We start from the raw sequence: 72089 nt of genomic DNA, 5'->3' as shown, positions 1-72089 counted from the left end.
TGGCTATGGCTATAGCTTCAAGAATGCTTACAATTAAATATGTTAAAGAAGTCAAAGATGAAAAGAAGAAATGAGCATAATCAAAGGCCATACATCATGAAAAAGATGCGTACTTTGACCAAGGATTGCAGTTAGGTGGATTTTTTTCCCCTCTGAAACGATAAATTCACCCATTATATCCATCTAATAGCTTAATGTTAGAAATTACCAGACGTACCACCATTAGATTAGAAAAAAGTTCACTGCTTCTAAAACAACAAATAGTAGTGGATCGCAACATCTACTCCCATGATGCTAATTTTGGTACCCACAGAATGCACGGCATTATCAAAATATATATTAATTAAGTCAACTTATGTTTTCGCTTTTTACAAGGAAGTTTCTATTAGGAAGCTTATCATGTATTAGCTTACTTTCTCTTTTATTTCCTTTAGCCTGATGCTTCTATATTGCATTATTGAATTAGTAAAAATGGGTCATTATAAGAGTGTTTCGAAAGCACTGCAGTTATCATCTTTTGTATTTTAACAAGTTTTCTTAAATACTTAAAAGGTTAGATTTACTAAGATCACTTTACTTAAGCTACTTGGTCAGTAAGTAATGGATTAAATATCACAATAAAAATTACAGATGTATCTAGCTTCCTCAAGCTACTATAAAAATTTCTTTCTAAGTTGTATTCTTTAGAGTAGCGCTTTGCACGATGCCATAAAGAAGATTTCAGAAATTAATACAAGAAGTTAGATCATAAATTTATTTGATTGGATAGTACAATATTGACGGTTGTAAGTGCATGATGCTTGTGTTTTTGTGCGTTCTCCTTATTCAAATGATTTACCATTACTTTGACATCAAATTTTGATGCTAAAATGTAATTCACCCATGAAAACTATTATGCTTTAATAAAGATCTTTAGTCACATTTTAGTTACAATTAATTATAATATACCTAAATATATATTGTTTAAGACACTACGCTTATGTTCAGTTAGCACTATTGAAGATGATCAGAACTTAAAGATAAGATTGTTACGAATATCTCTTTACGCTCTTTTTTTCTTTCAAACAACCTGCGCATCGCGCGGGTACGTATACTAGTCGAGAATAATAATCTTCTTCCAGAATTTGACGACATAGTCCTGCTACATCTGGCACACACAGCCTGCCTCGATACCTGAGAACTCCATCCGCCGAAACTCCAAATGGTGACTTCTCTTTCTCAGGGAATGTATCTCTATAGTGATTCAACTAGGAGTCATCATATTGGCGCTCCCTCACCTCCATATCTAAGGATGAAACAGCTGGGTTGTGAATACCAACTCCAGCATTGCCTGAACCAATTAGGCGAACTCCGAGGCTAGGTAGCTGGTAAAGCTCACGGATTAATTCTTTCTTCTCCGGAGGGATCTCACAAAGATTACGCATTGATTTGCGGCTAAGTGCATCAGCTACTACATTTGCCTTTCTGGGGTGGTATAAAATACTCACATCATAAATTTTTAATAGCTCTAACCACTGCCTCAGTCTTAAGATTCAACTTTTTCTGCTTGAAAATATACTGGATACTCTTATGATCTGTATAACTATCAACATGTACCCCGTACAAGTAATGTCTCCACATCTTAAGCGCATGAATAACTGCAGCCAATTCAAGATCATGGGTCAGGTAATTCTTCTCATGTTTCCGCAACTGCCTTGAAGCATAGGCAAAAACTTTACCGTGCTGCATCAACACACATCCCAACCCGACACCGGAGACATCACAATAAACAACATAACCATCTGGTCCTTCTGGAAGTGTCAGGACTGGGGCTGAAGTTAACTTAGCCTTCAATTCCTGGAAACTGTGTTCACAATCATCGGTCCACAGGAATTTTGCTGATTTCTGAGTTAACTTCGTTAATGGTGCAGAAATAGAATAAAATCCCTCCACAAATCTTCTATAATAGCCCGCTAAGCCTAAGAAGCTACGGACCTCTATAGGCGTTGTAGGCCTTGGCCAAGTCTTCACAGCCTCAATTTTCTGAGTATCCACGCGAATGCCATCAGCTGAGATAATATGGCCCAGAAAAATCACAGAATTTAGCAAAAATTTGCATTTCAAAAATTTAGCATACAATTCACGAGTCCGAAGAATCCCAAGGACAATACGTAAATGGTCTGCATGCTCCGCTTCAGTCTAAGAATATACTAGAATATCATCGATGAACACAATCACAAACAAATCTAATAAGGGCCAGAATACATTATTCATCAAACTCATAAACACCGCCGGAGCGTTAGTCAACCCAAATGACATTACCTGAAATGCAAAATGGTCGTAGCTAGTTCTGAAAGCTGTCTTAGGAATATCTTCTTCTCGAACTCTCACTTGGTGATATCCCGATCTTAGATAAATTTTGGAAAGCCATTTGGCACCCTGTAATTGATCAAACAAATCATCAATTCTTGCGAGCGGATATTTATTCTTAATCGTCACCTTGTTCAGCTGCCTATAGTCAATGCACATCTGTAAGGAACCATCTTTCTTCTCACAAATAGGACGGGTGCTCCCCACGGTCATGAAATGGGCCTAATAAATCCTTTCTCAAGCAAATCTTTCAGTTGTGCCTTTAGCTCTTTCAATTCTGCAGAAGCCATTCGGTAAGGAGGAATAGATATAGGCTTGGTTTCTGGCAACACATCAATAGTAAAGTCAATCTCTCTTTCCGGAGGAAGGCCTGGAAGTTCATTTGGAAATACATCCGGAAATCATTTACTACCGGGACGGATTGAAAAGTTGGCGGCTTTGCTTTGGTGTCATGAACTCGGACTAGATGATAGATATAGCCTTTAGCTATCATCTTCCTTGCCTTAAGGTAGGAAATAAACCTACCTCTTGGAGACGCCGTATTACCTTTCCATTCAAGCACGGGTTCTCCCGGGAATTGGAACCGAACCATCTTCATTCTGTAATCAGCATTGGCATAACAAGAGGCTAACCAATCCATGCCCATAATCACATCAAAATCTAACATTTCTAGTTGAATCAAATCAGCTTTAGTATGACGATCACATACCACAATCACATAATTTCTATAAACTTGCCTGGCTATTATTGGATCACCAACCAGAGTAGATACCTCAAAAGGTTTGATTGTCTCGGCTTTCACCCCAATATGACCAACAATATAAGGAGTGATATAAGACAACGTGGAACCCAGAACAATTAATGCATAAACATCTTGAGAGAATATGGATAATTTACCTGTAACCACGTCAGGGGAGGACTCAAGATCCTAGCGTCCGGTTAAAGCATAAATACGGGGCTGGGCGCCACCTGAACTGGACGCTCCCCCTCTGCCCCTACCGCGGCCTACTGTAGTCTGGGGAGTCTGCCTACCGGGCGTACAGACGAGGAAGAACCAGCTGCTGATCCTGTGGGATGATCCCCAACTCTACTACCCATCGATAGACAACAGCGCATCATATGCCCAACCTGACCACAGAAATACCAAGCATCTGAACCTCGGTGACACTGATCGGAATGTAACTTACCACACTAGCTACATCGCGGCACCGGTGGTCTCCGCTGGCTACGATCATCTCCAAACTGAGGACCTGAGGCTCTCGAACTCTGACTCGGACCAGAATAAATAGGGCGATCAAATCTCCTGCCCGCAAACCGAGGAAGTACACTCATCGCGGACTGGCCCGGATATCTGGAATATTGTTCCCGCTGACCCCCTCTGTACTCACTACTAGCACCGGTAGATCTGGCCCTCTTGCTCTGTCCTCTATCAATATCATGCTCACCCCTCTGCCGTTGTTGCTGCTCTTCTAAATTCTGGGTGTGAGCCTGAATACAAGAAATGTCCATCCCCTCCTGTAGTGAAGCCATCAAGCAGTCTTTGAACAAATATGGCCCTAGGTCACTCACAAATCTATGTACTCTATCTCCTATGTCATCCACCATAGTCGGAGCATATCTAGCCAATGAATTAAAGTGGAGGTTGTACTCTAGAGAACTCATATTGCTTTTCTTTAGATTCAGAAACCTGTCAGCTCGGGCCCTTCGAACCTCATGTGGCCAATAGTGGCAGATGAAAGCATCTACGAATTCTTGCCAAACTGGGAGAGGTGCATTTTCCTTTCTCGAAGATTGTTACACCCCGCACTTTCAGAGCATGAGCATACCACGTACTTCACCGTAGTAATGGAGTATCAGAGACGTCTTAGGAAGTTTTGAATGGTACAAGCCATGGGAATTACATAACAATGAAGCAAAGGATAAATTGCGATCTCGTAAGTCGTAACCAGGAAGGACAACCTTGAAACACAATAACATGACCATTATCAAGTTTAATAAATGATAACTATCATGTAGGGGGAGTTTCGGAAGATTCCAGGACCAAGCAAATCAAAGAAAATAAGTTTGCCGAAATTTGGAAAAAGTTGGAAGAGTTAAGGACAGAATTTTGGGTCAAATTCGGAGGGGTATATCTCCAGGTATATCAGGAGTTTTAAGGTGTTTCAAAAGCCTAAAATGAATTCCGCCGAGTCTAGTTTCCAACGCAACAAACCTATCATTCATACGACATCGGAGTAGAGAATTATGGACGTTACAAGTTCGGCTGACAAAGTAGAAATGCGTGCTACAGTAAACCGCTACAGTGAACCTGACCTGAATTTGACCCCTATATAAAGGGTAATAACCCCTTTTTTTCACCAGAATTTAGCCCATAAATTTGCATATTTTAGAAGGGAGAGTGAGGGTAATAAAAAGTGAGCAATTTTCAAGTAGCGGAGTAGTGGTTTAGGTCCGGGTACCGCATGGTTGTGATTCTAGTATTGTTTTACGGTGGATTTTAGCGTGTATATTGAGGATATTGTTGTCTTAACAAGAAAAAAAAGGTATGAATCTTTCTCTTTTGGTATTATTTAAGGCTTACTTACTAAAATAAAGTCGTTGAATAATTGTATAGTGAGTTAGTTAGTTATAGAAGTTGGAAAATAGTGTGTGAGATGTTTTATGGGATATGTTGGTGTTGAAAGTGATGTTTTCAATGTTGGTATTGATGTTGTTGTTGTTGGTTGCTGAATTGGGGTTTCAGGCTAGGCATATAAACAGTGTTGCCTGATTTTCGGCAGAGTATAGAGTAGTTTGACTTGAAAGTTTAGTATAAGTATACTATGATGAGTCTAATGATAGTGTGAATCCTCTTAAATGTAGACACACGAATTCGGACGAATAAGTGTGGATAACTGGAGGTTGAACAGGTATGTTAACGCTAGTCCCTTTCTTTCTAAAGGCATGATCCTTTTGTTATAAACCTTTGTGTCATACCCATAATATCCTTGGTTCCACAAATGCTAGAAGTCCACGAATCTCATCATCCTTAAGATATTATTGAGCTTCTAAAGGCATGATTCATTTCCTACCAACCCATGCATGAATTTCATAAAAATCCTCATTTCCAAGAATGTTAGAGATTTATGACTCTTAAAGTTTTTATGATGCTAAATATGAATAGTTTTTTTTTATATAATAACCATGATGATGATTATGAGGGATTTATTTATCCAAGCTCCAAGGCATACGGATTTCATATTATTATGAGATGATTTTATTCATAGAGATTTCCAAGTACATGAGCTTTATATTATTACGAGATGATTGAGCTTACTTTACAATTTCTTAATTTCCTTCATTGTTAGTACTCTCACCTTATGACCCTTATTCCTTCGAGGTGGGATAAACGATGATGATTGATCTATAATATAATTGGAGGCTACCGACCTTACGTCACTCCGATATAGTTGTGGCTTTTGATTGGGCTCTCATGCATGTTTTATATATATGCATGTATTTTCTCACACCGCGTCGCGCTATAGTCGGCCGGGCATGGCACGTAGATGTGCACACCACTGCAGTGGGCATGTTATGATATTGCCCTGGACACGGGAGGCCCAGACCCAGGCTAATGATGATAACAGTGAGCCTTAATGGCCGGGCATGATACTATATATATAACACCGAGCCTTACAGGCCTGACATGATACTATATATATATAACACCGAGCCTTAATGGCCAGGCATGGTACTATATATATGTATAAAAATATTTTTTTTAAAAGGTTAAGCATGCATGACACCACCTTATGAGGCATCCAGATGTACAGGTTATCTCTCGTATTCCATGTTATATTTCATATCTATATTATGTTGTTATTCATGCCTTACATACTCAGTACATTATTCGTACTAACGTCCCTTCTTGTGGACGCTGCGCTCATGCCCGCAGGTAGGCAGGGAGACAGATCAGACCCATAAGTGTTCTATCAGCGGATTCTCAGAAGCACTCCACTTACTTCGAAGCTGCATTCTATTTGGTATTGTCCTTATGATCATTTGTATTCTATGTAGAGGCTAGTAGATGTGTGTGTACAGTTAGATGTTTTATAGCACCACCGGTTCATACTGTTGTATAATATATTGGTGGCCTTGTCAGCCTTATTTTGAGCTATTGATACTTTACTGTTAGTGTTGCCGGCTTTATGATATTCATTATGTTATGGCGACCTTGTCGGTCCGCATATGTACATATGTGTTGAATAAGCGGATATTCCTATTTTGGGCCTTTTCTGTGTGCAGGTATTCTTTGAGTTATGGTTTATAATGTTCAAATAACGGATAAGTCAGGTGGTTCTTGGCCTACGGGTTAGAGCCCGTCATACTCCTAGTAGGAGTGTGACAAAGATATCCAGTTATTATACCAAAGAACCGCCATATCCTAAATCTATAAGATGCCAACTCCATAGATTCAGTATCGGAGGTATGGATGATTCTCAACATTCTCAGCATCTCATCAATAAAACCTTGCGGGTCTTCATCCGGCTTCGACCCGAAAAATTCTAGGGGATTTAAGCTCATAAAATCACAAACCCTGGCACTAACCGCCCGATCAACTGGGCCTGTACTCTGTCGTTGGGCCTGAGCGGCAACCAACTGATTCAATAGCTTAATAGCCTCGGTCATCTGCTGACCCGAAGCACCCGGTGAAGGAACAGGAGCCATAGGAGCCGGAGTAGATACACCTTCTTTTTCTTCTAAAATAGACGGAGTGTGGGAGGTATGGGATGTAGCCTCATTATGTGACTCACCCTCCTCTATATGTACTGCCGGCTCCTGTTCAACCCGTCTTTCGGTCGCAGCTCTGCCCTTCTGGGCAGCTGTGGCTTTTCTCTTTACCGGCATCACTGAAATCATAACGCAACATTTGAAAAAGAAATCTTATAACATGGCTCTATCGCACGATCTAATAAGAAGAAAGACTGTCATTCTTCCTAAATACCCCGCAGTCTCTTGTTTATAAGTGTGGCGCGCTTTACACCTATAAACAGGACTCTACTGGACACGGCTCGTAGACACACCCTAGGACGGAACTGCTCTGATACCACTTTTGTCACGACACGACTAGGGGCCATAACGGGTACCCGGAGCTAACTACCGAGCACCACTCATTATGCTAATCATCATACCCCAACCAGAACATACACAATCTCCAAGACAATACATATATATACATAAGCCCTCACGGCTGCAAAAAGAGATATACAAAAATATACACTAATGTATCCATGAGACAACTACTACCCACGCATACGTATCTATGAGCCTCTACTAGAGTACTGAGACATAAGGACGGGACAGGACCCCGTCATGCCCAAATATATACACAAAAGAATGCATCAAATGGCACCTCCGAAGTAATAGAGTGCTTTTGTGTAGCTGCTCTCCTAAGAATCTAGGCCGCCTCCTCGCCTACCTGTGGGTATGAACACAGCGTCCAAAAGAAAGGATGTCAGTACGAAAAATGTACTGAGTATGTAAAGCATGAACATTAATAACATGTCAAAGAGATAGGGAAACATCAAGTAAAGAAACAACCTGTAACTGAATGTCTCTTAAGACAGAATTATGCATGCCAACTTACATCATAAACAACATCATATCGAGTATGCATATATAAGCTGCCCAACCATATAGGTACGGTGTGATCATCATTAGCCCGCGTCCAGGCCTCCCGCGTCTGAGGTAAATATCTCATGCAGCCCACTAGTGGTGTCTGCCCATGCTATCTAGACATGGTGCATATACTGCCCGCCTTAGCGGTGTCTGCCCGGCCATATAGGCACGGTGTAATCTCATAATCATATACGCATCATGAAACATGCATAAGATCTCAAGTGAAAGCTATAACTCTATCGGGGTGACGTAAGGTCGAGAACCCCCGATTCCATTATGGAGTAGTCACGGTCATCATATCTCACCTTGGAGGAACTAGCATCATAAGGTGAGTCTATAAGAATCATTAATTTCATAGGACCATCATATCATAAGCTTTGGAATCTCTAGACATAGATTCACCATCATCATTTCCATATTCATAACCCATCTCTTATCTTTATCTCATGAGAAGCTTGTGACAATCATAGACTTATAGTTTACGGAATATAAGAGAATTATGGAAAGATAAGAAAGTCATACTGTAAGGATCATGCCTTAGGAAAGAAGGGACTAGACTAGCCTTACATACCTTTACGTCATTCTAGCTTTATCGACTAAGTGCTCCCCTTCGACACTCACAACTCTACATTCAAGAGGATTCGTACTAAGGTTAGATAACCGGAAGCATGCTAATGCTTAAGCTAAAGCTAATGAAAATTGGGTAGCACTTCCTTTATTTCTACAACATTCTCCATATAATATAACAACTCCCAAATATCAATAATCAACATTCATAATATTATAATAACCTACTTCTTCAAGTTCAACATTATCTAATTCCCTACCAAAATGATACATGACCATAACTATGACATAACACCGTATTCGTTCTCATATAATACTTCTTTAACGTCATTTGTATCATTTATAGCAAGATTACACTCACAACATATCAAGAACTATGATTCAAGTTAAGTTACTATTCAATAATACCATTATTCCCATGTTTGAACTCCATATTTTACTTCCTTCTTCAATTCAAGTCTTTGAACCATTCAATATTCTTAACAACATGGAATGATCATAAAACTCACCTTTGATTAAGTAGGAATGAGCTTTGGATTAAAATACTTCACTTTGAGAAAACCCTAGCTTCAAATCCAAGGATATTTCTAGCTTCCATGAACCCTTATTAACCTCCTTGCACTTGATTCCACTAATTATTGGTGTATGATCTTTGATTTCCCTCGAATTTATGTAAATGAAGTATGTGGAACCTTCTAGACGTCTTGAGAGAAGTGGAGGAGATATATAATGAAAAATATGAATTTGGGTCACATATTTATACTTAAAGAAAAAGCTGTCCTGATCATGTTATACGGTCCGTATAACAATATACGGTCCGTATAAGTGGTCATATTTCACCATCAGGAATTTTCACTTCCTGTTAAGGTTATACGGACCGTATAAGTGGTCGTATAACTCCACTTTTCCGAAGCTAATCTTGTCATTTCGTTTGATCTCCAATCCTTATGGAACCTTCTTAACACTTATTTAACACTTCATTGGCAATCTAAGGAGAATTATAGATCTTCCTCAAGACATTATTAAATCAACATTAGCTAGTTACTTCGCAAAACCCTTCCAAACACGACTTATACTTTACCTTCCTCAATGAACTTTCTTCTCTTGCCTCCAACGTCTTTGGAATCTTAATTAGAATCGTTAAGTACCCCTTTCTTACTTATAGGGACATCATATACATCTTACCCTGCGTTAGTCTATTTACCGCACAACAACATGAAATTTTTCGAGGTGTAACAGTTATTGACTAGATTGGTAGCCGCTCAGGCTCAGCGGCAGGGAGTTGGTGTTGATCAAGTAGACCGAGCTTGTAGTGCGAGGGCTAAGACTTTTCTCGAGTTATATCCTCCAAAGTTCTCCGTGTTGAAGAAAAATATGGACCCGCAGGACTTTATTGATAGTATCCAGAGGACTTTGAGGCTTATGCACGCTGATGAGGTCGAGTCTGTAGAGTTGGCTTCTTATAGGCTCCATGATGTTGTGGTGCAGTGGTATCAGGCATGGGAGCTATCTAAGGGAGAGAATGCCCCTCCAGCCATTTGGAGAGAGTTTTCAGATGCTTTTATTCGTCAATATTTACCACCAGAAGTCCAACGGGCCCGAGCATATAGCTTTTTGCGTATTGAGCAGGGCAGCATGAGTGTTCAGGAGTACAGTGTATACTTTGATTCATTAGCTAGATATGCTCCAGCTATGGTGGCTGAGATGGAAGATCGAGTTCATTATTTCGTGGCTTGTCTAGGGCCACATTTGATAGATGAGTGTATGACAGTTGTGTTATAGCCGGGCATGGATATTTCCCGTATAAAGGCATATGCACATAATTTGGAAGATCGTAAGCGTCAGCGGAGGATGGAGCGTGAACGTGACCGGGGCTATGGTAAGAGGGCTAGATCTTTGGATACGGTTGGTGAGTTCAGGGGAGGACAGAGACACCATCATTCCCGATATACATTTAATTAAGTCGGGAGTGCGCCTCCGCGGTTTCCAGGCCCTAGATTTGATCGGTCTTCTTATTCTGGGGTGGGTCAGAGTTCTAGAGCTTTAGGTTCTCAGCATAGACCGGAGTCAGGTCAGAGGAGACCACCAGTACCGCAGTGTACTCAATGTGGTAGATTACACTCTGGACAGTGTCGACCAGGATCAGATGCTTGTTATGCCTTTGGCCATCTAGGTCATGTGATGAGTGAGTGCCCGTCGAGGGGTGGCGTAGGTATTGTTCAGCCTACCGAGTTCGTAGCTGGTTCTTCTTCATCTGTACGCCCTTTAGGGAAAGGTTCCCAGATACTAGCAGGACGTGGTAGAGGGAGGAGTGGAGCATCTAGCTCGAGTGGTCCTCAGCACCGTGTCTATGCACTAGCCGGTAGACAGGATCGTGAGACGTCTCCTGATGTTGTTACAGGTATATTATCAGTCTCCTCCTATGATGCATAGGCACTGATTGATCCAGGTTCCACCTTATCATATGTTACTCCATTTGTTGCTGGCATGTTTGGGATAGAACCCGAGTCGATTCAACCGTTTGAGGTATCTACGCCAGTTGGTGATCCAGTGATAGCTACGCAGATATATCGAAAATGTGTAGTGATATTTTGTAATCGCCATACCCTAGCAGATTTGTGTCACGACCCAAGCCGGTGAGTCATGATGAGTGCCCGACCTCTACTGATCAAGCACTCCTAAACTCGTATCTGAACCTCACTGGACAACATGGCGGCCCATATATGACTTATAACTGAACTGAGCACTGCTGTAAGAATAACATAATAAACTCTGAGTCAGGAACTCACAACAAACGCATACATATGCCGTATATATATACACACACACATGCTGAAGGCAACAGTGCAGGCAGACTAAGCCACTACATATGTTGTACAACAGAAAAATAGGAGCCGGCAAGGACACATAACGTCCCATCTACATACAACTGTCTACATACCTCTATGGAACTCCACGTCGTAACCATATATACATGTCACAATAGCATACCAAAATGAACTGCAGCCCCGAACCAAGTGGAGCGCACTGACTACTGCTGGGTGGAAGTCCTACTGAGCTGGACCGCCTCTCTGACTATCTGAACCTGCGAGCATAAACGCAGCCTCCCGAGCAATAGGGGAGTCAATACGGATAATGTAATGAGTATGTAAGGCATAGAAGTAACATAAACATAAGAATCATGAACTGAATCTGAACTCAAAAACCAACTGACTGTCTGTATGCATTTGTATGACTGAGTAACTGAAAGTATTTGCATAAATCTGTATACCCGATCCATATATCATATAATAGTGCCGAGGAACATATGGCCTGATCCATATATAATAGTGTCGAGGAACGTACGACTCGATCCATATATCATCATCATGGTGCACCAACTGATCAGGTGGTAATGCGTATATAACGCCTATCCCTTTCCCCATACCCCATATATATATATAATATACGCGTATATAATGCCTTCTGGTCACAGGTCAATGTGCATATGAATATGAATGCAATGCATAAATGAAATGAATACACAGAACTCTCGGAGTAATATGATGTCACGCTAACTCTAGTGGACAACTGCTGAGCTAACATTACTAATACATGAAATCTCAAGGCCCATGAATAGAAGGAACATAACAACAGGGGTACAAGATCATCAAAGACTGAAGTACTCCTAGTGCTTCTAAGAGTAGATTAATATGGAAGCTCGTTTACTCGGTTGTTCGTTCATATCATAGGATCATGCCAAAATGAAAGAAAGGATAGCCTTAATATACCTGGAACTTACTTGTCGACTTTCCAACCTACTTCCTATCTTTCAATCTACATAGGATCATTCGGAGTCTCGTAATCTACATATAAAACCATTCATGCGATTATTAGGCTTATCGTCATATGCTTATCTTAAGCCTTCAAATTAAACCCCTTTAGAATCTGCCAAAATTCAGGCAGCGTCTCCCCTGTTTATATCCCTAGCCCGGAATCACAATACCAACAAAACCGCAATAATAGAAACACTAATATCAACAACATCATCATCCATACCAATATACTCGATAAAACATCTATACGATTTTACCCAATTTCTCAACCAAACAATTGACTTGACAAAGCTTTAACCACCAAATCTCCATAACATAATTCATAATATCAATAATAAAGAATATCTATACCTCAATCAAGGTTTGAAGAGCTTGAAAAATTGTCTATCCTCAATAGCTTCCTTTGTTCCGTCAAGATTTGATGTGTAGAACAAGAACTACAAACTCTATATGTTTCTCGAGCCTCGTATATAGTCTCGTTACTTTAATCCACTCACAAAATGATCCCTCAATGTTCCTTGGGCCTTCTAGGTGGTTTTTGGTGAAAAGGAATGGAGAAATGAGGCTTAAAGACCAGATTTTGGTCTTACATAGGAGTTGAAGGTCGGTTAGCACCGACTTAAAATTAACCCTGCGCGATCGCGCTGGTAAATGGTACATTCGCACTGGGTTGGCTGCCACTCTTCTGCGCGTTCGCGCCCAGTGGTGGCGCGTTCGCGCAGGCCAATTCCCTGGCCTGCCAGTCAGACTTGTAATGTCCATAACTCTTTACTCTGATGTCGTATCGACGAGCGGTTTGAAGCGTTGTAAACTAGACTTCATGAACTTCCATTTAGGCTTTTGTTTCACTTCAAAATTCATCATATGCTAGAAGATATTCTTTCCTCGAGTTGGCTCATACTTTGTTGTTCAAAATAGCACTCATCTTCTTCCCAAGCCATACTAACTCAATTTCTTCAGCTTGTTTCCTTATAGGACCTCCCTGTATTCCTTATGTGCACCCTTTACTCCTAGAATATACTCAATAATACTCTGCTCCTTATCTTCCAAAGCTGGTTTACTTAGACATAGCTCAACATACTTACGTTAAAATTTGATGAAGGCTTCTCCAAAAGTACGGGGTGTAACAATTTGATTGATCTAGACATGATTGATTTTGATGTTATTATGGGCATGGATTGGTTGGCTTCTTCTTATGCTAATGTTGATTGCAGAACAAAGGTAGTTTGATTCTAGTTTCCTGACGAGCCAGTCCTAGAGTGGAAGGGTATTACCGCTTCGCCGAGGGGTAGGTTTATTTCCTACCTTAAGGCAAGAAAGATAATCAGGAAAGGTTATATTTATCACCTAGTTCGAGTTCAGGATGCGCAAGCAGATTCACCGACCCTTCAATCTGTCCCTGTGGTCAATGAATTCCTAGAGGTGTTTCCAGATGAGTTTCCAAGCATTCCGCCAGAGCGGGAGATTGATTTTACTATTGATCTATTGCCAGATACCCTGCAATATCTATTCCTCCTTATAGAATAGCACCTGCGGAGTTGAAAGAATTGAAGGAGAAATTGAGGGATTTACTCGTGAAGGGATTTATTTGGCCCAGTACATCACCATGGGGAGCGCCAGTATTATTTGTAAGAAAGAAGGATGGCTCTTTGCGAATGTGTATTGATTATCGATAATTGAATAAAGTGACTGTAAAGAATAAGTTTCCACTTCCAAGGATTGATCACTTATTTGATCAGCTGCAGGGTGCTAAATATTTCTCGAAGATATACTTGAGATCAGGGTATCATTAGGTTAGGGTGAAAGAGGAAGACATTCCGAAGAAAACATTCAGGACTAGATATGGGCACTATGAGTTCCGTGTCATGTCATTCGGGTTAACTAATGTTCCAGCTGTATTCATGGACTTGATGAATCGTGTATTCAGACCCTTCTTAGATCTGTTCGTGATTGTGTTTATAGATGATATTCTAGTTTATTCTTCGTCCGAGGCTGAACATGTAGATCATCTATGTACAGTGCTTATAATTCTTCGAGATAGAGAATTATATGCGAAGTTTTCCAAGTGTGAATTCTGGTTGAACTCCGTGGCTTTTCTTAGTCACATTAATTCAGATGAAGGCATTAGAGTGGATACTCCAAAGATTGAAGCTGTGAAGAATTGGCCAAGGCCTACGACACCAACAGAGATACATAGTTTCTTAGGCCTAGAGGGATATTATAGAAGATTTGTGGAAGGATTTTCTTCTCTTTCAGCCTCATTGACCAAGCTGACTTAAAAATCAACTAAATTCTAGTGGACAGATGCATGTGAGCGGAGTTTTTAGATATTGAAGGACAAGTTGACCTCAGCACCCATCTTGACTCTTCCAGATGGAACAGATGGCTATGTGGTATATTGTGATGCTTCAGGTATTGGATTGGGATGTGTGCTACTCCAACATGGCAAAGTTGTTGCTTATGCCTCCAGACAGCTGAAGAAGCACGATGAGAATTATCCAACCCATGATCTTGAGTTAGCTGCAGTGATCCACGCTTTGAAGATGTGTAGACACTACTTATACGGTGTTCATGTTGTTATATATACTGATCACAAGAGTCTCCAATACATCATTAAGCAGAAGGACTTGAATTTATGTCAGAGGCGATGGCTAGAGTTGCTGAAAGATTATGATGTTGATATTTTGTTCCATCTTGGGAAGGCCAATGTAGTAGCTGCCCTTAGTCGTAAATCTATGGGTAGCCTATCATATTTTCAACCAGAGAAGAGAGAACTAGTCTGCATAGTTTGTCGACTAGCTAGCCTTGGAGTTCGGCTCTTAGATTCAGGTGATGCAAGAGTAACTGTCCAAGATACAATGATGTCATCCTTGGTAGCAAAGATAAAGGAACATCAGTACGAGGATCATGTTCTAGTCCATTACCGAGATACAACACCTCAGAAAGAAAAGACACCCTTTGTGGTTACAGGGGATGGAGTACTCAGGTATCGAGGTAGATTATACATTCTTAATGTTCCAGGACGTCGTCAGCAGGTTATGGGGGAAGCACATCATTCTCGCTATTCTATTCATCCAGGCACAACAAAATTGTACCATGATCTCAAAGAAGTTTATTAGTGGGATAGTATAAAAAGAGATATAGCATAAATTGTCACTCAGTGTCCAAATTGTCAGCAAGTCAAAATAGAACACTAGAAGCTCGGGGTTTTATTACAGGCTATGGAAATTCCGACATCGAAATGGGAAGTAATCAATATGGATTTCATTACAGGTTTTCCCCGTACTCAGTGGAAGTATGATTCAATATGGCTCATAGTTGATGGGCTTACAAAGTCAGCCCATTTCCTACCTGTCAGAACAACTTATTCAGCTAAAAATTATGCGAAGCTTTATCTTAAAGAGATTGTATGACTTCATGGTGTTCCTACAACCATTATTTCAGATAGAAGAGCGCAGTTTGCAGCTAACTTCTAGAAATCTTTTCAGAATGGATTGGGGACTCAAGTGAGTCTTAGTACTGCATTTCATCGGTAGACAGATGGACAGGCGGATCGTATTATACAGACACTTGAGAACATGCTGAGAGCTTGTGTAATTGACTTTAGAGGTAATTAGGATGACCATTTGCCTCTTATTGAGTTTGCATATAATAACAGTTACCATTCTTGTATTCAGATGGCTCCTTATGAGGCTTTATATGGGCGGAGATATAGATCGCCTATAGGATGGTTCGATGTGGGGAAAAATCAGTTAGTAGGCCCAGACTTAATACAGTAAGCGGTTGACAAAGTGAAGGCGATTCAAGAAAGGTTACTAGCGACACATAGTCGACAAAAATCCTATACAGATAACCGGCGGTGCAAGTTAGAGTTTGAGGTAGGCGACTGGGTTTTCCTGAAAGTTTCACCTATGAAGGGAGTTATGCGATTTGGAAAGAAGGGTAATTTGAGCCCTCGATACATTTGGCCATATAGAATTATTTGTACAGTGGGTGAGGTAGCATATGATCTAGAACTACCTTCTTGGTTGGAGTCTGTACATCCAGTATTCCATGTGTCCATGCTTCGTAAGTGTATAGGAGATCTCTCGAGAATTGTACCGGTAGATGATATCCAGGTGACCGAGTAGTTATCATACGAAGAGGTTCCTGTGGCTATATTGGATAGACAAGTTTGTCGATTGCGAACTGCGGATGTGGCTTCCGTTAAAGTTCTGTGGAGAAATAATAGTGTTGAAGAAATGACTTGGGAAGCGGAAGAGGAAATGACGGCCAAAGACCCCTATTTATTTCCGTCATCTCAGGAGGCTCAGTCTGAGGCATCACCTTCCCCAGGTATTGATTTCATTTATAGTTATTGTGATTGGTCAAGTGAGGCCATGATGTTGTATATTTTAGCATATGGCCCTGTGTGGCATTATTTTAGGTTGCCGTGTACAGGTTGGATTGGTACATTTACAGGGGAGACTCTGCCGAAATTTTTATGGCCTATGACTTATATAAACATTCGAGGACGAATGTTTCTAAGGGGGGGAGAATGTTACGCCTCTCGTTTTCGTCGTAAGAAACCCATGGTTTCGTAGTTGAGTATGCCCTTAGAATGGAGATCCGTACCCGAGTTTTGGGATACTAAGTGTTTTACCCTGTGCACCGAAGTATAAGTACGTGTTTCTTGCAATACGACAATATCAGAAGTTAAACGAATCAAATCGACGCGAATTGGAATGACTCAGAAAATCTGCAGACACCAGTCAGCTTCGACGGGCCGTTGATCCACGCCATCAACAATGACGAAGTCTCTGAATCTGCAGGTGAAAATCGACGGACCGTCGACCCGTATCACTAGAACTTTCTAGTCCTATCTATAAATAATTAGTCCCACGACTTTATTCTTCATTTCCTCATTTGAAAACCACAGCAAACCCTTAAATATTTCCTCTCAACACTTTCTATTATATTGGAACAGGTTTAGCAAGATCCGAGCCCGTAAAACCAGAGCTAGTGAAGAAAAAGGTTATTCCTAGGGTTTCTTTGAAATTGATGAACTTGGGAATTGGAGTTAGAGTTTGATTCTTGGTATTCTAGTTCCTTCAAGGTATGTATATGATTTCTACCTTTGAGTTTGAGTTATTATCAAGAATTTTAGCGGTTTTAAGTAAAATAAATATAACTATGGAAGTGATAAGTTGAATAAGGGTTAAGGTGAAACTAAGGGCTGTTTTTGAGAGAGGATTTGAAGTAGAATTGATTATATTTTGATCTGTAAGAGTTGATATTGTTATTGTTGATGTTGTCGTTGATGTTAGAGTTCAATTGGGAGTTGAAGGATTATTATGTTTACAAAAGAGATGTTGCCCGAATTGCGTAAAGTTGTAAACTAGATTAAGGTGGGTATATAAGTACGTTCTAGTCTAATAATTGGTACTTGGTCGTGTGTGTAGATTTGTCAAGCTCGGGATAGTAGCATAACTAGCTTGAAAAGTGAATAAGGTATGTTAAGGTTGTCCCTTTTATTCTTTTGGCATGATCCTTATTATCTAAACGAACAAGTAAGCGAGCGAGTTTCAAAGAATCTACTCTTAGATGGCACACGATTCATCGTATCCTTGATTTCCTATGTTTTATGACTATGGCATCTAGAGATCTTATGTTGCCTAGAGTAGTCTAGAGCATACTTTTCAGGGGTCCTTTATGCATTTATATATATGTATAGCTATTTTCTTACACCGTGCCAATATGGCAGGGTAGCATCACTACGATGGGCGGCTTATGGATGATGATGTATGATTACACCGTGCCTATACGGCCGAGAAGCAACACTAGTGGGCGACTTATGGTATCGTCCCGAAAGCGAGATAATGATGATGATGATGATAACACCGTGCCTATATGGCCGGGCAATATACACCGTACCTATATGGTCGGGTAGTTCACTATATATATAGATGTATATAATTTTGAAAGAGAGCATGCATATCATACACTGCAGAGACATTTTCAGTTCTACAGAGTTATACATATGTTTTCAGAGATTCAGTCATATAGATGCATTCAGACAGTCAGTTGGCTTATGAGTTTCAGATTCTTGTCATGGTTTTTATGTATATGTTACTCTTATGTCTTACATACTCAGTAAATTATCCATACTGACTCCCCTATTGCTTGGGAGGCTGCGTTCATGCCCGCAGGTTCAGGGAGACAGATAGACGGTCCAGCTCAGTAGGACTCCCATCCAGCGGTGGTTAGTGCGCTCCACTTGATCCAGAGCTGTAGTATATTTTGGTATGCCATTCTTTTGGAGATATGTATATGTGTATGGGTATGACGGGGCCCTGTCCCGTCCTTTATACAGCTTTATATTCCAGTAGAGGTCTGTAGACAGTTGTATGCAGATGACATGTGATGTTGCCTTGTCGGCTCCTATTCTTTTATGTACAGTTCATGTGGCAGCCTAGTCGGCTTGCACTGTTATATTCAGTATGTATGCACATATGCACAGTTCTTGATATTATCATTTCATGAGTCAGTTTAGTCTAGATTGAGTTGCTTTTGGGCCTTTATTATGCAGTGTTATCCAGATATGAGTGTAGGGGTGTTTGGTTACTAGAGATCAGGCACTCGTCGCGGCTCATCGGTTTGGGTCGTGACATTATGGTCCTACAGTATTGTCACTGGAATATGAGGATGAGGCCATGGGGTGGGGGAAAAGTCTAGGGAGAGTAAAAGGTGAGCCTGGGCATGAACTGGAGGTAGTGATTAGTGGATCCCAGGATCCCTTTTTAGTGAGAGGAGACTCAGGAAAAAGGAGATGGGGAGGTGATGACCTCACCCTATCCTGTTTCCTTCTCAGGACCCTAGGACTGTTTTCTAATCCATTTTGACTTTCTCCTCATGGTCCTGGGACACACAAGGGTCTCAGGTGGGTTAGAAGGACTTAACTATATCTAAAAATGAGGGAAAGGGAGTACACCTAGCGTTAAATGATCAGCTGTTAGTATTTGTAAAGTCCAAGTCTTGTTTTTTTTTTTCTCTTCACCATGTCTCTTAAGTGGTTGCTTTTTTTATCTGAGGAATTGTTCTGTCTGAGTTTTATAGTTTGCACTATTTGCTTGTAAGAAGGTGGGACTGCTAAGTGTATTGGTAGTGGTCTAAGCCTACATCACAGGAAACTAAATGCCAATCTGGGCTAGCTATTTGCTTTTATGTGTGATCATGCTCCTTCTAATCTTCCTCAAATTATTCATCCATGACTTGCAACAGGGAATTTCTTCCCCTCTGTTTTTTGTTTGCTGATTCTAACCTGTCTCATTTGCGGTAATGATTGAATCCCTTTTTGGTTACCAGAACCTGATCATGCTATAGACCCACCTCCCACTCTTCTTCTTGCTTCCTGTAAAAAGGTTCTGATTGGATTAAGTAGTTGAAGGACCATTATGAAGGACTAAGATTATTTTAGGGTTGTTTGATTAACTGCTCACATAACATGCTCCCTGAAATCCCTTTCCTTTATTAAAGATTTTAAGTGTGCATCTAGATATGAGCTACACTAATCCTAATTAGCTAACATGTTTGCTATGTGCTTGGGCATGTAAAAGGGGATGTAAGTTTTAAAATTACCAGGTTTAAATGTGTGCTCCAAATCACAGGCTCTGCCAAGGTTTTTCTTTATCTGAAATATGCCTAAGGTCTCAATTGCTTATTGTGTCTTCCCTAGGCCCTTTTGCACCACTGATCTGGGGTCCTTGTAACTTGCTTATATGGTTAGTGTCATTCCTTGCTTGTCTTGGGCATCAGGCACTCTGGGAGAATGCTTTCTGTCTGCTTTGCTGAACTATCATTTGTTTACTAATTTGGCTGTGTATATCCCTTTAAGGTTGGTTTGAATGAGGCATATGGCCTGGCTTAATCTAAGAGGAATATAGACCTACCTGGGGTGAGGCTGGAAAGCCAAGGGAACCTGAATAGCTTGTAGTGGTTTAACCTGATCCATGTTGTGACAGGAATTAGTTTAGGTATCCTTGAGGATTTTAGGAAATGGTCCTGATCTTAGTACAAATGGACAGGTTTGCTTAGTTGAACATGTGCACTTGGAACCCTTTTAGATTGAATTCTAGGCTAAATAACTGCAAAGATGCAAACCTCCATGTGATCATAATGGAGGCTGGAAATGAACCAAGGCCACATAACCTAAGAAAAGCCTTTTAAAGGGGCCTTGGGGAAAGGAGAAAAAAAATACCAGGCCCAACATGGTTCATAACATTTGTCCTTCAGATAAGAGGTCTCGTGGCACTTCTGTGGTTTGTGTTCATTGCCAAGAACTTTGGAACCACTTGGATTCTTCTCCTAGGCTTAGTGAGACCCCCCAGTTTAGAGTTAGGTGTCCTAGTAAGATTGATTGTGACTTTGACTAAATGGAGAATAATTGTGCCTATGTGGTCAAGTTAGAAACAAAGTGGAAGGATTAGTAAAAGTGTAAAACTGGGTTGTCCATTTCCCTTGACCTGGTCTTGTTTACTTGTTCCTAAGAGTGCATTAGCTGCCTCTAGTTGACACTAGGTTTGGTACATAAAACTCAGACCCAGGAGGGCCTTAGTCTTCCCTATGTCTTGTCATGCCCACCTTGACTAGCTTTGTATGCATTCTCATTGAGAAGATGTCAACTGCTTTAGGTTCATTTCATGATGGCATGTTTTAGTGCTGATCTACCTCCCTGGTGTGTCACAGCTTGTGTGTTTTTTCCCATGGCTATGTGTCTTTGATTTATTATCCCTGCTCATCCCATATTTGTATACTATAATTCATGTCATCTCTCCATGATCATGCTACTTTACTCCTTGTCCCACTTATGGTCCACTGGTAGGCTGCAGTTGTGTTGATCCCCTATGACTATGTGTCTCATTCTTTGCCTCTTTGGTTCCTTTCAGTCTGCTTTGGGCCTATTTCATGAGTGTGTGTTCAGCCATGGTTTTTGCTACCGTAAGTACATAAATTTTATTGCTCTGGTTATTGATTTGCATTGTGTTGTGAACCTGGACAGTAATGTGATGTTTTATCCTGGAATCTGCTTATATTTTTTGGGCCAAATTGGTATGGGACAAGGTAATTTGAGGTGAGGTCTAGTCTGACCCTTCCCTGGTGACCAGCCATGCCTGAGGTTCATGAAACCCTTGGAACTTGTGCGGCATCGGGAATACGAAAGCGACGACTCTCCCTTAGTCCTTGTTACCAAAGACCTGGCAACAGGCCTTGTGGTATACATGTATAAGCATTTAGCATAGCTGCCTTACTTCATTGACTTGTAGAACCTGTTTGGTATATATGTACATATTTGATAATGTATTGCCTTCTTCTTTTTTTCAAGTATAATCGTGATAAGTTCAGAAAATTATAAACTAATTGGTTCCCTTTTTTCTTTTATCCCTCACCACATGACCACTCTGGTCGCGTAAGCCTGCCTATTGGGCCCCAGGCCCAATAAGGAAAATTCTTTCCTCAAAGATATTTAGTCCGCGAAGAAGAATTAAATAGCTTGGCGCGCAGAAGGCCCAGCCATGGGTGAAAATGGTCGGCTAGGGGCTTGGTACGCCCCTAGTCTTTCCATTTCCTTATTTGCTTCTTGCTTTTCCTTCATTTTGAGCTTCTATGTATTTGTAAACTTGTAAAAACTCATGTCATAGTGGAATCCTTATTGTGTGAACTAGTAGTCTTAAGACAAAAGTACTTATGACGTTTAGATTGACTCTAAGTCCCCAAAACCATTTTTCAAACCCAGATTTAGCCTAACGATATTGACAACTTAAATAGAGGATCAGTTAAACTATTTGACACGGTTTAAATTTAAAAACAAGAACAAAAGGAGTATTTCAAAACCACAAATGTCGCGATATTGTTAAAGAAAAAACAGACTGGTTTTCAAAAGCTGAAGCATATTTTAGTAAAGAACGAATCAAGTTTTGTTTTCAAACTTAGGCTAAAAAATAAGTGTTTTTTTGGATCAAACATAATGACAAACCTGGTATGTATTGGGGCCAAAACCCCACTAATTTTAGCAAAATAAAGCCAAGAACTGGCCAATTTGTTCACAAAGCATAAAAAGGATTTTGGGCCAAAGCCCATTCACGTATAAAAAGGGATATGGGCGTCTCAAAAATCTTTAAACCAAAGGGCTCATTTTGGCCAAAAAAAGGGCAGACTTCTTCAGAAAAAAAGAAAAGGAATTATAGTGTTGGATACAAAACCCAAATACGGGATAAATTTCATAACTTGTCATATAATAACGTATTTCCTAAAACAAAACCTTTGTATGTATGAGTTCCTGGCTAGAAGCATTCTAAACCTACTATATGGATCGAGCCAAATAAAGTATGAGTTAAGTATGGAAAAATTGGACATTCAAAACATAATAATTTGCATATTTTCAAATAACGTGATAACTTTATTTTCCAAACGGAATCCATCCTCCCTATATACAAAAAAGAGGAATTGTTTTACCCGGATATCATAAGATCCAAATTTAGGTACCCTATATAAAGGGACATACTCAAATTCTTTTTTTTCAAAAAAATGATATGCAATGACAAGATTTTTGCGAGAATAAACACTAAATAGACAGTTCATGCAAATACTCATATATCACTACAAGAAAAATGGCTATTAGGGACGAGAAAAATGGTCCCAAAAAGTCATATTCTGGTCCCTAAAAGTCAATGGCGACAGGAAAAAATTGGTCGCCACCCGTCGCTATAGGCTCCGCCGCTAAAGGTCTATAGCGACGAGATTTAATATCTGGTCCTTAAAGGGTTTTTGCGACCAGTAAAATTCTGGCCCCTACTACACTATTTAAGGACCATATTTGTGGTCCCTAAACACATAGATCAATTGATGCTTAAACTATTCAGGGACAAGCTCAACTGGTCTTTAAAGGTCCTTTGCAACAAATGATATGGTCCCCAAAAATTAAAGCAATTGCTGGTCCTAAAATGTGGCAGCTTAATAATGCATGCTCTTTTATTGTCAAGTTCATTTAAGATATTATACAATTTGTAATACAGATAATTAAATGCATATAAACAAAATTATCACTAATATTAATTAGAAACACTAATTAACATCTCACTAATACCATTGTTTACAAAAAATATATAAGTCACAATACTATGCACAACTCATTAGCCGACAAAGGCTAATGTCTGTAGTAATAATGTTTTGTCTAACAATCATAGCAAAACGATAACAAATTTGCCAACTTGTTCAAAATCTTTAGAATTGCATCATGACTTGTAAACTAAACTCCAAATCCTGTAACATGTATAAAATAAAAAAATTTCAGAAAAAAGAAATATGTGCACAACCAAATCACCCAAAATTTCAGTTCATAAAAAATATGAGTGCATTCTAGATTCAGTTCCTAATTACTCTACCATCTACTTGGACAAAAATATGCTGGTACTATGCTAGTAATGCTTACTTCTGCACGTAATTGTAAAAACTTCCTAATAAGTAGAAGATTAGTTTAGAAATAAGCTTCATTGATTCAAGAAGCAGCTTCCATCCTCATGATATTTTAGCTTCCATGTTGAAATAAGAACACTAGATAATGTGCAGAGGTAACGTGAATTTATGAAGAAACCAGCAGACTCAAAAGTACATGTTTCAAAATGAAGGAATTATCTCTTCAAGAAAATGGAGCATAATGAAGGAACTATATCTTAAGGATTTGCATGTCCTTGAGAACTGTAAGTGCATAAAAATAGCAAGTTAATCACCATCATTATAATATAAAATTTCAAAACTTACCAAGGCTTGGAAAACAAGAGAACTGGTGTAGGGGTTCCTATACTTTGTAAAGGTTCATATTTCAAAGTACTACCAGCGAATGTTGAATTATGGCAAAATTATAGCAAAATCGCATTAAGGCTGACCCTTTCCTGACAATTACCGAAGCTAATCACGAATCAATCAGAAATTTTGACGTTTCAAGAAATTCAAGAATAACAAAGTATCGTGGAGAAATTTACAAGCACTTCACTTTTAGAGACTAAAAAGGGTAGGATGCAGTGACATCAATAATGTACCATCACAGTATCAGTTTCTTACTTGCTTACGCATATTGTCTTCAGATAATAGACAACCATTCTACATTGTGCATGTTCAAGAAGAATCAATCACCCATCATACGTAGATAGTAGCCTTAAGAGGCTTGGTTTTCAGTTATGCCTTGTTTTATTGTAAAACTCTTACTGTTTTTGCTGATTCTTTTTTTGTTTTTAAAGAGCCTCTCTCAATGAGTCTATGTTCATAATATAACAAGTCTAATGAAATTCACATTCAACAAGTTCTTTAATTCCATACAACACAATTTTTCACTTCAAAAGAATCACAAAAGTGATGTCCCAAACATTCTAGAGAGCATTCAGAAGACAAAATAGGAAGATAAATTGATCTGAAGAAACAGAATCCTGGGAGTGGCAACAGTAAATAGAAGAAATTACAGTAGCACCAAGAAGATGTAGAAGAATCTTTTTTTTTCCCTCTGCAACCATAGTTTTCTTCTTCTTTGGGCCTTTTAACAAATACAGTGTTGTCTAATGTATCACATGACACTGATAAGCTTTTACTAATACTCAAGATTTGAGAAGTAGCAGCAACTTGGTTTTGTGTACTCTCTTCAAAAAGAGTAAAGGGCTATTAACATAAAGAAGACAAAAAAAAAATCCCTAACCAGTTTATACTATAGTATCAATTCCAACACACAACATGAAAACATATGCTAACAAACCATATACAAATCGGATACGCTAGACCTAACGTTAAGGTAAGAGTATGATATCTACTGAGGAAAGATGTAACATTTTATCGATTAACCTATGAATTCACTAATAACTTTCCCCTAAAAACACGTCTCTTGACAAATAGATTGCAATTACAACTTCTAGAGCTAGTTATTCTTGAGCAATCACCTTATATATAAATGCTAAACTTTCTTGGGTATACCTGATTCTTTTAATTATAAACTAAGATGGAGCTGATTCAAACAGATGAACCTCAGTTTGTAACAAAACCAAGATGTCATAAAAAGGTGAGTGCGCACATTCTAAACCATGAATACATGTGGAAAAAAATGGAAAACAATTCCTCAAAAGGGAGAATCTATACACAACTACAAAGAAGAAGAAGAAGAAGAACGACAATGGGAAGTTTTAAGTTCAATCTACTCTAGCTGTCAAACCACAAATTAAAGGAAAGACAACATAATTTTTACCGACGAATATGTTAAAATGAAGATGCCAATCCAAATACGATGTTAGACAAAGGTAGCTTCATATATTTCAATTTATCCCCGGCCATACATATATTCAAAACTCCATGACCCTTCACTGCCTTCAGGCACATTAACTTAAAAACACAATGGCATTACATAAATCCACTAGAATAACACTAATTGTACAACTAATAATACAATTTATTTAGTCCCTTCATTTTCTCTTGTAGTCACTTTCGAATCACATAATGAAATTGTTAGTCGTATTTTGGTGAATATCTCTAAGTTATGCTACTTCTCATCACCATGTACCAGTAATATAGTAATCAAATTATTAACTTTTGAAAGAATATATAATGCAAATAAAAAGTGCCAACCTCATATGAGTTTAGATTCAATGGACTTGCCGTTTCTAAAGAAATAAACTCTCTTGGACAATTCATCTAAATTATGGCTAGATGCTTCTGCTTCTGCATGCCGAGAGAAAGAAAAGGAAATTACATAGTTTACTTATCTAACACAAAAACTGTTCAAGCTATAAGGAGAAATTATAGAGCAAGAAGTTATGCTAACTGAAAAAAGGAAAAATAAATGTCAGATACAAAAATGTCATTATCATCAACCTAATCAAGCTGTAGAGGTAATTTTATAACAATCAACCAGTGGAAATTCTCAGCAGCAATAACCAGTGGCAATTCTCTGCAGCAATATATGAAGCAGTATCTCCCTCCTTATTTTGATGACATAACAAATTTTGTATGCCTGTGTTATCAAATTTCTAAACCTTTTTAGAAAACCACCCCATTGTGAGATATCGACTGTTATGATCCCTGGTGTGATTCATTTAAGTAGTTGACATCAAATACTTAACCTTCATCCAATGTTTTCTAACATCTAATACGTAGATATTCAAGAACCTTTTACGAAATAGGGAACCAAAATAACAGATTTCGTTCTATTACACTACTTCTCTATTATACTTTCATGCTACTTTGTTAATCATTAAGTCACTATGAAATATGTGCATGAGGTGGTTCTAAACTACCTGGGAACACCTAACAATTTATGATATTTTAGCTTTTGGTCTTTGCACAAAATTTTCAATTTTTTTATAAAGTATCTGCACTACATGCAAATCTTGAAGAAATAGAAATTTATAATTTCCTTGATTCTGAACTTCTACATACAAATTACCCATCCTTGTCCTTTCCCACCACCGATATTATTATGCAAATTATGCCTATAGATCATAGTCTTTTCAAGAGAAAAATAAGAATAGCTTTATGGCCAATGGTATCTATTAAGTCTATCAATAGAGGTGATCTACAAGCTTATTCGACAAAACTTTCTCTAATCTAGCAGTTTGGCAAATATACCAGTAGTACGTAATCCTCGACTTGTTTCTATAGAAAATTTACCTTTGTAGAGCCCTATGAATACTCTCTTTTAGAAACAGGATTTTAATACCTGCTGTCTTGAGATTAGTGTGGAAACGATAATATACTATAACTTGCTAAACATGTTATAGCACTCTTATTTAGGAGTATTTGAAAGTGAAGTTTCTTTGTTACCGAAAGATCTACTATTAACCACAAACACCTAGATTTATCGAAGTTAACAGATTACCAGATAATGAGAATAAGTTATTGAATTTATAAATAACAGAATAACAATTCTTCTTATTTCAGTCATTAGTATAAGGTTAGTTGCAAAATTTTAAATGTGAAAGCATTGGACTAGAACCATATTTATAAATCTTACTCAAGAAAAATACAATCATATACATATATTTCAATGAAAATCAATTGAGGACTCAGCATGTGCGCACATATAGTCATTGTGAGCAGAGGTTACCATCCAATACAGAGCAAATTCTACAGTTCCATAACTATAGAAAAAGTAACCAGAAGAAGAATACTCACTTTACACACAAGAGAGGATAAGAGGTTTCTTTTTCGTAATTTACTGTATATCATTTTAAATTTTCACCGTGGAAGAATCAAATCACGCCACAAAAGAAATTGTACAAAAAAACATAGAGAAGCATGCACTCGATTCATAATCTGTACGACATGACCTATTCATCTCATTTGGCCATCAAGAAATTAAATCATATGGTTTGGTTCATCATCATTAATTGGTAACATGTAATTTGGTTGAAAAAAATTTGTCACTAATATTTGATGATTTATTTTGGTAGAGAAATACAAACAAGATTATAAAAGGCAAAAATAAAGTAGTGAAGCCGAAAAGATATTTCACATGAAAAAACCTCTCTTCGCTTTAACATAACAACAAGAAATCTCAAAACAAACTATAATGGAAGAATTCCTAAAGAAACCACCAGAATCCATAACTTCTACTCCTTCCGGTCCAAAACAATTGATGTTTCAGGCTTGGGTATATTGATTAAGAAATTCAGTTACCCCAAAAAATTAAAAGAACTTTTGATTAAAATACTATGATTTGTTTTCTTCATAGGATTGTAATGTGTTTAGGGTAAATTTGTGAAAATAAATTAAATACCTTCCTAGTTTTTTGAAACATCAATTAGTTTGGATAAAATTTTAGAGATTGAAACATCAAATATTTTGAATTGGATAGCATAATTTGTGAGTCATAAGATATTTCAGCGGGTAATATTTTTTTGGTAAATAGACAGAAGTGAACTTACACGCCTATAAATATCGCAAATGATCTAAGGGGAAAAATAGTGGAAGTGTTGAAATTCTGGCATCAAATACATAAAAGAGAGCAATTGAGAAAAGAGATAACTAAGCAGTGCCAATCTTTGCCAAGTGCATACTGTGGATGTGCAAAGACGTGACTATACAACTTTGTTATTATGTTGTTTCTTTGCGTTAGATTTTTTTTTTTAATAAGTAGGTTAGTTAGGTTTTTAGGAGGGGTATTTACGTAATTTAAGTTTTAAGTTAGAGAGTTCATGTATAATATAGATTGTAGTGACATTCCTCAGTTAGTAGCCTAGTAAGATAAAGTAATCGTAAAGACACGCGTTTGAGGCTTGACGAAGAGCCTCACTTAAATTTGCTACGATCTTAACTTAAAGTAACTTCAAAAAATCCATGACTTCAAAAATCAACTACCAGAGGTAAAGGCAAATTTCATCCAAAAGAAACACTTCCTACTAGGATTTTCACCTGCAATACAATGAAGCAAGGGACATACCGTTCTTCTCCAGTGCGATAACAAGCAAGTTCATAGCTACCTTTATCAATATTCTACCACAAACATGTTTCAAATCAAAACTCGAAGTTTACGAAGAATATCTTCAAGACAACACAATCATAGAGTACAAACAATCACTTAGCATACCCAAATTAAAAGAGGAAGACAGGAACCTTAATGGCATGGGAATCATGAAACAAAGCTTTATGAGTCTTCAAATCCATTCGGATAGTTTATTTGCAAGAAATGAGTAAAAATTCATAAAAATCTTCAATTTCCTTTTGCATATTAACATCGTCCAAGAAAACAAGATAGAGTAAAGAACACGTGGTCAAATACATACCTGGTTGATACTTAACTTCCAATCACCATTGAAGAATAGCTTCAAAACTACAAAATGACCCAAAAATTAGCAAACACAGCTAGGCGCAAAGCCCAAAAATTCTAGACCAAGAATCTGTTTTCTGGTTTATCTATTGTATTAAGCAAAACTCATTTCAAAAGATTAAAATCAAACAAAACACAGATGCTAAAAACTGAAGAAAAAAATTTCAATTCCAAAATCCCAGTCCAAGAATCTATTTTTTCTGGTTTATCTACTGTATTAAGCAAAGCACATTTCAAAATCCCAGACCAAGAATCGATTTTTCTGGTTTATCTACTGTATTAAGCAAAACCCATTTCAAAAGATCAAAATAAAACAAAATCCAGATGCTAAGAACTGGAAAAAAAAAGTTTACAATTCCAAATGAAACGCAATCAAAGGGTATTGAAATTGAAAATGAAATGGGTATTAAAGAAAAAGAAAATATGGAAGAAAGGGAATTATAATACCAAACAGTTGTAGTCCAAGAATCTATTAAGCAAAGCCCCTTTCAGAAAATAAAGATAAAACAAAACCCAGATGCTAAAATCTGGCAAGAAAAACTCAAATTTTGATTCAAAATGGAACGAAATCAAAGGTAATGAAAATTGAAATTGCAATTGAAATGGGTATTCATAAAAAAGATAATATGAAAAAGGGGGAATTTTAATACCAAACTTAAGGGAGAGTTTTGGAATTAGGTTCGGACAAAAATCACCTAGCATCCACAAACTCCAGGAAATCGAAGTTCAGATATGTGATGCGTAATTGTTCTTTGACGTAATAGTTTTCTTGATGAAGTTAGGTTTAGAAATTTTAGGTTAAGGGATTTTGGGAGATGGAGTTGTGTTTTAAAACTAAAGAACCCATTATTTATTTATTCTTTCTAGGAGCCAAATTTTATGTTGGTGCTTAGTCCCGCTTGGTTTTTTGGCACTAGGGACCAGTTATTGATCATATTAGGGAACATTTTCACTTCCTTCGTTAAAAGTTCGAGAGTTAGAGGACTAGCAAAAAATTTGGTCCTTATAAGTATGCTTTTAGGGACTAGATTTTTAACTCGTCGCTAAATGTTGGTCGCTGATAAGCCTTTTTGTTGTAGTGTATTGGAATTCGAAGGTCAACCGTATAGTACGGATCCTTAATACTGGGGTGCCTAACACCTTCCCTAGGGGATCACGGAACCCTTACCTAGAACTCTGGATTACGAAGGATTTTTCGCTGTATTTGAATAAACCCTTCACCTACTGTTTTCCTAATTTTCTAAAAATTAGCTGGCGACTATTTTCAAAACAAAAGTCCGAAAGAGCACCAACGAGTTCGTAGTAGCTTTTATGCCTTAACCCGCGTAAAAAGCAAACCGTTACACTCTATGTGTTTGGTATACCTACGATATGTAAATTAGAAAATCACTGTAGCTACGAAATATAAATGAATTAAATAATAGTTAATATCAATAAATACCTCTTAGAGATAGCTATCACAAGTAAATATTTCTTTAATTTAATCCATATTTGTTGGACTTAAATAATTAACCCAATTATATTAGCCCATCATCAAAGCCCAAAGATCTATGAATTAGCCTATATCCTAAATATAATATAAATTATTTTAATGATTTAAATCTGATAAAATATAAGTGATTACAATTACAATTTGGAAAATCTTAAAAGAAAATCTTCAACCCATTTTTCAAGAATTGCAGTACTTGCCTTGTCTAACATTCAAGCACTATCTTTATTCCATAAGTTGCTTTCTTATTGTTCTTGCTTTAAAGCAAGGACATACTATTATGGGCCAAGTTAGAGCATGATCCTCCTAACAAGATTTCTGGTATATTCCTATTTTAGAAGCTAAGTGATACAATGGTGGCTCAGCTTTGAGTAGAAGGAGCGTCATGTTCCCTGTATATTTTAACGAGATTAAGTTGGAGTAATAAAGAAGCAAAAGTTAGAATAAAATAAACCTTATTAAAGCATTCAAGTTCTTGATGAACATTCAATTTCAGCTAGTTTCACATGCATATCTCTAAATATGCATATGCTATGGGTATGTTTAGTCAGGGCCAAATCGAAAATTTAAATTTGATGGGTTCATCTTTTAGTGTGTTTAACACATTGTACTTTTGAAATTATCAATTCAGAATTTGGTATATTTGCTGAAATTCTTATGATGTTTTACATATATATGTGCTCAGCAGGTTGCATTAATTAAATTTCTTACATTTTACGGTGACCTACTTTGTTGGAGGAAGTTAAACAACATTCCAACTGACCGTTATATTTGCACAAATTAAAAGCCCACTATATCAATTCTTTAGATCAACAAAGTAGTAAGGTGAGGAACCAGTAGAAGGCAAAGCCAGGGTTTGATAATAAAGAGCTAACAGATGAGAAACTGGTTCAAAAGAAAGAAGAAAAGCACGGACAAGATGGATAGCATAGCAAAAAGATGGAAGCTTCTAAGTGGGAAGAACAACTGGGAAGGCCTTCTGGATCCTTTAGACCATGACCTACGCCGATACATCATTCACTATGGAGAAATGGCTCAAGCAAGTTATGACAACTTCAATTCTGACAGGGCTTCAAAAAATGCAGGGAATTTTCGATATTCCAAGAATCACCTCTTTGCAAAAGTGGGGCTCGAGAAAGGCAATCTATTCAAGTATCGCGTAACAAAATATTTGTACGCAACATCTTCAATTCAGGTTCTCTTGAATTTTGTGACAATTTCATCTAAAAAGTTAAACTATATGAAATAGAACATATTATTTAATTACTTAATTATATCTTCAAGCCAGGTTCCTGAAGCCTTTATCGTAAAATCATTATCAAGGGAGTCATGGAGCAAGGAATCAAATTGGATCGGTTTTATTGCCGTGGTCACGGATGAGGGAAAAACTATATTAGGAAGAAGAGAAATTCTTATTTCTTGGAGAGGAACTGTTCAAACTTTGGATTGGGTGGATGATCTTGATTGTTTTCAAGTCCCAGCACCCAAAATCTTCAGAGGTAACACTGACCCTGAAGTTCACCGAGGGTGGTACTCCATTTACACTTCAGATGATGCACGGTCACCCTTAAATAAGACAAGTGCCAGAGACCAGGTAAAAATGTTGAGTTTGAATACTTCCTGCTACTTTACAAAAAAAAATCAATACTCTCTACGTTTTAAATTATACGAACATGTTAGACTGGTCACATAAGTTAAGAACGAAACAATTTTTTTGTGACATATGTATCAAAAGTATCTTTGGAAATTGTGGTCTTAATTAGCCTTTTACTATTGTACGTCCTTCACTTTTAAATAGTTCGATTTTACACATGTAATATATTTGACTTGTTGTGACAGGTAATTTGATATCCGCTATTGGTCTCGCTTTTTATAAATGATTAACTAATTACAACATTTTCAAGTGATTTGACAGTGAAAAAATAGGATATAGAAGATATATAAACTGATTTAATTCTTATATTTCTTATTAGGTTCTTGAGGAAGTAACGAGATTGGTAGAAGAGTACAAACATGAGGAAATCAGCATAACAATAACAGGTCATAGCATGGGAGCAGCAGTTGGAACACTTAACGCAATTGACATAGTTGCGAATGGATTCAACAAGCCTAGAGACAAAGGGATGACCAGTGGTTGTCTAGTGACAGCTTTTCTATTTGCAAGTCCCCGAGTTGGAGATTCAAATTTCAGGAATGCATTTTCCAAGCTGGAAAATCTTCGGATTTTACGTGTTAGCAATGCCTTTGACATCATTCCAAATTATCCCATGGTAGATTATTCAGAAATCGGGGTCGAATTAGCCATTGACACCACAAAATCGAACTATTTAAAAGTACCCGGAGATGTAAGAAGCTGGCACAGCTTGGAAGCTCATATGCATGGAGTTGCTGGATTCCAAGGGGCTAAAGGTGGATTTAAGCTTGAAGTACAACGTGATATTTCACTTGTTAATAAGCATTTAGATGCATTGAAGGATGAATATTGTGTACCAAGTTCTTGGTGGGTTGAGAAGAATAATGGAATGGTCCAACAGGATGATGGATCCTGGAATTTGATGGATCATGAGGATGACGATGATTCTACTTATACTTAAATATGGACATTTCTTTCTCTGTCTGTTTTCTTTATTTCTCCGTCGTTTTTTTTGTATTAACAAGGATGAAACGTATTCGAGTGCTGACAATGCTATAACAAGTTGGATAAAGTTGTATCTGTAAGTATTTAATTTTATATGGTGAAAATTCAGAAAATAATTTGAACTATTTTTGAAATTAAAAATTAGTCCAAATAAATGTGAATCTAATAAAAAGTCCAAATTCATGGAGCTAGTCGATTTTACTGGGCTAGAAATGACGAGTCTATTGTATTAGCACAACGTCCGTTGAATGTTATCTTATCCTAAAGGTCCAAATTTGTGTCATGTAGCGCGCCAAGTCAAAAGAGAGAGCCAATAGGATAAACCAACATGCTAAATGATGTGGCATGCTAAGTCAAATCAAATGACAAATGAGAATATATCATGTGTACAAGTTATAACATGTTTTGGCTAATCAAATGCGGCCTTTTTCACTCCTTCTATCTAATTGGTTGGTGATTCAAATGGACCAATCAATAAATCCATGAAAAAAAAAGGTGTCTCCAATACTGTTCTTAAGTTGTAATAGGTAGATTTCGTGTGATCCAAAACTATATCTTGGTTACATGCATAGTGATTGTAGTAGGTCTTGTTTTGTAATTACAAAGGCAATTCTTTGGGTGGGTAGAGTCATTGAAGAAGAGTTGGAGAGAGCACCAACAACATCAGTCGCTGGCCGTGATTGTGAGATTCCAAGCGCAATCGTGAGGAAGAGTGACACAGGCAATCCCGCAGTCGCGAGCCACAATACCGCGATCTCAAAGGAGACCTTTCACTGGAGCTATGATCACGAGATCTCATTCGCTAATGCGAATATGCCTTATACACAGAAGGTCGCATTTGCGACCTTCCTTGTTAGCGATCGGGAACACTACCTGGCAGACCAACTTTGACTAGCAGTGGCTAATATGTTGCCAGATATTTGTTGTTTTTCTTAGTTCTAGCATAAATACTACATTCTTTCCTTAGATTATGTTGATGAATGGTGTTGAACATTGTGACCTTAAGGGTGAACTTGTTGTATTTCAACTTGCCCTAGAGTTTGCAACAAATAATCATTCCTTTTGAGTATTCTAATAATATAAGTGCCTTTAACTGATTGCATAGAAGGCGATTGCATATTTAATCTTAATTATTATCTTGAACTCATCAATATTTGTACCCAATTTCCATCTTTATTTCGTTTTTCAATTTCAATTCCCTGTTCTTACTAACTGATTGTTATCAAATCGCTTGCCGATATAAAATACTAACAACTTGATCTGAACTTTCGGATTGGTTCCTAAGACTACTTCCAAGTAGTTCAATATGTTCACTTGAAAGCGGAAGCAAGCCAACCGTAAATTTCAATAGGAGACCTGGCCTCCCAAAAGCTTGCCTAACCAGGTCATTAAAAGTTGTGTTGTTACTTAATAAAAGCCTTCCGATTACATACAGAGTTCATAAAGGCTTTCAGATCCGAACATTCAACACAAGGGTTTTGGTAAGTGGTGCTGAATATAGCTTTAAAGATGGTATTGGCAATACCAGGTAATTGCAAACCTAGAAATTATAACCAATGTTGATATGGGATACTTAATTGGTCATATATTAAACAACCCTTAAATAATATTGTGAACAGCTATGAATTTGAACTACAACCAGATTCCACAAAAACCCAAAGGTAAACCGTTTCTTCTCCTTTCACAAAATGCACATTAGCCAGATGGGAAAATGCAGCTCTGGTTCCATGATCACAAGTTTACTAGGATCTATAGGTACCAACTTAAGATGATGTCGGGATATATACCTGCCCACCGCTTGTTGCCCCTGCAAGCTAAGCATTCAAACTCTGTTGTGATGTGCGTCAAAACGGCATGGAATAGCAGCCATGCGTTCACTTCGTTAGGTAAAATGAATTTTCTTGTCAGCTGCTGAGATTACATCAACTCCTCTTTGCATTGCCATTGTAGATGTAGGAATCATCCCAACCCATATTCCTCTGCTTCCCCAAGTGAACATATGTAGGGAATAATGTTGTTAGTCTGTGATGACTAAGTATGCATAAGTGAGAAGTCAAATGTAAATAATAGCCATATTAACATCTGATAATATGCGCACAACTACGTATCTAACCAGCACAAAATGGAACAAGTTATAAGTAAGCATCTTCTCAAGGTATTATCTCAAAAAGGAGGAATAAGCTTGGAGTGAATTCTGTCCCCTAAACTTGATGCTCAAAGGAAAAGAACTTATATAGCTTATCACAAATGATCTTAACTTCAGATCAATAAAAAAGAGAAAGTAGAATAACTATGAACAATAGCTTCTGTACTCTAAAAATAAAAAGAACATCACTACATTAAAGGCTTAGCAGAGATGGTAATGAAATTTATAACATAAACTAAAATGTTATAATTTGGTATTAAGGGGCAAGCCTTACCTGAATGAGAAGATCCATTAGTTTCTGTGATTGTAATGGGAGATCATAGATGTATCTTCATAATTAGCGCCACTCAACAAATCAACTTTATTATCAATAGTGCACTAACCGAAATAAAAAGAAAAGAATTAGCCATGACAACATCTGCTGCAGAGCTGATAATAAAAGTAATCAAGTAACGCGGTTAAAAATTTAAGATACATAGAATACTAAGCTCTTAATTTTCTCAACTATCCAGAATATAATCTATAAGAATGGCATAACGTAAATACCGAGTGTACTGCTTTTTTGTGGAAGACGGTTTGCAAAGATTTTGGTTTATGTGCACTAACTTTTCTCAAATCCCAAATGCATGCACTACCACCTGTGGAACTTGTTGCCATAAAATTACAGTTGTCTGATGTAAAATATGTTGTATTAATGCTACTGAGCAGATGGCCAGTAGTTTTTTATTGTTAAACCAAACTAATCCAAACCATTACATCATGTAAAATATAAGAACTTTCATGAATTAAAAATAGTACTGCTACTCTAGATCTGTTTAACATAAACTCTATAGTATCCCTGCACATTGTATCTTCATAATCATTGCTGCACTTTTGAGTATCAGGTGAGATATTAGCGTGCTTAGTATGCTTTGTATCGTCAATATCTGAATCATGATTAAGCCTATATCATTCACTCCCCTGTTTCTGCATTTGCTCTCCCATCCTCATCACTTAACAGTTTTGAATTTTGATCCTGAGAACTGGACATTGTATTTTGTTATTGTTAGATAGTTTGTAATATATATGAAATGAGATTGTCCTATAACATAAGGGGAAAAGAGTTCGAAGACTTTATATATTAAAAGTCTAAGTATTTTGAGAACTTTTTTTTTTTAAATTGAACTTAATGCACATGTCTATTCATGAAATAAAAAGACTATTCAGAATAGTCACCTTTCTAACTCTATAAATAATGTCTTCTTTCATGAAGTGTCTAAGAAAAATCTACATGTATTAACATAGGCTTTGTTGTAATCTGGACAACATCTCTTTAAGGAAAGTCGATTCTTCCACGCCTCAAAGCCATTTCTTTTTTTATTATGTTATCCTATTTTTTTAACAATCTTAAAGAGATATTTGTAGCGCGACGCTTTACTGCAAAGGAGAATTCTAAAGACTCAACGCTTGTTCCAAGAAAAAAATGCAATTACAGTTTGCTTGACGGAAGCCGATCATGGCAGTAGAGTGGTTTTCCATCTTCCTTGTAGTTGGGTGGAATTACGGGATTTATCGTCTACAATTGAGTGAAACGGCATAATTCTTTGTAAGATCAAGAGTTGATAAGCCGTTGTTTTCTCACTGTATCATGTGGCTGACAAATGTTTAATAATTGTCTAAGGCAGAGGCATTTATTCAAGAGACGACACAGGCTCTAGTTGATTTTTGGAGACAATTACCATTCCCTGTCCCATTCTTAACATTGTTATCAACACAAATTAACGGTGGACTTTATATATCTTCTTCTAATGACTTTATATATCAATTGGTAACAAAGGAAGAAGATCATGAAAGGTTCCGCATCAGGGGAAAGATCTGAACCATCCACTACGATGAATTTGTCGATCTTTCGCAGACAAGCATTAAACACAGTAAACTGTATTATTGCATAAACCACATTACAGAGTACCAACATAAATTTGTAAAAGTACTAAAAAGTTTAAACACATGTTTTAAACTGTATCAGGAAGCAAAGGTATCAACTTTTTTGCTTTTAGCACATATGTTCTAATCACTGGATATGGAAAGAGATGGCCATCGAAGTAAGAAAATTCCAAGACTTGTTGCAGTTTATTGTAGGAAATATTTTCCGTGTTTCCTTTCATTCCTTGAATTGGTTAATATATAAAATATTCTAACCTAAAATAGGAGATTACAAAATATACAAAATATTCTAACCTAAAATAACAGACTACAAAATATTCTAACTAATATTTACATAATTTATCATACCCCCGCAGTCAAAACGAGAGGTTTGCGAACGCTGAGACTGTCCCGAAAATCTTCAAATAAGACTTGTGGAAGTGCCTTGGTGAAAATATCGACAATCTGATAACGGGATGGAACATGAAGGACACAAACCTGTCCTCGCGCAACCTTCTCACGAACAAAGTGAATGTCCATTTCAATGTGCTTGGTGCGTTGATGTTGCACTAGATTTCCTGAAAGATAAATGGCACTCACATTGTCACAATACACCATAGTAGCCTTATGAATAGGATAATGTAATTCCAACAGAAGATTGCGAAGCCAGCATGACTCGGAGACAACATTAGCAACCCCCTATACTCCGCCTCAGCACTCGAACGAGAGAGGGTAGGTTGGCGTTTCGAAGAACATGATATCAAGTTATCTCCATGGAAGACACAATAACCAGACGTTGACCGACGTGTGTCAGGGCAGCCCTCCCAATCCGCATCAGTGTAGGAAAGGAGGTCAGTAACTGAGGATGGATAAAGATGCAAACCATAATCAAGTGTACCCTGAATGTAACGGATGATACGCTTAAGAGCATGTATATGAACCTCTCGCGGTGCATGCATGTGTAAGCATACCTGTTGAACAGCATAAGAAATATCTGGCCTCGTGAAAGTAAGATACTGAAGTGCACCTGCGAGACTGCGATAGTGAGTCGGGTCATCATATGGAGCACCCGATGTGCTGCTCACCTTCGGTTTGGTATCAACCGGAGTAGAAGTAGCCTTACAAGAAGACATCCCAGCTCGATCAATGATTTCTTCGGCATACTTGCGTTGCGACAGAAACAGGCCATCCTTATGGCGAGTGACATGAATGCCAAGGAAATAATTCAAAGGACCCAGATCCTTCATAGCAAATTCCGAGGCAGGGAGAGCCATAATGGAGCATCGGAGAGAATCTGAGGAAGCAGTGAGAATAATATCATCAACATAAAGTAAAATGTATGCCATATCGGAGCCTTTTTTGTAGATGAACAAAGAATTTTCAGATCTGCTGTTTGAAATGTCACACCCTAACAATGGTAGGGCATGACCGGCACCCGACTCTCATCAGAGTCGAGCGAACCCTTAGACATTCGCTCTATCAAAACTTGTCATTTCAAAAACCTTTAAAAACATGAAACTTTTCCAAATAGAAATCATTATCTTTATAACAATTATGAAAACTTTCAATCAAATAAGTACTTTAAACCAATTGAAATCATCTAAAATACATACTCTTTTAAAATCCACAAATGACTCAACTGACATCACTTTGTTGACATCTCGACAAATATACCACAGGACACTGTCTACAGAAGTCTCTAAGAAGTGAACTGAACATTATGAGTCAGGACAGGGCCCTGACATACCCATAATCATGCATATCTATACATGACTCAGCACAGCTCCAGAATGAGGTGGAACTTGCCAATCCCAGCTGACGTCCAAGCATTCTAGCTATACACTTAACCTGCTAAACAATCTGGGGCTGCGGGCATAAACGCAGCGTCCCTAGGCAAAAGGACGTCAGTACGGACAATGTACTGAGTATGTAAGGTGGTAACAAATCATAATCATAATTTGATTTAGGAGAGAAGAAGTCACAATCTAACTCAATACTTACAGCCTTCGCTGGAAGAAACATAAATGTGCACACGAAGTCTCAAAATAATCTTTAAGTATATAATGCAATCCAACACACATGCCGCTTCCGACATGTTAACCGAATGGTCCCTTCGGACAGCCGCTTCCGGCTAGTATCACAATAGTCCCTTCGAACGGCCGCTTCCGGCATAATAATGATGGCCCTTTCGGGCAGCTGCTTCCGGCTTAATAATGATGGCCCCTTCGGGCAGCCGCTTCCGGCTTAATATCAACTCAAACTCAATACACAAATATCAATTTCAATTCATATCATAAGTCACTAATCAAGTTATCACAATCCAGTTATTAGCCTTAGTCTTTCATAAGAAGTTATCAAATTTGTATCTCACTAGACTTTGGAGGACATACTTTCAGGTTTAAGGGTAGAATTGTTATGAAATTCTTACTACTTATATTCTAATCAATTTCATCTTATTGCCCTACTCAAGAATAAATGATCATATCAATACAAAGGGATAATACTATGGAATGTAAACATAAATCGTAAATGAAATGAAGTAGTAAAATCTCGCACCCCCTTCGGAGTGGTTTTGAAAATCAAACTTTATGTTTTCTTTAGCATAAAACTCATTTCTTCTAAATCATTAGTAAAATCATATACACAACTCAACTTGGAACCTTATGGGTGTTCCTTTTGGAACAGAATAGGAGTACAATATCAATAAGCCATCACAAGAAACATTTAGACCTTATTCGTCTAAGAATGGAATCATATGGAGTACATATAGAATGAATAACAGCAAGAATCATGCCAAAGGAAGAAAGGTTTGCCTTACATACCTTGTCATATACGTGATTAGCTTAACTTATGCTTCCAAACACTGGCCAATATACAATCAAGGTAAAGGAAACTGTAGACAACTTGAAAGAGGTTCATATACTTCTCTAAGCTCATAATTAACTTCCATAAATTCGGGCAGCATTTTCCCTGAAATCTTTGTTTCCCTCTAATTCCAATTCAATTTAACAACGCAATCAGCAACCAACAACAACAACAACCATCTCATATAAGCCTCTTTAAACTCAAAGCATCAACTCCCAAAGATATACACCAAAACAGCCCAGTATACGCTTTGTATACGATATCTACATTCACTTTATTCTCCTAAATTCAAGAACACCAACTTATCAAAAATATCAACAACAATATCAACAATAATTATATATCAATATCCAACTAATTCTATCCATTTAATCATACCAAAACAGACCCCAACTTATTTGATATCCAAAAATGATAACCGAACTTTCAACGTCATTTTCTCTATTGTAACCCGTCAAATCTATCAATGATCATGATAAGAACATAATTAACATTTTAAAAATACCTTATATGAGCAACCACCACGAAACCAACATCCCCCAAGACAACCTTTAGCTTAAAACGACGGCAACAACTTGTACTACACTTTACTCTTCACGAGCCTCGGAATTCGGAACCTCGAACTTGATCAGAACTTGGTTTATCTCTCTAAGGGCTCTCTTCCCTCTCTCTAAAATATTCTGGACCTTTTGTATGAAAATGAGGAAGATAAGGCTGAAAATGTTCCTTAAATAGCAAAGGAAGTTGGCCTGACCCGACTTGGAGTCGGGTTGGGCCGAGCCCACTGCCCAGCTTGACCTTTCTGCCTTAAAACGTCCATACCGTTTTATCCCTATGTCTCATGAAGGCCCACGACATATGGTTGGAATGATAATTCAATTATCTACAACTTTCATATTTGGAGTTTTTCCAAATTCCCAAGTAATGATGGGCTTATGGCCTCCCGAAGTCAGATCACCCGAAAACGTAACTTAAAAACATCTTTTTGGATGGCTTCCACTTTGATTTGGCTCTAGGGTCCTTCTTGAGTTGTGTTTAAATTCACATATATTATCCATAAAACTTGTCATATGTCCTTTATAAAATCTCGACATGTGGACCCCACCTCAGCTTACGATTACGAGGGCTATATATCTTTTAACATATCATTCCAATCATATTGTACGAATTCAAAATATCATACTCATGCTATCCTCATGCTAATACAGTAGAATTTCATCCTTTATACTTGTAATATTTGCTCCTCCTTGAGCTCACACTAAGCCGTCTGCAGCCTTAATAACGCGAAATTTTCTGAGGTGTAACATGAAAAACCAAGAGAAGAGACATAATCTGCAAAACGCTTGTACCATGCCCTCGGGGCCTGCTTAAGTCCATATAAGGACTTACGGAGTAAACATACATAATCCGAATGAGTGGGATCTCTGAAACCCAGAGGTTGATGCATATACACTGTTTCCTTGAGCTCACCGTGTGTAAGAAAGCATTCTTGACATCTAGCTGATGAATAGGCCACTTCTTTGATAATGAAAGATTGAGAACGGTACGAATCGTAGCCGGCTTGACCACCGGACTGAAGGTCTCACCACAATCAATGCCAACCTGTTGAGTCTTTCCATCACCTACAAGACGGGCTTTATGCCTCTCAAAATCACCATTAGACTTTTCTTTATGAGTGAAAATCCACATAGAACGAATAACATTCACATTAGATGGACGGGGCACCAACTCCCACGTCTTATTTTTAATAAGAGCATCAAATTCATCATCCATAGCCATTTTCCAATTCAGGTCACGAAGGGCGGTCACAGGGTTACGAGGGAGAGGGGATTTTGTAACCATGGTATTCAAGTTAAACGTACGTTTTGGCTTAAAAATACCATGTTGACTCCGGGTCACCATTCGGGTCGGATTGGTAGAATAGGGCAGCTGGGGCGATGTTCGTGTGGGTGTGAGAGACGGAGCCGAAGGCTGTTGGCCCAAGGCAGAGGGGAGAGGGGTAGGTGTGGTAGGGGAGGCGGCTGCCAACAGAGGGGACGTGGCAGTACGTGCCACGGTGGGAGGGGAGACAGTCGGCTGGGTCACGGGTGCCACGGTGGGAGGGGGGGCAGTCGACTGGGTCACGGGTGCAGCGGGGGGTAGGCTTGGCCGATTAACCAGATCATTAGCCATATGATGCAACCAAAATGGAGAAATCCCATCATCCAAAAAATCACAAGTAATTGAAGTGGGAGAATGTAAATTGGAAAATGGGAAAACATTCTCATCAAAAATCGCGTGACGAGAAATAATGATTTCATTGGACGATAAATCATAACACTTATACCCCCTATGATTCGTAGGATACCCCAAAAAGAAACACGGTGTAGACCGGGCTTGCAATTTATGGATAGTCGGAGAAGGAAAGAGGGGATAGCATAAACACCCAAAAACCCGAAGATAAGAGTAAGATGGCTTTCTTTGGTATAACACTTGAAGAGGAGAAACATGACCCAATAATTTGCTTGGTAAAATATTAAGAAGATATGTTGCCATTTGTAAGGCGTGATGCCAAAACGAAGGGGGGAGAGAGGCATGAGCAAGGAGAGTCCGAGTGATATTATTGATAGATCGGATTTTTCTTTCGGCTTTCTCATTGTGTGATGACGTATGTGGACAAGAAAGACAAAAGGACATCCCATTAGACCCACAATATTTTCCAAATTGTCCATTATCATATTCCCTCCCATTATCACATTGGACATTTTTAATATGACGTTCAAATTGGGTATGAATGTGGGCTTTTAAAACCAAGAATTTCGCATAAACATCGGATTTCTTAGCTAAAGGAAAAGTCCATAAAAACTTCGAAAAATCATCCAAAAAAAGAACATAATACCGATGACCCAATGAACTTAACACGGGAGAGGTCCACAAATCACTATGAATAATATCAAATGGCATCAAAGTTTCGGAAATAGAAGAATCAAACGGAAACTTAATGTGTTTACCAAGAACGCAAGAACGACAAATACTAGAATGACTAGATTTATTACATTCAATGCTTTTATTACGCCTAAGACAATCTAAAATAGAATTTCCCGGATGACCCAAACGATCATGCCAAAAAGGAGAGGACAACGCCGCAAAGGTCGATGGAGTGGTGGTTGGGTATTTGATGGTGGTGATTAGATAAAGATCTCCCCGACTATCACACTGCATTAGTGCTATCCCCGTCTGGAAGTCCTTGACAGAAAACCCATATGGATCAAAATCAACAGACACAGAATTATCAGTAGTAAACTTCCGGGCTGAAATTCAGTTCTTAATGAGTTTAGGAGCATGTAAGACATTCCGTAAGGATAAAAGAGGGTTTGGGGGAGGCAAACTAGTATGACCACAACCACGAATTGGAATCGAATGACCATTTCCCACAACAATACCATTATGTTGATTGCTCAAATTAAAATAAGACGAGAGATTACCGTCCGAGAAAGTCATATGACAAGTGGCCCCGGTATCCATATACCAATTTTGATCGGGCGGGTTCAAGGTCATGGTGTGCATTGCGGACCCAATGTCGGTTGGAACATACGACCCATGAGGGGCCATTGCTGCCGTGTAGAGCTGCTGGGCTGGAAGAGGGCCCAATATACCCTGCTGCCGTAGTGGGACAGGCGGGGGACGAGCCCAAGAAGTTGTCGGGTACGGGCAGGGGGGAGGAGCAGCCTAGCGAGGCTGCGGGACCCACTGCCAGTGACCAAACTGGCCGCCAGTCCACTGCTGCGAAGGGGAGCCCGCTGGCTGCTACGGGCTGAACCACCGCGTCCGCCGGTGAATTTTTCGCCACCTGAGCCGCGGCCAGAGCCTCCCTTACGGCCAGTTCCAAAGTTTTGGCCGCGGGAATTTTTGGGTTTCCCTCAGCGTGAGCTTATGTTGTCCGAGGGCAGTGGCACGTCGTCGACCGTGGCTACCATAGCCGAACCAGACCCGTGAGACACCATTGCCGCAAGTTCACATTCTTCCAAAACAAGGGAAGACCGAGCATTTGTGAATGGGCGGAGCGGCTTTGCATGGCGAATTTGTGTCCCAACCCCTTTGTACGCTTCAGTGAGACCCGAAACCAGTTGAAGGACAAGACGGTTATTCGTCACGGGAGCCCCGACATTTTTCACTTGATCCGCAAGGCTCTTTAGTCGTTGACAATAGGCGGAGGCATTGGGAAAATCCTCCATACGAGTCGTCATGAATTCTTGTTCGAGAGTCACCGCACGAGAGGTTTGATGATCTTGGAATATATCACGCAAGCGAACCCAAGCGTCCATGGTATAAGCGTCTGGTTCGATGATGGTGTTTAACAGATCATTCAAAATTATCGAATATATCCATTGAAGCACAGTGGCGTCAATGGTCGTCCATAATTAGACTTCCTCATCAGTTTTGGGAGCCGGCTTCTCCTTACCTTTGGGTGGAGGAATGATATGATGAAGGACCTTGTGAGAACGAGCATGAATTTTGAAAAGCTCGGCCCATATTCCGTATTGTGAGTTCTCCATCTCAAGAGTAACAGAGATGTGATTCTTGATATTGGAGACCGCGAGGGCTGGGTGGAACGAGGGCTTAGCCGGAGTGGTAGTTGCATCGGCCATGGCGGAAAAAAATAAAAAGGGCGACGGAAAAAGGAAGAAGAAAGAGGGACTAGGGCGTAGCGGAAGGAGGAAGAAGAAAGAAACCCTAATCTGATACCATGTTATTGGGCAAAACGGCCCAAAGATACTCTTAACATGATGTGATATTGTCCGCTTTGGGCCAAGCCCGCACAGTTTTCCCCAAAAGGCCTCACATCATTAAGAGTATTCAACTCCTTATAAGTAGGAGTTTTTTCTTTTCAGCGCTCATTATCATACTACAGGTCAGAGATTCAACATGTATGTATACCACCCACACTGTCAGAGTATTTACGGTCACCGAATCCTAAAGGCTGTGAATGCATCTTCAAAGCTACGGGTAAAGGTCGTAAACCGGCCCATAGACGGCCAAAGGCACTAAGCCGGGCCCCATGCCACACTCCGCCATCTTCATACTCGTCCCGCCAAACCATTGGCTCTGATACCAGTTGTAGGAAATATTTTCCGTGTTTCCTTTCATTCCTTGAATTGCTTAATATACAAAATATTGTGACCTAAAATAGGAGATTACAAAATATACAAAATATTCTAACCTAAAATAGCAGACTATAAAATATTCTAACTAATATTTACATAATCTATCTTTTATCACTCTTGAAACAAAAAATTAACCATACCTTTGACACAGAAAAAAGGGTCCACAACTGTCCCTGAAACTGGCCCCCAATGAGGATGGTACAAATAAATCCCATCTCCATCCATATGTGGAGCATCAACACTCCAGAAACCTTTATTTTCCAAATTTGTTACCTATAGCAACCATTCGAGCATTGCTGGTGGGGAAAAACCGCACATTTTATATTCTTCCTAGCGCAACCCATGCTATGTTGTCTGGTTCCAACCACAGTGATTCCAAATGCACTCTACCAGAATCTATTCTTTTCTCTATCAAGTCGCCCTCATGGTCAATGTTATGAGTGTTACACCTTGGAAAATTTTGCATTACCAAGACTGTCGACGGCTTAGTATGAGCTCAAGGGAGAGCAACATTATACAAGTATTAGGGATGAAGATTATATTATCTGAGTATAAGAATACATATATGACATTTGGAGATCGTATGGAGTAAATCAGTCAACAAGTTACTTGATGATAGACCTCGTAATCATAAGTTAAGGTGGGGCCCACATGTCGGGATTTTATAAAGGACATATGAAGAGATATATGAGTAGTACATGTGAAGTTGAGAAAGTCCTAAGAAGAACCCTTAAGGCAAATATGGGCATAAGCCCTCCAAAACGGTGATTTAAAGATACGTTTTCGGATGACCTGACTTGGAAGGGCCAAAACGCTATTATACGTTTGGAATTTGGAAAAACACAAAGAATGAAAGTTGTAGATAATTGAAAGAGATTTCCAACCGTAGGTCGTGGACCCTCACACCTTATCGGGATCAAAAGTTATGGCCATTTTAAGATCAGGACTCTAAACTACCAAAATGGCTCCGCGGGCCCCACATGAGTAAGTCAGTGGAACCGACCTAGGGGGGGGGGGGTATAAATACCCCCATCAACCCCTTTTTTTCAGCATAATAACATTCCAAAAGTTCCTAGAAGTCTCTCAAAACATCTCCCAAACATTATGATCCGGTAAATCAAGAATTTAACAAGATTACGCCAAACTAGTCCGTGAAAGGCGATTGTTCTTGCTTCAACTTACGCTTGGTGTTGGAAAAAGGTTGATGTGGCTGAGTTTTTTTCAAATATAAGGTATGTTATTCATCCCATCTCTTGTTTTGTGTTTATTTGAGGGTCTAGCAAGCTTTAAAAATGAAAAATAGTTATGGAGGAAGGGTCATAAAGTGTTGTGTTGTAGTTGTTGTGTTTATGGGCTGTTTTGAACATGTTGTGGCCGTGTGGGTGGACTGATTTATGCGTATAAAAACGGTATCTAACATTATTGGTGTGTTGATGAGATTATACTCCTTGATTGGGATGGAAGAAGTGTATATTGTTGTTGTATGTTGAAAAACATCGTGTGGGATGTTTATGGATATATTGGTATGAATAATAGTGCTGTTGATGTTGGTATTATTGTTGTTGTTGATTGGGTGCTGAATTGTAATTTTGGGCTAGGCATATAAACAGGGGAGATGCTGCCCGATTTTCGGCAGAAATATGGAATAGTTTGATTTGAAACTTGGAACAAGTGTGCGATAAAGAGCCTAATGTTAGTGTGAATCCTTTTAAATGTAGATTTACGAGCTCGGACGAATAAGCGTATCTAATAGGAGATTGAACAGGTATGTTAAGGCTCGTCCCTTTCTTTCAAAGGCATGGTTCCTATGATTATAATTCCATAAATATTTTCATAGCTTTCTTACATCCAAAAGTTAGATGTTTATGATTTCAAGGCATGATTTCTTTTACCGATGAACCGTAAATGTTTTCCAAAGTGTCCGTATTTTTCCAAAACAGAGTATTATGATTTTGCAAACTCTTATGACAACAATGACGGACATGTTTTTATCATGATGACAATGACGCCAAGGATGAGAATATTTTTCTATGATGACTATGATGAGAAGGATTTCATGTTCAAAGGTTCCAAGTTATGATTTCAATGACAATATAAGATTACTGAGCTATCTTTTGACTCCCTTAATCTTATTCATCGTTGTTAGTCTCGCCTTATAATAATTGTTCCTTCAAGGTGAGACAAAGCGACCATGATTATTCCATAAAATAATCGGAGGTTACCGAGCTTACGTCAGTCCGATAGAGACATAACTTTCCTTGGGCTCTCCTGCATGTTGCTTATATGATATATGTATATGTACATGGGGAATATAGGAAAAGGGGTGAGCGTTATATATGCGTATCCACCTGATCAGTTGGTGTAAAATATCATCCCGGTCGCGGGATATATGGGGTTGAAAGGAGCGTAGCCGACGCCTCGGCAATATGATATGTTCTATTTTCTATATATATGAAAAAGAAATGTTTTTCAAAGGAGAGCAAGCATGCATGGCACCCGCCCTAAGAGGCACTCATATGTACAGGTTACTCTCTTATCTCACGATATGCTCCATATTTCCATTCTGTTATTATTCATACTTTACATCCCTTATTATGTTACTATTCATGCCTTACATACTAGGTACATTAATCGTAATGATGTCCCTTCCTGTGGAAGCTGCGTTTTATGCCACGCAGGTGTATACAGATGAGTAGAGGATATTGTTAGAAGATGTTCCAGCTGGATTGGAGAGCTCAATTTCCTTCCGGAGTGTTGCCGAGTCAGGGTATCTACGTTATGGTATATTGATTTATGTTAGAGACTTTGCAGACAGAGTCACGTATATAGCATGTCAGTCTTGCAAGCGGCTCTGCAAGCCGATGTATCATTATGCATTATGTTACAAATATCATATGATTACATGTTTTACTTGAGTTGAGAAAGACGAAAGGAATGTTCTTGAAAAGTTTTCATTATGCTGTTCGTTTTGTGATTTAAGAGTCCAGTGAGACTATGAATATACTGAGAATCAGTGGGTTCACTCGGCTCTAAGTAAAGGGGCCGGGTGCCCATCATGCCCCATCAGGATTGGGGTGTGACAAAGTTGTATCAGAGCAGTTCGTCCTAGGGGTTGTCTGCAAAGTCGTGTCCAGTAGAGTCCTGTTTATGGGTGTGAAGCCGGCCACACTTATAAACAGGAGGCTGCAGGGCATCTTGGAATCATTGACCTTCTTTCTGTCTTAGATCGTGCGATAGAGCCAAGTCATAGGAAATGAGATTCCTTATACTAACCTTTGATCTCAGCAGAAGCACAGTATCGACGAGAGGAGGTGAGTGATGATATGGGAAGTCACATAGGTGAGTTTTGATATTTTTGTTCTTTTACCTGAAATTGGGAGCCCTGGGTGGTTGGGATATGTCATATATATATATATATATATATATATATATATATATATATATATATATATATATATATATATATATATATGCCCTGTGAGGCATTGCTGGTAATTGCTGCATGCAGGTTTTGGGTAGTGAGAATTGTAAAGGAGACTCTGCAAGAATTTTTCAAAATCAGGTCATTTAGTTAGGTACACCTAACAGGAAGGAGTGTAGAAAGGAAATATTGTAAATAGACAATAAGTGGGATGCGTTGTTTTAAAGGAATTATGGATTTGGCATGGCAGGAAAAATGATTGTGAGAAAGACGATTAATAGTCCGAAGGATTAAAATGGGTTACATTCGAGGTTTAGTAGGAACAATGTCTATTGCGGGATTCAGGGAAAGTCGACAAATGAGTTCTGCTGTAGATTATTATATGAGAGTGGCGAGCGGAAATCCAAAGAGGCTGATAACCGAGTATTTATAAGTAACGGCGATGAAGGTGTGTTCGCTACCATCGGGAATCTTGAAATCTAGGATGAAAGGTAGTCATACACATAGGTGAAAGGTGAATATTGGGGATTGAAAAGGCTAAAATAGTAATTGCTAAAGGAGGGACATGTGTTACGAGAATGTTTTAGAATCTGTTAAGACTTCTACTTGATCTAGATTATGTGATGAAGGTCATGCGGTGAGGTGGATGCGATTATATCAGCATTAACGTCCCGGATTTCATCAGAGTTTCAAGGTTAAGCGTGCTGGGGTTAGAGAAATGTTAGGATGGGTGACCCCCTGGGAAGTGTACTAAAAGTCCTATAAATTCAGACACGAGAGACAAATGAGAAGCTAGAGTAGCCTAAAGGAAGTTAGAGTATGCGGAGTGGTTAGAAACCTTAAAGAAGTCGCGTAGGACGAGGCGAACTAGACCGGTGGAGAGAAAGAAGGTGCATCACAGCTCTAGAATTAGGGTGAGTTTGAATAGTGTTTGGAAATATTTTGTAAGCGAGATGGTAGTGTGTATATATATATATATATATATATATATATATATATATATATATATATATATATCTGTACGCATATGATATCCCATACGTGGCTACATCAGCGGGTATGCGTATTCCGGCAGCTAACGTTGCGGTATATGGAAGGCATTAATCGAACCAGGTAATAAAGTTCAAGTGACAAAAGAACGTTACTAGGTAAGTTGATTTACCTTCATTACCAGATAGGTTTAGAAAGTTCTAATGCAATGACATTTGGAAAAGAAAGAAAGTGAACGTATGGAAGGTAAGGAGATCAAAATGTCAAAAGTACGAAATATGAGTGGGTGAAGCCTCCAAGAGAAACGACGGGCAAAGCACGAGACTATTTGGAAAAAAATTCGAAAGTAGGCGTGTGAAAGGGATAAAGTGTGATAGTAGGGAACAAAAGAGGAATGTGTGGGGTCAGAGAATAGGCTTCGATAAGTGAGGCCAAAAGGATAGTGACCACAACGAGGAATGTGAAGTAAGAGAAAGAATGCTTAGGCCTTGCGACGATGTTAAGAGATTTCTAGCCTTTGAGAGGTATATAAAGGGATAAGTGTATGGTCAAATTAACACGGTTGCCTCGGAAATGGAGGAGCTTTCCAAAGGGATAACTTAAGAATAGAACGGATTTGCGCATTTAAAGGAATATTTCACGAACTTCAGAGCCGATACCACAAATAACAAGAGAAGAAAGGTGCTCGAGGAGGAAGAGCTCAAGGAAGGCTAAGGATGAAAGTAGGAAAGGTATACTAATGGGCTGATCGAAGGAAAATGAGAGTATTTAGGAGGAAAGTATCTGGAAATCTTTAACCATGGGAGTAAAAAGGATACCTTAACGAATTGGCAGTAGGAAACGGATTACTCACCGAGATAAGAACAAGGATGATGAGTCGACACGATTGATTAGAAAATTAATGGCATGGAATGAGAATTCATGTGAAGACCGAGAGATTCGATCGTAGAGGAAATGAATGAAATGTAAGGAACGTGCATGGAAGACCGCCCGGCCGTAGCATTAGAAAGAGAGATAAAGGTTCGATGAAAGAGGATAGAGGGAGTGTAAACTGTAAGAATTCCGTGCTAAGAGCAAAAGTAGCAGGACGCTTGAAAAATTTGGATGCATAGCTGCAAAACAAATGCTTAGTTAAGAAGAATGACGAGTAAGTGCGCTAAACGGGTGAAAGGGCTAGTAGTGGATGGAAGAGTAGGGAACATTGATAGACATAAATGGAAGAAGAACTCAAGGTAAGAAGTTTTAGGTATGTTATGAGCAAAGTCGGGAAGAAAGACGAGGAGTAAGGTATAATCGAAGACTTCATAAAAAGACAGAGGTGTGAAAAGACGGAAAGGAAGGCATCGAAATTGGATCTAACCCTTATAAGTATTTCGATTGGATACAAGACTGTAACTAGAAAGAAGATAGACAAGTCAGACCATACAATGACAGAACCCCGACCTTAAGAAGATCGTGAAGGACGACAGATAATTATCGAAGACGATGGATACTTGAAGGCTATTTGTTATATCCCGTATTTTTGAACGTCAAATTATTTGTAAGTTGAGGTGGGGCCCACACGTCAAGATTTTTTTTGGAACATGTGACAAGCTATATGAATCACATATGTAAAGTTAAACACAACTCATGAAGGACCCTTGGGCCAAATCAAAGTGGAAGCCCTCCAAACGAATATTTTTAAGAAAACGTTTCCGGGTGACCTGACTTGGAGGGGCAATAACGGTATTATAAGTTTGGAATTTGGAAAAATAGCAAGAGATAGAAGTTATAGATAATTGAATTAGCTTTCCAACCATAGGTCGTGGGTTCCTAGGTGAAGTCGGTACAAGGAGATATGACCGTTGTAAGGTCGAAAGGTCAGTGGGCTATGCCCAACTCGGGACCAACCGGTTTGGCCCAAGAAAAATGAAAAGAAAAAAAAATGAGGCCCAATTTTAAGAGGGTGGCCGGCCAAATCCATGGCACAAACCCACAAAAAAAATTAATGAATTTTTCCATGTGTTAAAATAGATGAAAGGGACCATATATTATCACTTTATCCATTAGAATTTTCAAGAAACACAAAAGATGAAGAACAAAAAACAAAGGGCCATTTCAGCCAAGACCCATGGAAATTGAGTACCTTAAATCTTGTTCCAAAAATTGTTTTCTTGTAGTATTCCTACCAATTCAAGTACCCTCTACAACGTGATATGATTATTTCGGAAGAGGGTTCATCCGTTTCATCGTTTCCGCACTTTGGTTAAGTGAAGAAGATTGGAGAAAAAGGTAAGAATTCATTCCATGTTATTATGTTATGAAGGTTTGTTTGTGTTGCAGTATGTAGAAATGAGTAGAAAGTATGGAAATATGGAAGTTTGCAAAGTGGGTATGTAAGTTGGCATGTAGCCGTGTGTGTATGTATGTTATATACGTATGGTGAGTTAAATTTATGTTGTATTCTAGTTGTGAGTATGATGGAATTCATATTGAGAATGAAAGTTGAATGAATTTGGTTGAAGTTGGAAATATAGGTATTGGTCGTGTGGTATATGGAGATTAGAATGGGAATGAATTAATTTTGTTTAATATGTTGGTTGTGTTGTTGTGATCCTTATAATGTAAAGGAAGGTAATATGATTTAAGTTGGCATTGAAATGGAATGTAAAAGGTTATGTCATTCTAATATGATTTTATGATATTGTGGAAATGAAGTCGTAAGGTGTAAATTATGATGATTGTTGATGAAGTTGGAAGATAGAAACATGTTATGAAAATGTTTGTTAAAGATTAGAAGTTTTGGTGGAATTATGACTTTGGTGGAAAGCTTGTATATTGTGTATATCTTGTGAATATTTTGTGGAATTGATATGAAATGCTTCCAAATTATATTGTGATGATCTTGATTAATGATGAATGTGAAACCCTTGAGATTTGTTTGGAAATTTGAAGTTGAAATGGAAGTATCGCACTATGTTAGAAAGGGAACTAGTTGTGCCATATTGTGTCTTGTAGTTATTGTTGTTGTCGTTAGTGTTGTTATTGGGTTGTTGTTGATTGTTTTGGCCGAGTTGAATTCTCGGGGATGCTATATGTATAGGGGAAATGCTGCCCAAATTTCTGTAGAAAAGTGTTGATTTGATATTTAAGTCCTAAAGTCTTAGGGTTAACATTTGGTAAATGTGACCATTTGTAGATTTTGGACGAAACGGGAAGTGAACTTGGAAAGGCGTAAAAACCATAAAAGGTATGTAAAGCTATCCCAATTCTTCTTTTGGCATATCCTAGATGTACTAGGATCGGATTCGAGCCTCGGGAAATATTCTGTCTTTCGGAATCCGCGTTTCAAATTGTCCCTTTTTCATTCACTGGAATTGAACCCTATAAGTATGCTTTGTTAAAGAATTGTGTAAACTTCCGCAAATTGTCTAGAAAGTTATGAAATGTCCCTAGGACCTCCGTAGGTGACTCCATAAGCTTAATATACGTAATTTGAGCCCACCGCTTCGGTTGTCCCTAGGTGGGCCCACTATTTCCGACTTTACCCTTTTTGTGTTTATAACTTAATTTCAAGCGGTTCTAAAGGAAACGCCTTAACTACTCTTTTAACTACCAATGATATATATTCTAAATACTTTATTGATTCTCTGTAAAGGTATGATATTTTGTGTCTCATTTAGTCTCTCACTATTCCCGCTTTGCCTTTTAGTGTACTATTGCGTTATTTTCGAACAATATAAAATGAAACGTTTTAACTATCCTTTTAACTACTAAGGAAAATTGTTTTAATTATTCCCTTGAGTCTGGTAAACTATTTTGGAATATGAAAATGATCCCAAAAGGATTATTCTTCCGTAACTCATTATGACATACGACATACACTTACTATGATTCTGTCCGATTTCATTGGTTTGATTTGTCATCCGATATGCCTCATTGAGTCTCTGGAAATATATGGTATTTTTATTGCATTTAGTTTCTCACTACTCCATTCGTGGATGCCTCAATGTTTCCCCCACTGAGCCCGGGCCAGGATATGTTGTCAAGCGTATTCCACTGCATTGTTCGCCGTGCCTCGATGTGAGGGGGCAGGTATATATGTACATGGGTTATGGAGTATGCTGTGCCATGTACACACATTCTGATATGTTATGATCTGATATGGCCATCTGATATGATATGTTATGTTACGGGGTTATCCCCTATTCTGCTCCTTATGTGTGGTGGCACCAGCGTCGGGGGGTGGCCACGTTCTGTTTGCCGAGTCCCTTGGCAGGGGTCGGATATGATATGGTATATGTTTATGTACACACTCCTCATGTTTTGAAAATATGCATTTGATACTTCGGATGTTACACTCACTTCTCTGTAAGTTCTGTTTCGGTTATGATCTTGTTCCGTAATGGGACCAGGTACGACATATGTTTTCAGCGAATACTATTTATGCTATATGATCAGCATTTTGCTAATCTGGATATTCAGTTCATTTTCTGTATCTTCTGCTTCGATTATGACTTTGTTTACTACGTTCCGTGCGTTACATACTCAGTACATATTTCGTACTGACCCCCTTCCTTTGGGGACTGCGTTTTCATGCTGCGCAGGTACAGACGACAGATTTGCTGACCCGCCTGCCTAGGGCATCTATTCTGCTATTTTGGGAGTGCTCTTTTGTCCAGAGCCTATATATTGGTACAGTCTGCTGCTATTGTATATATGTATGCTATTCAGGGGTATGACGGGGCCCTGTCCCGTCTTATGATTCTGTTATAATCTGTAGAGGTATGGAGACATACTTGTGTGGGTTTTGTATATGTTTTGGGATGATATGATCTGTGACAGCCTTATCGGCTCCCATGTACTATGTCGGTTCATTTATGATGATGATTACTAACGCCAATTGACTTTTACATTTAAAAATATTCTGCTGATATGCTAGTCTGGGTTGTTGGGTACGTTTGGGTGTCCAGCACGGACACTAGTCGCGGCCTACGGAGTTGGGTCGTTACACTATTGGCGTATAAAGATCTCCTTAATAAGGGGGGAAGAACATACTAGACTTGAAAGGAGCTATGACGTTTCAATCTCCAGAAAAGGATATTTATTAGCTCGGGGCCAGGGTTCGCGGTGTGTTGGCATATCGTGAAGGTAACGAAAAGACGTAGAAATGAATTGATAATAAGTGTACCACGAGGTAGACATAGGGAGAAAATATGGAAGACACCTTAAGAGGATGCTTCATGCCGACATGAGCTACGATATTTCTAGACCATGATTTGAACCCCTCGCATCGAGCAAAATTGTGCAGTACCTAAGTATGCAGCGACGTGTTCTAAAGGGGAATAAAGAGAACAAGAAAGTTCGACGAGCCAAGTACACAAAGGATAATGGAGAGGATGACGGACCCAAAGGACACTTCGGACGACAATGATTATTATAATAAAAGGAACAACGATTGGTAGTTTGGAAAACTTTGAAGGAAAGAAAGAACGTTGCTCCTACGAATGAAAATAAAAGATTTCACCGGATATTAGAAAAAATTCATGGATCGCCAATTATACTGAACATGAGAGCATGTGCTATAGAATTACATGAACCGTCAACGTGAAGCTATGCCCAACTATAATTGTAAAAAGCCACATCAGAAAGTCAACAAGGAATGACGACTGACAAAGTGATCGCTGGTACAAAGAAATAAAAGCTAGATATACATGTTGTAAGAGGGTTGTAATGGAGTAAGAATTGCCGTAATCCTATGCTTCTAGGTTGAATCACGAGATTTGGGAGCAGAAAGCTAAAGAAAAAGTTGTGGCAGGAGCCCCAGGGATTTAGGTTGAGCTCGGATTATAAGATTGCCATAAGTGTAACTGCACTACGAAGGATAATAAATGGCGATGAAACATTACGTATATACGTATTTTGGATATTGATATAACTGGCCTTGGAAAGGAACATAACCATTATGCTCATTAGCAACAAAGTCATGATTGGATAAGTATTTAGAATGTAAGATTAAGAGGGATAGTGACAAGATGTAAAAGAACAGGGAGCTGAACTAATGAACTGCAGGGAGTCAATGCAGTGTATGTCTAAGATCAACAGGTATAAAAAGGATAGCCCGAGATGGTACCGAAGAGATAAACGCAAAGAGTGTGTCGCATATGAGCAAGGTAATTGCCCACTAACAAGGAAACAAGGAACGAGAAAAAGGGAAATACTTACGGGCCGATAAATAGTTATGGCATGATAAGTCAAGACTACAATAATGGAGACAAAATGAGAGCGAGGTGCTAGTTAATTTCCGACCATGTACATAAAGACACAGAAGTGAAAGAAGATGACTGAGGACAATAAAAGAGTTAAGCCATGAAGTCTAGGTACCCGCATCTATTTCAGCCCCCAAAGGATATGCAAACAGAGCCCTCAGTACCCTCAGGTATGTAATGCTTTTCTAAAGTGATTTCTTGGTCGTGTGTGGTTAGTATGGATGTTGGTGTTGTAGCCCGGTGGGGTGATTATATGTTTTGGGTTGTTGTGACAGGATAACAGTGGTACAATTACAGGGGAAACTCTGGCAAAATTTTCATAGAAATCCCTAAGAACTTAACATTCGAGGACGAATGTTTCTAACGGGGGAAGGATGTTACACCTTGGAAAATTTTGCGTTACCAGGACTGTCGACGGCTTAGTATGAGCTCAAGGGAGAGCAAAGTTATACAAGGATTAGGGATGAAGATTATATTATCTGAGTATAAGAATACATATATGACATTTGGAGATCGTATGGAGTAAATCAATTAACAAGTTACTTGATGATAGCGCTCGTAACCATAAGTTAAGGTGGGGCCCATATATCGGGATTTTATAAAGGATATATGAAGAGATATATGAGTAGTACATGTGAAGTTGAGCAAGTCCTAAGAAGACCCCTTAAGGCAAATATGGGCATAAGCCCTCCAAAAGGGTGATTTAAAGATACGTTTTCGGATGACCTGACTTGGAGGGGCCAAAACGCTATTATACGTTTGGAATTTGGAAACACACAAAGAATGAAAGTTGTAGATAATTGAAAGAGATTTCCAACCGTAGGTCGTGGACCCTCACACCTTATCGGGATCAAAAGTTATGGCCATTTTAAGATCAGGACTCTAAACTACCAAAATGGCTCCGCGGGCCCCACATGAGTAAGTCAGTGGAACCGACCTAGGGGGGGGGGGGGTATAAATACCCCCATCAACCCCTTTTTTTCAGCATAACAACATTCCAAAAGTTCCTAGAAGTCTCTCAAAACATCTCCCAAACATTATGATCCGGTAAATCAAGAATTTAACAAGATTACGCCAAACTAGTCCGTGAAAGGCGATTGTTCTTGCTTCAACTTACGCTTGGTGTTGGAAAAAGGTTGATGTGGCTGAGTTTTTTTCAAATATAAGGTATGTTATTCATCCCATCTCTTGTTTTGTGTTTATTTGAGGGTCTAGCAAGCTTTAAAAATGAAAAATAGTTATGGAGGAAGGGTCATAAAGTGTTGTGTTGTAGTTGTTGTGTTTATGGGCTGTTTTGAACATGTTGTGGCCGTGTGGGTGGACTGATTTATGCGTATAAAAACGGTATCTAACATTATTGGTGTGTTGATGAGATTATACTCCTTGATTGGGATGGAAGAAGTGTATATTGTTGTTGTATGTTGAAAAACATCGTGTGGGATGTTTATGGATATATTGGTATGAATAATAGTGTTGTTGATGTTGGTATTATTGTTGTTGTTGATTGGGTGCTGAATTGTAATTTTGGGCTAGGCATATAAACAGGGGAGATGCTGCCCGATTTTCGGCAGAAATATGGAATAGTTTGATTTGAAACTTGGAACAAGTGTGCGATAAAGAGCCTAATGTTAGTGTGAATCCTTTTAAATGTAGATTTACGAGCTCAGACGAATAAGCGTATCTAATAGGAGATTGAACAGGTATGTTAAGGCTCGTCCCTTTCTTTCAAAGGCATGGTTCCTATTATTATAATTCCATAAATATTTTCATAGCCTTCTTACATCCAAAAGTTAGATGTTTATGATTCCAATGCATGATTTCTTTTCCCGATGAACTGTAAATGTTTTGCAAAGTGTCCGTATTTTTCCAAATCAGAGGTTTATGATTTTGCAAACTCTTATGACAACAATGACGGACATGTTTTTATCATGATGACAATGACGCCAAGGATGAGAATATTTTTCTATGATGACTATGATGAGAATGATTTCATGTTTAAAGGTTCCAAGTTATGATTTCAATGACAATATGGGATTACTAAGCTATCTTTTGACTCCCTTAATCTTATTCATCGTTGTTAGTCTCACCTTATAATAATTGTTCCTTCAAGGTGAGACAAAGCGACCATGATTATTCCATAAAATAATCGGAGGTTACCGACCTTACGTCACTCCGATAGAGACATAACTTTCCTTGGGCTCTCCTGCATGCTGCTTATATGATATATGTATATGTACATGGGGAATATGGGAAAAGGGGTGAGCGTTATATACGCGTATCCACCTAATCAGTTGGTGTAGCATATCATCCCGGACGCGGGATATATGGGGTTGAATGGAGCGTAGCCGACGCCTCGGCAATATGATATGTTCTATTTTCTATATATATGAAAAAGAAATATTTTTCAAAGGAAAGCAAGCATGCACGGCACCCGCCCTAAGAGGCACTCATATGTACAGGTTACTCTCTTATCTCACGATATGCTCCATATTTCCATTCTGTTATTATTCATACTTTACATCCCTTATTATGTTACTATTCATGCCTTACATACTCGGTACATTACTCGTACTGACGTTCCTTCCTGTGGACGCTGCGTTTCATGCCACGCAGGTGTATACAAATGAGTAGAGGATATTGTTAGAAGATGTTCCAGCTGGATTGGCGAGCTCCATTTCCTTCCGGAGTGTTGCCGAGTCAGGGTATCTATGTTATGGTATATTGATTTATGTTAGAGACTTTGCAGACAGAGTCACGTATATAGCATGTCAGTCTTGCAAGCGGCTCTGCAAGCCGATGTATCATTATGCATTATGTTACAAATATCATATGATTACAGATTTTACTTGACTTGAGAAAGACGAAAGGAATGTTCTTGAAAAGCTTTCATTATGCAGTTCATTTTGTGATTTTAGAGTCCAGTGAGACTATGAATATACTGAGAATCAGTGGGTTCGCTCGGCTCTAAGTAACGGGGCCGGGTGCCCATCATGCCCCATCAGGATTGGGGTGTGACAATGAGAGAAACCCTTAATTGTTTCAATCAATTTTTGATATGAGACATCAAAGTCATCACTATATGCATCACTCATACTTATGGGCGTAGGTTCTCGAGGTGATTTTTTGCCTGTGGGTTGGGAGTTCTTGTTAGGTGCTATCCTACCTGGGAGATCATCAAAATCATTTTTTAGTCCTCCAGCTGTAGAAGAATCCGGTGGCATATCTTGAGTACTGAGAGACCGCCGCAGCACAACTGGTGATTTAGAATTCTGTTTCTTCTCTGGACTTGCCTGATATGATTTACTTTAAGCTCTGCCATGTCAAAAAATGGCTAATTTACTTGCGCGCACAAATAAAACTTTAGAGAACACTCATTTAACATATGCATTAATACATAGAGATAAGATGAGCTAACATTATACATATGCTTGCTTTTACCTCATTCAGCAGTAAAATTGCACATATTGACTCCTCTAACAGATAATAGAAACAAACAAACATGAATATGGTATTCCTTACATCCAGTTCAATTGGCAGATCCACTTTTCAATTAGTCCATATTAATTCAGTTGTGTTTTACAAATATATTTAGAAAGAACACCAGAGCAATAAAAGTTGGAAACCAAAAAAACCTTGTAGGTCAAAATTAATATAGTTTACTCGAAAAGATACAACTTTTTGGAACAAGATAGTATGATGATTCAAACCATCTTACACTTGGTATTATATGTAAAGACACCCCAAACACGCTGATTTTCAGCCAAAAATGCATATATTTACCTATTGTTGACTCACATCCTGCTACTTTTAATCATCTTTTCAGTATTAATTATAATGGTTTGTGCTAATATTATATTTTTATTATGTAGGAATAAAGCGATGTAAAAATTAAGAGATTTGGAGCAAAGAAACAAATTAAAGCGGAAAAGAAAAACAAGGAAAGAGACACATAGGAGACACTACTAAAACTGTGTCTCGTAATTTGATGACAAAAACAGTAAGGAAAGGAAGAAGGAAAGAATTGAAAAAGGGAGAAAAACTTACAGGGCAACGTACTAGCACGCAATATTTCACTGCGTCGCAAAGGCATTGCTGAAATTGGCCGTCTCTGATTATTATTTGGCTGTGCGCGCCACTTGCACGATGCGTAGGTAGCGCAGCCCGTAATTTTTTCTGGAGTTGAATTTGGTTTTTAAAAGTCCAGGCCTTTTGGTATCCTATAAATGCATATTCTACACGATTTTTACATAACTTTGGAGATAGAGAGCGCTTGGAGTCGAAGTGCAGGCCGGAGTTACAGGGTTTGAACTTCTCTTCTCTGTAATGCTTATTTCTATTCAGATGATTTGATGTTTTTCCTCCATGTCTATGTGGAGCTAAACTCTTTAGTTCTAGGGTTTTAGCTCAAACATGAAAGTTGACGTTTGATTATTATTTATATCTATTGATTTTCCATCTTTGGATTATTTATTTATTTATTTATTATTGATCTTAATTGTTTGATTATTTGACGAAATAGTTGAGCACTATTTGTGGCATGTGAATGAACTAGGGATAGGGAATTTGCATGTGTAATAAGAATAAATTGGGCTTGTTCGATATGATCGTCTCATTAATTAGGATAGGGATTTACCCTTTAGCCTTGCTTAGTTGAATACGGAGAAGTAAATACATTCTTGTTACCTTGGCGACCATAAGAATATAGGCGTTACAGTAGCATCTACAAGCTTGTGAGCACTTGGAAGAACTCATAAAGTTATAATTAACCCGTCAACTAGTAACCCATATGTAGAATGATTTGAAGACTCAACTGGATTGATAATGGTCATAACCCTAGATCTATCTCTTCTCTGATAAAAATCCGCTCTTTCTTGGTTGAAGTTCATTATTTGTGTTATTTTATTTTTCGTAGTTAATAGTTATATCTTCAATTTTTACTTCTTGTGTAACTAATTAATATCATTTAATTCAGTAAATAATTAATCATAAGTCTTTGTGGGTACGATATCTGGACTTAAACATCCTATATTACTTGTACGACCGCGCATACTTGCATGTGCGTTTGGGTGCAACAAGTTTTTGGCCCCGTTGCCAGGGACTTTGAAATTAACTGTTTATCTAGATTAGACTTTTCTTTTTGTCTATTCAAGTATTTATTTATTTTGTTTTTAATTTTAATTTAATATTGTTTATCTTTCTTGACATGGCATCTTGGAATAAAAATTGGTCGAATATTGGTTGTTCCTATTTTGGTGATTCTTGTTTGATTTGTGGAGGACCCCACTTGTGGAAACACTGTCATAATATTATCGGGAATGGGTTGTGCACACCTACCCAATCCTTTGAGTGGAATGTTTGTAGTATATGTGGTGGTCAAGATGGCCATTGGAATGGTTGTCCTAACTCTTATTCCCCATCCCCGAGCCCCTATTATGATTCTCTTGTTGTTTGTGATGTTAACAGGAGTAATAAAGTGGAAGATGCAGAAAGTCTTGCTCGAGTTAGAGATATGATGAAACAAATGGTTGAGCACAACACATTGATAAGAGAGAAAAAGACAGAACTAGGGAAGGCCATAGGGAGGATTCGTGCCAAACTCACAGAGATGCAGGCCAAGTCTGAAACTTGTAATGATCTGTAAGTTACAGGCTTAGCCAATACCCAAGGCGAACCTCAAACGGAAGAAGAGAGCGAGTTTCTGCAATGAGATAACTTTGAAGAAATAGAGATAGTGAGCCAATCTTGGCTAATAGAACAAGCTCAACAAATGAAATTTCGTGGGTTTCTCTTTGATGGTCTTACAAACATGGCAACACAATTGATAGAAGGCAGAACTGAGCTCAGACAAGAGATAGACCAATTTGGCTCATATATCCATGACCTGCAGGCTCTAATGAATAAAAAGGTTGAGGTATCTGATGCCCAACCACCAATTGTTGTGGATACTGGCCAACTTGGGGAGTAGAAAAAGGATTCCAACGATTCCACCAAAACATTGTTGATGATGCCAAGGTTGAGGGAGTATACATTAGTGAGGATGTCAAAAATAATGCAGTTTTGGAGTTGGGGCGTGTTGGTCCTCATTTTAAACATTTTTCTACATTATGTTTGGTTGGCGACATGGAAATCGAGCCCTCCAAACTTTTGGAGAGGTGTATAGATGAGGAACAAGACCCTTATATTCTAAAATTTGCCACACTAAAAAGACAAAACGACATTCCTCACTTAAGGGCCAAGAAGTGCGAGATGCGACACCTATTACTTGGTTCCTTTATTTTCACACCAGCGCCCCAGAAGCATGATAGAAAATTTTATACAAAATTGGGGGTACAATTCATAAGTTCGAGGTGGAGGAAAAAGTTGATTCACGTCATGCGCTTGTTGGGAGGAAACCCAATGTGTAATAATTTTAGATTTTTATTTTTATAGTGTCACATTTTCTTTTGTTTTTATTTTGTAGATTAGGGGAAGTCTGAGTACCCGAAGTTAAAAGCTGAGAAGCATATTTGTGCTTAAGTGTGGGGTCGTCCCGACCCTTAATGTCGAGGATTATGCTGCTAGCTAGACCCTAAAGGGTCTCAGGGAGCATTTCTCACCCTTGTTTTAATTTTTTTCTCTGCTATACATGCATCGAGGACAATGCATATTTTTAAGTGTGGGGTGGGTACTTCCAATTTTTTAGGACAAGGATGATGTGACATAAGATTTTTTTAAAATTATTTCTTAGCCTTATATATTTATTAAAAAAAACCTGAAACTCAATAAAAATTCAAAAAGATTTACTTTGTTCTTTATTTTATTTTTCTTTTATAGTTTTTTCCCCCTTTATTAGAGGCATAGATCATCCACCCCTTGGGTTTTCTTATGGCCTCGGTTGTTTCCCCCCGGGGGGGGGGGGGGGGGGGGGGGGCTTTCATTCAGTGCTTGAGTAATGAAAAAGATAGCAGGCTTTCTAGCACCCACACTCAAGGGTGTGACTCTGTATATAGCTTATTCTTATTTTGTAGTTCACCGTGATCCTATCTATCATAGAGTAGAATTCATTCATCATGATTGAAAATTATGCCATGTGTGGTGAGGATTTCTTGCATATATTCCATGCTTTGAACTATAGTCTAGAACTTGCCCTACATGTTATTGAAGCGAAATAAAAAAGGCTTCTCTGTTTAAGAGATGATTATACGCTTTCTTTGATATGTCTTGTGAATTTTACCCTTTTCAGAAATTATACCACTAGTTATCCCTTTGAGTCTGTAGCCTTTTGTTTGTTAGCCGTATTTTTGCCTTGATCATTTTGTTTGAATCCCTAGTTTTTGCACCCTTCTTCCTCGAGCACTGTAGCTTAGACTGTGATATAATTGTGAAATCTGAAAGAAAAGTGATGGTCAAGTGAAAAAATGGTGACCAATGATAAGCTGGAAAGTAATGAAAAAGCCCTCTTAGAAAGAATGTGAAAAAAAGGAGAAAAATTGCTTGAAAAATAAATTGAATCGTTCTAGATATGATGAGAATTACTAGTGAAAGGATTGATGAAGAGAGAGCTGAAAAATAAAGCGAAGATTTGAAAATAATGGGTGATGAAGTCTAAAAGTGCAAAGTGCTTAGGGAAGTGTAATTCACTATTATATAGTTTTCCTACCCATCCCTTAGCCAGCGTTACAATACGTTAAAGCCCTATTGATTCTATTCGAGCACGCTTAATTAGTGGAGATGCACATTGTTGACACCTAATCTTTGATCTCCCATAATTTATTTTAATTACCCAGAGTCCTTGAATATTAAACAGAGTGAAATATGTATTTTTAGAATTCAAAATGATTTTACAAAATTATTTAGATAATATTTTACCATTCATATTTGGTAAAATAATTTCTATAATGTTATAAATCATTTGGAAATTAATTTTCAACAATTATGATATGTTGCTAAATTTAATCAAGAAATTAGTTTAAAATAATTATTTATTTAATTGTTTGAATTATCAGAAATTAATTGGCAAATATTTTACCCTGTTTAGTTCAAGGAATCTGATTAATTAAATGACTTAATCATTTTACCCATCAATTCTTAATTTGGCATTTATCATAATTAATTGAGTATTTAATCATGGTTAATTCCATAAATTGCTGGTTGTGAGACTAGTAGTGGCTGCAAGTGAAATGTTCAATTATTATAAATTTTGGCTTTAATTGAAAACCAATTCTATGTTTTAAGCCAATTAAGGCCATTATTGCAAAAACTAGCCCTTAATTTTTTAATTAAGTTTAATTTTAGCCATGATTGAAACAACCAAATTCATGGTTGAAGTTCAATTAGGTCATAAATGAAATTAGCTTTTATTTGTTTAATTAAGCCGAATATGACCACAATTGAAATAGCCTATTTCATAGGTCAAGGTCAATTTAAGGCTACGTTCGCAATTAAAGTGCCTCTGCTTAATTAGCCATGATTATTTGTTTAATTAATCTTATGTTGACTATGATTAAGGGGTTAAATTAATTGATCTTTTCTTAATTGTGGTCATTTATTAAAAATAAGTGTCAAGTTCTCGTGCATTATATACACGGGGACGTGTATATACATATATATGAAGGGCCCATTTTCCTATCTCTTTAAAGCTAGCCAGGCCCCATCCAATAAGGACCATGACTCGACCCAAGCCAAGATTTAAAGGGGTAATACCCTCCTTTCCATTCAGTCAATACCAAACGACCCCTTAGTACAAAGAAAGGGTTTCTCCTTAGAGAAACCCTTCCCGTCACTCTTCTTATCTCTCTCCTCGTGGTCATCAGCCTGAAAATGGCAAAGAGTACACTTGTTTTCGCTTTATGCAGTTGCTAGTCGACTATTTGGGGTAAAGCAATCAATGCTTTACCCTCTCTCCATCGACACACCACCAAATGAGGTATTACTTTGCTTTTTTCTTTATTTTTGCAAATTAACGGTCAAATAGGACAGAAGTCTTAATGGGTTTTGTTGTATTTATTTTTTAATCCACGAATTTCATTGGATATGGGTGATTTGAGGGTGAAACCAAGAAGGTTTTCCCCCCTAATTCAATTATCCCACATCGAAATATGGGGCAAAGGTTTCAGATTTGGGGTTCTATATAAAGAACCCCATTTCTACCATTTTAGACAGACCTGAACACTGAATATCATTGTCATATTCACAAAAAAAAAATACCTAGGGTTTCTAGTAATTTTTCTTAAGACCTTTAATTTTTTGATTAGTTTAAAGTTTTAAAGGTTTTTCTTTTCTTTGTGTGTGGCTGAGCTGGGATTTGAGAAGCAAAGGGTCTCCAAGTTCGTTCTCGATCAAGGCTGTGCATCAAAAAGGTAATTCATTTTCCTTTGGTTACTTTTTAGTATTTATTTTAGTATTTTTAGGCTGTTTATGTGGTTAGTGGTCATTATGTTCAGTTGAATAGTTTATTTGCCTTGTTATCCTGTTTAGTTTTAATTATGTAAGTTGTTAGTAATATTATGGTGTTTTAGGTTTGAATTAGGTATATATATGCTAAGTGGTGATCCTGTTTCTCATTTTATAAGCCTAGTTGTGTCTAAAAGCATTCCATCCCTGCTTATATGCCACTTTTTAGCTTAGATCCTTTTAGTCAATACTCAGTGTGTGGAGTAGTCAACTTAAGCTATGCTTATTTTGCCTTTGTTTAAGTATACTGCTGGTATAAATTCTGTGCAGTTGCATCTTCTACTATGTGCTAGATGACTCAGTCCTTGTTATGTTGAGAATGTGGTACTTGTAGTAGCATCTTTCCTGTTAGACCCCATTTGTATTTTAAATCCACTAGTATTAACTGTTACTGTTACTTAATGATTAATATTAGTGTATACGTGTTTATTAACTTACACAGATTGGATTATGAGTCATCATATGTCTAGTTTAAGGTTTGCTTTGCTAAAGGCCAGTTGATTTGATGAATTTGTTGTGCCTCTGCTTAATGTGAGATTTTTAAGACTGAAAGATCTGCTAACTGGTAATGAATGATATGGTCCTGTATGATTAAGAAATGGATTTAAAATGAAGAGTTGAGCCACCTAGATTGGGAATGGTATCTCATAAATGTCCCTCATGAATATTTAATAAAGAAACTTAGGTTCAGGATGATGAACACATTTTAAGCTTAATATTTGGAAGTGTTAACTTGAGAGTTTGATGGGTCTATGCAAGCTATGTTAAATATGGTATAACAATGCAGTCCCTATACTTGAGACATGTTGTCTCATCCTATGTTTGTAAGTATGCCACTAATTTGCATAAATGTCTAAAAATGAAATGGCAATGCTTTGTGTGAATTTGTGTTGAAACCTAAGACAACCCTGATGCCTTCAATAAATGCTTCTTTGAATGAGTCACATGAGGATCACTATTTGCCTTTACTGGTTACCTGAATATAAGTCAATTTGAGACTTAGGCTAGTTAGTTTGGTCACCATAGGCCTCATGTAGAGTCTTTGAAATTGAGTTAATTGGATGACCATTAATTGTATGCTCTCATATTGCCTTCTAGTGAACCTAAACCTGTTATCTACCTCTGTATATGATTGCTATCTTTAGGATGTCTCATGACCATACCAAATGCATGTCTATTTTCCAGAAGTCTTGACCAAACCTAAAACTTTGGCATTTGCTTGTTTATTGCTTGAAATCATGCCTCTATGCCCTCTTATGACCATGTAGGAATAGATCACCTAATAGACATGTTTATGTGTAGGAAAAGATTGAAAAACGGGCTTATACTTGCCTGTTTTCTTGTCAATTAACTCTGTCAAACACCCATGATCATAGTTGTTTGGTTTATATAATACTATATCCCTCTCTTTCCTTTGTAATTTATTGATGCTTGGCTGGGTTGGTTGCCTATATCACATGAATAACTTAGATACTTTGTCTGTATGGTTATGTTAAGCTCCACTTGTGTGTCACTACATCCTGTCAATACCTTAATCTGGAACATTATATGTATCATCTTGTATTCTGTCTTTAAGCTACCCTTGTGTCTTACCTGAATATGCATGCTCGATGATTAGATAAAACTAGGCTCTTTTTTCTTTTCCTTTCTGTGGAGTCTACATGGCTATTATGTTTGAGTATAAGCTGTGCTTATGGGGAGATATACCAAGGTATACTATGTATATACAAAAGCTCTATATGCTTATGGCATATGCGAACTTGTATATCCAACATACATGTGCTATATCCTTTGTCGCAGTCAGAACTGGGCCTATATGTTCAAAATATTTGATGCGGATTCATCACTTTGTTCCACATTTTTTTAGGCTTCCTTTCTCTTTTGTTGTTACTAGTTAGCACTTGGGCTTCCAGCCACCACTATTTCTCTTAAACTTGGCTTTATTCGATTTTATGTCTTCATAACTTGGATTGGGCCTTCTGTGCCACGTAAATTGAATTAATTGAGTATAAATTAATATATATCTACTTGCAAATATGTGTAGCTTAGTTTAAACATGTGTTTAAGTTCAAGGTGCCTCTCTAACAGTCATTTTTTTCCTTCCCTCGTCTCGTTGCATGTGAAACCTCGTGGGCCACTGCCTTCTGCTTGAAACCAATTGGGCCTGAAGCCGAGTTCTTATATATTCAATCGAGTCCGATGAAAAATAAGGGAAGCTAATATGTTGAAGGCCCACCTATGGGTGAAAATAGTAACTGGTGGGCTTAGGTAAGCCCACCAGCCTAAATTTTCCTCTTTTTTTATTTCTTGTATATATATGTATTTGTAAAACAACTCGTAGAATATTGAAAACCCTTATGAATGTTAGAACGTAGGGAAAACGCTAGTATTATTAGGAATGTCGCCCAAAATAATTTTCAAACTTGGCTAATCCTAATTCTAGCATGAAATTGGTACTCAAATGATTTTCTTAAATATAAATTTGTTTCAAGTGTTTTGGTTAATGCTAAATGATTCTTAAAAATGACTAAGTAATAATTTTGGGCCTTTCGCCTCTGTAAAATCTAGCAGTAATGAACCTTGGGCCTTAAGCCCACATCAGAAACCGTTTCTTTTGTTTGCTGTGAAAATATTACAACTTTTTTGCCTCCTGGGCCTGAAAACCAATTGGAATGAAATAAAACGGATTTGATGTCATTATGGGTATTGAATGATTTGGACCAAATCATTTTCTCAAAATTGCGTCCAAATCTGAGGTTAATTGTATAAACCTTTGGACAGTTTTTCAAAAGAAAAAAAACAAAGCAAGTACTTTGGGGACAAAATCCCAAACTTGAAGGGAATAAATTAAAGGGAAAAGGATACTGTGTATCCCATGGCCCAAAGTAGTGCCACATTTGGCCAATATTTAGGCCTATTACCCCCAGGAGTCCGCATGGCCCAAAATAATGCCAAAAAATGGCCGGCCGGCCCAAAATAATGTCAAGCGCTGGCCGACCCAGCAGCCCAAGCACTTTAAAATAATAATAAAAAAAAATTCTTGACTTTTTGTGGCGACTAAAAGTCACCACTAAAGGCCTGCTACAGAAAAATCAAGTTTTTTAGTGGCAATTTTTTGGTTAACTATCCCAAAACATGTATAGTATGTGTATATTTAGTAAGAAATATCCCAAAACATGTATAATATGTGTATATTTAGTAGTATATACAAGAATGATACAGTTTATATACATATGCTGGAATTATATATACACTTTATATACAAGAATGATACAGTTTATACACATATACACTTTATATTCAAGAATGATACAATTTATATACATATGCTGGAATTAATTATACATTTATTATACATAAATTATACGTTAATTATACATTTATTATTCAATAATGATATGATATTTTTTTTTTATATATATACAATAGTGATACATATTATATACCACAATGATACGGTTTCTATGATACATTTTTTATACTTATGATACACTTTCTGTACAAGACTGATACAGTTTATATACACATGCTGGAATTATATATACACTTTCTATACAAAAATGATACATATTACATACAAAAAAGATACAATTTTCTATTCTATAATATACATTATATACACAAATGATATATATTATATACAAAAATGATACATACCTTAGTGATTCATATTTTATACAGTTTGTATTTATTATAGGTAGGTACTGATACATATTTCTATACACAAATGATACATATTATATACAAAAATTGCCTCAGAGTTTTTTGGAATATTTCTTACTAAATATACACATATTATACATATTTTGGGATATTTAACCTTTAGTGGCGACTTTTTTAGTTGCCACTAAAAAGCCTGATTTTTCTATAGCAGGCCTTTAGTAAAGTCTGACTTTTTTTTTTTTAAAAAAAGCGCTTGGGCTGTTGGGCCGGCCAGCCTTTAGTGTCGACTTTTTAAATCTTTTGACAAAAGGCTTGCTACAGATTTTTGCTACCGGATGGGAATTGTTTAGGGGCTACTTTTTGGGTTTGGGAAAACTTGGGCCAGGGCGAGGGTTTATTTGGGCCCAGCGGCCATTTGTGTCCTTTTCCCTAAATTAAAGGGAAATCCACTTGGACCAAGTTTGAGGAAGATGGACTCTGGACTGAATTACAGATTGACTTAATATGGGCGTGAAATAAATAATTTGAACTTTAACAAAAATCCAATTAAAGCACCAACAAACTCCTAGTAGCTTTTATGCGCCCTCGTAAAAGTGAACCGTAACAGATGGCGACTCTGCTGGGGATTTTCTAGGTTCTAACCATCAGGATTTCAATATAATGTGATTTTAACTGTATTATTTGCTTATGTGTTTAAAATTTCGCAATTTTTGAACTGTCATGCATTCATATCATAAACTCCGCCACACCTGGCAAAAAGCATGGTTCCAAAGGGGACACACGGGATCGCATTCTAGTCTTCACTAGACACCCGAAACACCTTTTCGTTGGAATCCGTTGAATGTTAAGTTGGTGTACGGTCACCCAACAGCCGACAACGGTTCACCCCAAGTAGTCTGCTCCAGTCCAATGTCAATTCGAAAAGCCCACTCTTACATATGCCTAGGTTAGAGCTATGCCAAATCCAAATATAAAGTAGACCGGGTGGTTTGGATATTTTAGATGTATCCAAACTCGATAGGAAGACTACCCCGTGTAAAGTACGGTCTATGACCCGGAAAACACCGCATCTCATATTATGTGATATTTGGAAACATGTAATGTGCCTATGAATGGAACCATTGCCTAGTTGGGTTAAGGGGGGGGGGGGGAAATTAACCTTAACTTATGTTTTGTAGATGTCGATCAACTTGAAGTTTGATATGGTTTTAACTACACCAGAGTTGCTGCATATTTGGTGGGGCCAAATGTCCCCGGATGAGAAAAAGGGGATTTCATGTCATTTAGGAAATCTAACATCCGTCATGACTATGACGGGTTGCAAGGAATTAATAGAAGTAATTATCGGGTTTTGGCACAGAGATAGGATGGTTTTTCGATTTGGGGACGACGTCGAGATGACACCTACCTTAGAGGAGTACAAGGACGTGTTGACTAGCGTAGGCTTGGGATTGAAAAGAAGAAAGAAACCCGACCAAAATGCCTTAATCCCAGAAAAACCCACCCTCTCCTAAATTTACAAAATTCTTTCCTTAAACAATGCCAATTGGGCCCATGGTCCAACCATACCCTTTAGAGAGTTATACAAAAGGTTTGGAAGCCCAAGTGGGTTTGTGGAACATCCTGGGGAGTTCAAGACTTATGCCGAATAGACGATCTCCAGACCTTTAGCTTTCGCCATTTGCTTTCTGGGAACCATGTTTTTTCCCATAGATTGGTCATTAGCCATAGACACCCGAGTAATTTCAGCCACCCATGCCATCTTCTACAGCATAACCCAATAAGAAGAAACTAAATACTTTAACCTAACCCCAATCATCCTAGCCTACTTGTACTGAGCCTTGAGCCTCTGCCGAAACCATTACAAATACTTCCAAGGTCGTAACTTACTCTTACAATGGTGGATCCTTAAGCATACGATCAAAGTTAGGGGTGAACAACACCTAAGTAAGCCAGTCGAAAGGGATGGCCTCCTGGATTTTTGCCCGAGCTTCGGGGAGCAAAACAAACATAGTTGGACATTCACCTTTTCCAGGTTGAAAGAAGAAAGCATTCAATGGATGTTCCACGACTTCATGTCCGATAAATTGTGGTTAAGGGTAGAAAGTGTCCATTCTTACCGCTTATGGGAATCCGATAGATTTGCCCTTATTGCTACGGTCTTAAGACAATTTGGGAGGATTCAAGGCGTACCCTAGGTCGAAGCCATGGGAGATTTTATCATTAACTATGACATCGATACACCACCGAGGGCTTTGAACTGCATACGTGAATGGAATGGTCGCATAATTTGGGGTCCTGATACTTTAACCGAAGATAGGTTTTGTCCAGGTTGTGTTGTGGAGTATAAATATTGGTTGAGGGCCGACTTACAAGGTACACTTCCTCCCAGACCTATTCTCTACAGTTATGTGCAAGATAAGGATTCACAAGCATAGATTCGAGCCCATTTAGTTCAGAGAAGAGTTGGCGATAGAGATGCCAAGTATTCAGAGAAGATTGTGCATGACAAAGCCGTCATACAGAGTCTGAGACATGAGTTAGAGCTTACTAATGACTGTTTGGTTGAGCTCGATGATCTGATGAAGAAGACTTTAGATGACATTGCTCCACTGACTTTAACACAGAAAGGATTTTTGATGGAAGCCACTTTGACATCGACCCATCTTCATATCCAGACTACCCTCTGAAAGGCGAAGAAGGCCAAGCTCGATCGTGATCGGGCTTCATCACCCACCACCGGAGGACGATTTTGCTGATTTACTTTATGCATAGTCTTTACTTTATCTTTTGTACCCCTTTGGGGAAGAATATTATTATTAATTATTATGGGGCAATGGTTTGATGACACATTTATGTTTCAAACTATTAGTATGTCTAGGAACGCGAGTAGTGCAATTTTTTAAACTGCTTTATGTGACTTAC

The 72089-nt window shown here is 38.1% G+C and overlaps 1 protein-coding gene and 2 long non-coding RNA genes across 3 annotated transcripts in view; 2 read left to right on the top strand and 1 right to left on the bottom strand.

The window, feature by feature from the left end:
• LOC132623921 (uncharacterized) overlaps positions 1 to 218 on the top strand; it is a 1471-nt gene extending 1253 nt beyond the window's left edge. The window contains exon 3 of the long non-coding RNA XR_009576479.1: positions 1 to 218. This exon is cut by the window's left edge and continues 42 nt beyond it. This is a non-coding gene — a long non-coding RNA (uncharacterized LOC132623921).
• Positions 219 to 23481: 23263 nt separating this feature from the next.
• On the bottom strand, positions 23482 to 30124 carry LOC132623826 (uncharacterized). The gene is made up of 4 exons (XR_009576438.1): positions 29877 to 30124; positions 29183 to 29229; positions 26028 to 26120; positions 23482 to 23687 (listed from the first exon to the last, which is right to left on the bottom strand). It is a non-coding gene; the product is annotated as an uncharacterized LOC132623826 (long non-coding RNA).
• Positions 30125 to 31127: 1003 nt separating this feature from the next.
• On the top strand, positions 31128 to 33476 carry LOC132623825 (phospholipase A1-II 1-like). The gene is made up of 3 exons (XM_060338642.1): positions 31128 to 31910; positions 32004 to 32309; positions 32689 to 33476. Exons 1-3 carry the CDS (start codon positions 31593 to 31595, stop codon positions 33307 to 33309), a joined length of 1245 nt encoding a protein of 414 aa, XP_060194625.1. The 5' UTR covers positions 31128 to 31592; the 3' UTR covers positions 33310 to 33476.
• The last annotated feature ends 38613 nt before the right edge of the window (positions 33477 to 72089 follow it).

This window comes from Lycium barbarum, chromosome 12, assembly GCF_019175385.1.
Source record: "Lycium barbarum isolate Lr01 chromosome 12, ASM1917538v2, whole genome shotgun sequence".
Lineage (NCBI taxonomy): Eukaryota > Viridiplantae > Streptophyta > Magnoliopsida > Solanales > Solanaceae > Lycium > Lycium barbarum.
The sequence above is the reverse complement of the archived record's forward strand: the minus strand, read 5'-3'. Positions and strand labels throughout refer to the sequence as shown.

What these genes read in the sequence shown, in the direction of transcription:
- LOC132623825 (XM_060338642.1), top strand. Translation starts at nt 31,593, where the DNA reads ATGAGAAACTGGTTCAAAAGAAAGAAGAAAAGCACGGACAAGATGGAT. An exon ending in ACGCAACATCTTCAATTCAG is followed by an intron (nt 31,911 to 32,003) that starts GTTCTCTTGAAT and finishes TCTTCAAGCCAG; the next exon opens with GTTCCTGAAGCCTTTATCGT. An exon ending in AGACAAGTGCCAGAGACCAG is followed by an intron (nt 32,310 to 32,688) that starts GTAAAAATGTTG and finishes ATTTCTTATTAG; the next exon opens with GTTCTTGAGGAAGTAACGAG.